The sequence below is a fragment of the Microchirus variegatus genome, assembly GCF_963457635.1.
Source record: "Microchirus variegatus genome assembly, chromosome: 14".
Lineage (NCBI taxonomy): Eukaryota > Metazoa > Chordata > Actinopteri > Pleuronectiformes > Soleidae > Microchirus > Microchirus variegatus.
In genome coordinates, this window is record NC_139815.1 from 20,764,494 (window position 1) to 20,819,091 (window position 54,598).

At 38.7% G+C, this 54,598-nt stretch overlaps 1 protein-coding gene across 1 annotated transcript; it reads right to left on the bottom strand.

Annotated features, from left to right (window-relative positions):
* Positions 1 to 18,620: 18,620 nt before the first annotated feature.
* kifc3 (kinesin family member C3) lies at positions 18,621 to 39,409 on the bottom strand (the record flags this gene model as incomplete). The annotated part of the gene is made up of 23 exons (XM_083900760.1): positions 18,621 to 18,897; positions 21,447 to 21,493; positions 22,466 to 22,595; positions 23,114 to 23,266; positions 23,451 to 23,680; positions 23,771 to 23,900; positions 24,130 to 24,253; positions 24,912 to 25,042; positions 25,120 to 25,224; positions 25,324 to 25,505; positions 26,080 to 26,191; positions 26,319 to 26,449; positions 26,959 to 27,106; positions 28,112 to 28,186; positions 29,026 to 29,199; positions 29,540 to 29,800; positions 29,958 to 30,107; positions 30,399 to 30,464; positions 30,610 to 30,677; positions 30,801 to 30,987; positions 31,561 to 31,703; positions 33,290 to 33,410; positions 39,170 to 39,409. The coding sequence occupies 23 exons, from the start codon at positions 39,407 to 39,409 to the stop codon at positions 18,889 to 18,891; spliced, it is 3,117 nt and encodes a 1,038-aa protein (XP_083756886.1). The 3' UTR covers positions 18,621 to 18,888.
* Positions 39,410 to 54,598: the final 15,189 nt, after the last annotated feature.

Sequence of the window (54,598 nt, forward strand, 5' to 3'; positions counted from 1 at the left end):
GTATGTCGTCCAAAATTTGACCAAAAAGTCATAGTATAGGTTGTCTTCAAAAATTTGACAAAGAAGTCAGACTATAGGATGTCATACAAAATTTGACAAAAAAGTCATAGGTTAGTACGTCGTCCAAAATTTGACAAAAAAGTCATAGGTTAGTATGTTGTCCAAATTTTGACCAAAAAGTCATACTATAGCATGTCGCCAAAATTTAACAAAAAAGTCATAGGTTAGTATGTTGTCCAAAATTTGACAAAAAAGTCATAGTATAGCATGTTGTCCAAAATTTGACAAAAAAGTCATAGGTTAGTATGTTGTCCAAAATTTGACAAAAAAGTCATAGTATAGCATGTTGTCCAAATTTTGACCAAAAAGTCATACTATAGTATGTCATACAAAATTTGACAAAAAAGTCATAGGTTACTATGATGTCCAAAATTTGACTAAAAAGTCATAGTATAGTATGTCTTCAAAAATTTGACAAAAAAGTCAGACTATAGCATGTCATACAAAATTTGACAAAAAAGTCATAGGTTATAATGTTGTCCAGAATTTGACAAAAAAGTCATAGGTTAGTATGTCGTCCAAAATTTAACAAAAAAGTCATAGTATAGCATGTCGTCCAAAATTTTACTAAAAAGTCATAGTATAGTATGTCTTCAAAAATTTGACAAAGAAGTCAGACTAAAGCATGTCATACAAAATTTGACAAAAAAAGTCATAGGTTAGTATGTCGTCCAAAATTTGACAAAAAAGTCATAGGTTAGTATGTCGTCCAAAATTTGACAAAAAAGTCATAGTATAGCATGTCGTCCAAAATTTGACAAAAAAGTCATAGGTTAGTATGTTGTCCAAATTTTGACCAAAAAGTCATAGGTTAGTATGTCGTCCAAAATTTGACAAAAAAGTCATTGTATAGCATGTGGTCCAAAATTTGACAAAAAAGTCATAGGTTAGTATGCTGTCCAAAATTTGACAAAAAAGTCATAGTATAGCATGTCGTCCAAAATTTGACAAAAAAGTCATAGTATAGCATGTCATCCAAAATTTGACAAAAAAGTCATAGTATAGCATGTCGTCCAAAATTTTACTAAAAAGTCATAGTATAGTATGTCTTCAAAAATTTGACAAAAAAGTCAGACTATAGCATGTCATACAAAATTTGGCCAAAAATCATAGGTTAGTATGTCGTCCAAAATTTGACAAAAAAGTCATAGTATAGCATGTCGTCCAAAATTTGACAAAAAAGTCATAGGTTAGTATGTTGTCCAAATTTTGACCAAAAAGTCATAGTAAAGAATGTCGTCCAAAATTTGACAAAAAAGTCATAGTATAGTATGTCGTCCAAAATTTGACAAAAAAGTCATAGGTTAGTATGTCGTCCAAAATTTGACAAAAAAGTCATAGTATAGCATGTTGTCCAAAATTTGACAAAAAAGTCATAGGCTAGTATGTTATCCAAATTTTGACCAAAAAGTCATAGTATAGTATGTCATACAAAATTTGACAAAAAAGTCCTAGGTCAGTATGTCGTCCAAAATTTGACAAAAAAGTCATAGATTAGTATGTCGTCCAAAATTTGACAAAAAAGTCATAGTATAGCATGTTGTCCAAAATTTGACAAAAAAGTCATAGGTTAGTATGTCGTCCAAAATTTGACAAAAAAGTCATAGGTTAGTATGTTGTCCAAATTTTGACCAAAAAGTCATACTATAGCATGTCGCCAAAATTTAACAAAAAAGTCATAGGTTAGTATGTTGTCCAAAATTTGACAAAAAAGTCATAGTATAGCATGTTGTCCAAAATTTGACAAAAAAGTCATAGGTTAGTATGTTGTCCAAATTTTGACCAAAAAGTCATACTATAGTATGTCATACAAAATTTGACAAAAAAGTCATAGGTTACTATGATGTCCAAAATTTGACAAAAAAGTCATAGTATAGTATGTTTTCAAAAATTTGACAAAAAAGTCAGACTATAGCATGTCATACAAAATTTGACAAAAAAGTCATAGGTTATAATGTTGTCCAAAATTTGACAAAAAAGTCATAGGTTAGTATGTCGTCCAAAATTTAACAAAAAAGTCATAGTATAGCATGTTGTCCAAAATTTTACTAAAAAGTCATAGTATAGTATGTCTTCAAAAATTTGACAAAGAAGTCAGACTATAGCATGTCATACAAAATTTGACAAAAAAGTCATAGGTTAGTATGTCGTCCAAAATTTGACAAAAAAGTCATAGGTTAGTATGTCGTCCAAAATTTGACAAAAAAGTCATAGTATAGCATGTCGTCCAAAATTTGACAAAAAAGTCATAGGTTAGTATGTTGTCCAAATTTTGACCAAAAAGTCATAGGTTAGTATGTCGTCCAATATTTGACAAAAAAGTCATTGTATAGCATGTCGTCCAAAATTTGACAAAAAAGTCATAGGTTAGTATGTTGTCCAAAATTTGACAAAAAAGTCATAGTATAGCATGTCGTCCAAAATTTTACTAAAATGTCATAGTATAGTATGTCTTCAAAAATTTGACAAAAAAGTCAGACTATAGCATGTCATACAAAATTTGGCCAAAAATCATAGGTTAGTATGTCGTCCAAAATTTGACAAAAAAGTCAGAGTATAGCATGTCGTCCAAAATTTGACAAAAAAGTCATAGGTTAGTATGTTGTCCAAATTTTGACCAAAAAGTCATAGTATAGAATGTCGTCCAAAATTTGACAAAAAAGTCATAGTATAGTATGTCGTCCAAAATTTGACAAAAAAGTCATAGGTTAGTATGTCGTCCAAAATTTGACAAAAAAGTCATAGTATAGCATGTTGTCCAAAATTTGACAAAAAAGTCATAGGTTAGTATGTTATCCAAATTTTGACCAAAAAGTCATAGTAAAGTATGTCATACAAAATTTGACAAAAAAGTCATAGGTCAGTATGTCGTCCAAAATTTGACAAAAAAGTCATAGATTAGTATGTCGTCCAAAATTTGACAAAAAAGTCATAGTATAGCATGTTGTCCAAAATTTGACAAAAAAGTCATAGGTTAGTATGTCGTCCAAAATTTGACAAAAAAGTCATAGGTTAGTATGTTGTCCAAATTTTGACCAAAAAGTCATACTATAGCATGTCGCCAAAATTTAACAAAAAAGTCATAGGTTAGTATGTTGTCCAAAATTTGACAAAAAAGTCATAGTATAGCATGTTGTCCAAAATTTGACAAAAAAGTCATAGGTTAGTATGTTGTCCAAATTTTGACCAAAAAGTCATACTATAGTATGTCATACAAAATTTGACAAAAAAGTCATAGGTTACTATGATGTCCAAAATTTGACTAAAAAGTCATAGTATAGTATGTCTTCAAAAATTTGACAAAAAAGTCAGACTATAGCATGTCATACAAAATTTTACAAAAAAGTCATAGGTTATAATGTTGTCCAAAATTTGACAAAAAAGTCATAGGTTAGTATGTCGTCCAAAATTTAACAAAAAAGTCATAGGTTAGTATGATGTCCAAAATTTGACAAAAAAGTCATAGTATAGTATGTCTTCAAAAATTTGACAAAAAAGTCAGACTATAGCATGTCATACAAAATTTGACAAAAAAGTCATAGGTTAGTATGTTGTCCAAAATTTGACAAAAAAGTCATAGGTTAGTATGTCGTCCAAAATTTGACAAAAAAGTCATAGTATAGCATGTCGTCCAAAATTTTACTAAAAAGTCATAGTATAGTATGTCTTCAAAAATTTGACAAAGAAGTCAGACTATAGCATGTCGTCCAAAATTTGACAAAAAAGTCATAGGTTAGTATGTTGTCCAAATTTTGACCAAAAAGTCATAGGTTAGTATGTCGTCCAAAATTTGACAAAAAAGTCATTGTATAGCATGTCGTCCAAAATTTGACAAAAAAGTCATAGGTTAGTATGTCGTCCAAAATTTGACAAAAAAGTCATAGTATAGCATGTTGTCCAAAATTTGACAAAAAAGTCATAGGTTAGTATGTTATCCAAATTTTGACCAAAAAGTCATAGTAAAGTATGTCATACAAAATTTGACAAAAAAGTCATAGGTCAGTATGTCGTCCAAAATTTGACAAAAAAGTCATAGATTAGTATGTCGTCCAAAATTTGACAAAAAAGTCATAGTATAGCATGTTGTCCAAAATTTGACAAAAAAGTCATAGGTTAGTATGTCGTCCAAAATTTGACAAAAAAGTCATAGGTTAGTATGTTGTCCAAATTTTGACCAAAAAGTCATACAATAGCATGTCGCCAAAATTTAACAAAAAAGTCATAGGTTTGTATGTTGTCCAAAATTTGACAAAAAAGTCATAGTATAGCATGTTGTCCAAAATTTGACAAAAAAGTCATAGGTTAGTATGTTGTCCAAATTTTGACCAAAAAGTCATACTATAGTATGTCATACAAAATTTGACAAAAAAGTCATAGGTTACTATGATGTCCAAAATTTGACTAAAAAGTCATAGTATAGTATGTCTTCAAAAATTTGACAAAAAAGTCAGACTATAGCATGTCATACAAAATTTGACAAAAAAGTCATAGGTTATAATGTTGTCCAAAATTTGACAAAAAAGTCATAGGTTAGTATGTCGTCCAAAATTTAACAAAAAAGTCATAGTATAGCATGTCGTCCAAAATTTTACTAAAAAGTCATAGTATAGTATGTCTTCAAAAATTTGACAAAGAAGTCAGACTATAGCATGTCATACAAAATTTGACAAAAAAGTCATAGGTTAGTATGTCGTCCAAAATTTGACAAAAAAGTCATAGGTTAGTATGTCGTCCAAAATTTGACAAAAAAGTCATAGTATAGCATGTCGTCCAAAATTTTACTAAAAAGTCATAGTATAGTATGTCTTCAAAAATTTGACAAAAAAGTCAGACTATAGCATGTCATACAAAATTTGGCCAAAAATCATAGGTTAGTATGTCGTCCAAAATTTGACAAAAAAGTCATAGTATAGCATGTCGTCCAAAATTTGACAAAAAAGTCATAGGTTAGTATGTTGTCCTAATTTTGACCAAAAAGTCATAGTATAGAATGTCGTCCAAAATTTGACAAAAAAGTCATAGTATAGTATGTCGTCCAAAATTTGACAAAAAAGTCATAGTATGGCATGTTGTCCAAAATTTGACAAAAAAGTCATAGGTTAGTATGTTGTCCTAATTTTGACCAAAAAGTCATAGTATAGAATGTCGTCCAAAATTTGACAAAAAAGTCATAGTATAGTATGTCGTCCAAAATTTGACAAAAAAGTCATAGGTTAGTATGTCGTCCAAAATTTGACAAAAAAGTCATAGTATAGCATGTTGTCCAAAATTTGAAAAAAAAGTCATAGGTTAGTATGTTATCCAAATTTTGACCAAAAAGTCATAGTATAGTATGTCATACAAAATTTGACAAAAAAGTCATAGGTCAGTATGTCGTCCAAAATTTGACAAAAAAGTCATAGTATAGCATGTCGTCCAAAATTTGACAAAAAAGTCATAGTATGGCATGTTGTCCAAAATTTGACAAAAAAGTCATAGGTTAGTATGTTGTCCAAATTTTGACCAAAAAGTCATACTATAGCATGTCACCAAAATTTAACAAAAAAGTCATAGGATAGTATGTTGTCCAAAATTTGACAAAAAAGTCATAGGTTAGTATGTTGTCCAAATTTTGACCAAAAAGTCATACTATAGTATGTCATACAAAATTTGACAAAAAAGTCATAGGTTAGTATGATGTCCAAAATTTTACTAAAAAGTCATAGTATAGTATGTCTTCAAAAATATGACAAAAAAGTCAGACTATAGCATGTCATACAAAATTTGACAAAAAAGTCATAGGTTAGTATGTTGTCCAAAATTTGACAAAAAAGTCATAGGTTAGTATGTCGTCCAAAATTTGACAAAAAAGTCATAGTATAGCATGTCGTCCAAAATTTTACTAAAAAGTCATAGTATAGTATGTCTTCAAAAATTTGACAAAGAAGTCAGACTATAGCATGTCGTCCAAAATTTGACAAAAAAGTCATAGGTTAGTATGTTGTCCAAATTTTGACCAAAAAGTCATAGGTTAGTATGTCGTCCAAAATTTGACAAAAAAGTCATTGTATAGCATGTCGTCCAAAATTTGACAAAAAAGTCATAGGTTAGTATGTTGTCCAAAATTTGACAAAAAAGTCATAGTATAGCATGTCATCAAAAATTTGACAAAAAAGTCATAGGCTAGTATGTTGTCCAAAATTTGACAAAAAAGTCATAGTATAGCATGTCGTCCAAAATTTGACAAAAAAGTCATAGGTTAGTATGTCGTCCAAAATTTGACAAAAAAGTCATAGTATAGCATGTCATCCAAAATTTGACAAAAGTCATAGTATAGCATGTCGTCCAAAATTTTACTAAAAAGTCATAGTATAGTATGTCTTCAAAAATTTGACAAAAAAGTCAGACTATAGCATGTCATACAAAATTTGACAAAAAAGTCATAGGTTAGTATGTCGTCCAAAATTTGGCAAAAAATTATAGGTTATTATGTCGTCCAAAATTTGACAAAAAAGTCATAGTATAGCATGTCGTCCAAAATTTGACAAAAAAGTCATAGGTTAATATGTTGTCCAAATTTTGACCAAAAAGTCATAGTATAGCATGTCGTCCAAAATTTGACAAAAAAGTCATAGTATAGTATGTCGTCCAAAATTTGACAAAAAAGTCATAGGTTAGTATGTCGTCCAAAATTTGACAAAAAAGTCATAGTATAGCATGTTGTCCAAAATTTGACAAAAAAGTCATAGGTTAGTATGTTATCCAAATTTTGACCAAAAAGTCATACTATAGTATGTCATACAAAATTTGACAAAAAAGTCATAGGTTAGTATGATGTCCAAAATTTGACAAAAAAGTCATAGTATAGCATGTTGTCCAACATTTTACTAAAAAGTCATAGTATAGTATGTCTTCAAAAATTTGACAAAAAAGTCAGACTATAGCATGTCATACAACATTTGACAAAAAAGTCATAGGTTAGTATGTCGTCCAACATTTGACACAGAAGTGGTAGTATAGTATGTCGTCCAAAATTTGACATAAACATCATGCTATAGTATGTCTTTTTTTTAAGAAAAGTTTTTTCGTTTCCAAAAGTAATTTTTTTTCAAAAAACGCTTTACTCTAGTATGTCATCAAATTTGACGAAAAAGTAACACTTCAGTACGTCATGAGACTGATATCTGACACAAGTTTGTTTTGGAGAGTTTATTAAAAAGGGAATACAAAAATTCCAACTGTAGAGATCTACAGTGGAGTCAAAGCAAGCAGACATGTTGATCATCAAGTCAACAGCACACAGCAGCTCATTGCATTTCTAAGCATTCCTGTTTTCTACAACTTCAGTTTACCGTTCTTCGTCACATTATGCTCAGCACCTGGTCAACAACAACAACAACTGATCTGTTCAGTTTGAGACAAAGGTCACCTGTGGTTAACTAGATTTGTTTTCTGCACGAGTGATGAGACGACAGCAGGATCACAGAGAGGAATGGTTTGAGGAAGGGGGAAGAATCGTTAAGTGTCTTTTCTTTGACTTCGATGAGCTGGAGGAAGGTGAAGATTTGTCCACTCAACAAAAAGTTTTAGTACTACTGGGGAAAAAAAAAATCCACAGGACCAGTAGATGTTTGAAAAACAACGAGCATGTATGCGACTATTTCTGTGTATTGCTCAAGTCCAAGTGGACAGCTCGGTATCAGTGGAGTACCCTGATTGAAGAGAGGATGAGTGTGAGGACACAAAGCCTGCCTCTGGCACAGATGTGATAAAAGAAGAGATTCATTTTCACTTCTCTGTGAAAATAACCTGCAATTCAGGAAACTTTCCTCTTAAAAAAAAAAAAAAAAGAGATCAACCTCATTTTTTTTTCCACGAAGCCTGAATCCTTCCACCAAAGGGTTAAAAAAGAAAATGTAAAAAAGATTAAAGCATGTCAAACATAAATATACAACCATTAATGCATATATTATACTCAAATGAACTAGAATTTTTTTTAAAGTGCAATGTTACAAAGAAAACAAAAGAAATACTGTGATTGGAAAGCATATACTGATGTTCAGGATGGGGAGGTTCAGTTCAAATCACCAGTCTTTTTGTCTTTAAATGTCCTTCATTACAGCAAGAAGACACGGAAATCAAAACATTTGGCCACGTTCTCTGCGGAAAGTTTAGAGTCAGTGGAGCTTCAAATTTGTCCTGCACTGGAAAGTTCCCATCAGTTTTTGCTCCTTCATCCTGCTCCGAACAGAGAGTGGAGGTGGAGGTGGCGTTCCAGCAGAGACAGTCCTCAGGGTGTTTGTCGACACCCTGCAGTCAAACCCAGATGTCCCACGGTGCACTTTCTGGGTCTCTCAGGCCACCAGCTTCAGTCGTCCTGTGAGGAGAACAAGACCATGAGTCAGCAGTTATGGGACACTTCCAGACCCCCCTGCTTCAAACCATGTCCACACATCTCAGAATAAATATGAAAACATGGTTTCCTTTCAATCTGGTGATAAGTTACATGACTAAATAGTGACTCAACGTTTGAGTTTTGATACATTTAAGTGACATTAAGGGTCGTGGTCTACAAGCACAACAGAGGGTCTTTTATGGATCATGAAAGGACACCTGCAGGTTGCTATGGTCCATGTGGACACCTGAGAGTCCTTTTATCGTCCATAATTTGACAAAAGTCATACTATAGTATGTCATCCAAAATTTGACAAATTTTTTCAGGGAAAAATTTGTTTGCTCCAAAATTTGACAAAAAAGTCATAGTATAGCATGTCATCCAAAATTTGACAAAAAAGTCATAGTATAGCATGTCGTCCAAAAATTTAATAAAAAGTCATAGGTTAGTATGTCGTCCAAAATTTGACAAAAAAGTCATAGGTTAGTATGTCGTCCAAAATTTGACAAAAAAGTCATAGTATAGCATGTTGTCCAAAATTTGACAAAAAAGTCATAGTATAGTATGTTGTCCAAATTTTGACCAAAAAGTCATAGTATAGCATGTTGTCCAAAATTTTACTAAAAAGTCATAGTATAGTATGTTGTCCAAAATTTGATAAAAAAGTCATAGGTTAGTATGTTGTCCAAATTTCGACCAAAAAGTCATACTATAGTATGTCATACAAAATTTGACAAAAAAGTCATAGGTTAGTATGATGTCCAAAATTTGACAAAAAAGTCATAGTATAGCATGTTGTCCAACATTTTACTAAAAAGTCATAGTATAGTATGTCTTCAAAAATTTGACAAAAAAGTCAGACTATAGCATGTCATACAACATTTGACAAAAAAGTCATAGGTTAGTATGTCGTCCAACATTTGACACAGAAGTGGTAGTATAGTATGTCGTCCAAAATTTGACATAAACATCATGCTATAGTATGTCTTTTTTTTAAGAAAAGTTTTTTCGTTTCCAAAAGTAATTTTTTTTCAAAAAACGCTTTACTCTAGTATGTCATCAAATTTGACGAAAAAGTAACACTTCAGTACGTCATGAGACTGATATCTGACACAAGTTTGTTTTGGAGAGTTTATTAAAAAGGGAATACAAAAATTCCAACTGTAGAGATCTACAGTGGAGTCAAAGCAAGCAGACATGTTGATCATCAAGTCAACAGCACACAGCAGCTCATTGCATTTCTAAGCATTCCTGTTTTCTACAACTTCAGTTTACCGTTCTTCGTCACATTATGCTCAGCACCTGGTCAACAACAACAACAACTGATCTGTTCAGTTTGAGACAAAGGTCACCTGTGGTTAACTAGATTTGTTTTCTGCACGAGTGATGAGACGACAGCAGGATCACAGAGAGGAATGGTTTGAGGAAGGGGGAAGAATCGTTAAGTGTCTTTTCTTTGACTTCGATGAGCTGGAGGAAGGTGAAGATTTGTCCACTCAACAAAAAGTTTTAGTACTACTGGGGAAAAAAAAAATCCACAGGACCAGTAGATGTTTGAAAAACAACGAGCATGTATGCGACTATTTCTGTGTATTGCTCAAGTCCAAGTGGACAGCTCGGTATCAGTGGAGTACCCTGATTGAAGAGAGGATGAGTGTGAGGACACAAAGCCTGCCTCTGGCACAGATGTGATAAAAGAAGAGATTCATTTTCACTTCTCTGTGAAAATAACCTGCAATTCAGGAAACTTTCCTCTTAAAAAAAAAAAAAAAAGAGATCAACCTCATTTTTTTTTCCACGAAGCCTGAATCCTTCCACCAAAGGGTTAAAAAAGAAAATGTAAAAAAGATTAAAGCATGTCAAACATAAATATACAACCATTAATGCATATATTATACTCAAATGAACTAGAATTTTTTTTAAAGTGCAATGTTACAAAGAAAACAAAAGAAATACTGTGATTGGAAAGCATATACTGATGTTCAGGATGGGGAGGTTCAGTTCAAATCACCAGTCTTTTTGTCTTTAAATGTCCTTCATTACAGCAAGAAGACACGGAAATCAAAACATTTGGCCACGTTCTCTGCGGAAAGTTTAGAGTCAGTGGAGCTTCAAATTTGTCCTGCACTGGAAAGTTCCCATCAGTTTTTGCTCCTTCATCCTGCTCCGAACAGAGAGTGGAGGTGGAGGTGGCGTTCCAGCAGAGACAGTCCTCAGGGTGTTTGTCGACACCCTGCAGTCAAACCCAGATGTCCCACGGTGCACTTTCTGGGTCTCTCAGGCCACCAGCTTCAGTCGTCCTGTGAGGAGAACAAGACCATGAGTCAGCAGTTATGGGACACTTCCAGACCCCCCTGCTTCAAACCATGTCCACACATCTCAGAATAAATATGAAAACATGGTTTCCTTTCAATCTGGTGATAAGTTACATGACTAAATAGTGACTCAACGTTTGAGTTTTGATACATTTAAGTGACATTAAGGGTCGTGGTCTACAAGCACAACAGAGGGTCTTTTATGGATCATGAAAGGACACCTGCAGGTTGCTATGGTCCATGTGGACACCTGAGAGTCCTTTTATCGTCCATAATTTGACAAAAGTCATACTATAGTATGTCATCCAAAATTTGACAAATTTTTTCAGGGAAAAATTTGTTTGCTCCAAAATTTGACAAAAAAGTCATAGTATAGCATGTCATCCAAAATTTGACAAAAAAGTCATAGTATAGCATGTCGTCCAAAAATTTAATAAAAAGTCATAGGTTAGTATGTCGTCCAAAATTTGACAAAAAAGTCATAGGTTAGTATGTCGTCCAAAATTTGACAAAAAAGTCATAGTATAGCATGTTGTCCAAAATTTGACAAAAAAGTCATAGTATAGTATGTTGTCCAAATTTTGACCAAAAAGTCATAGTATAGCATGTTGTCCAAAATTTTACTAAAAAGTCATAGTATAGTATGTTGTCCAAAATTTGACAAAAAAGTCATAGGTTAGTATGTTGTCCAAATTTCGACCAAAAAGTCATACTATAGTATGTCATACAAAATTTGACAAAAAAGTCATAGGTTAGTATGATGTCCAAAATTTGACAAAAAAGTCATAGTATAGCATGTTGTCCAACATTTTACTAAAAAGTCATAGTATAGTATGTCTTCAAAAATTTGACAAAAAAGTCAGACTATAGCATGTCATACAACATTTGACAAAAAAGTCATAGGTTAGTATGTCGTCCAACATTTGACACAGAAGTGGTAGTATAGTATGTCGTCCAAAATTTGACATAAACATCATGCTATAGTATGTCTTTTTTTTAAGAAAAGTTTTTTCGTTTCCAAAAGTAATTTTTTTTCAAAAAACGCTTTACTCTAGTATGTCATCAAATTTGACGAAAAAGTAACACTTCAGTACGTCATGAGACTGATATCTGACACAAGTTTGTTTTGGAGAGTTTATTAAAAAGGGAATACAAAAATTCCAACTGTAGAGATCTACAGTGGAGTCAAAGCAAGCAGACATGTTGATCATCAAGTCAACAGCACACAGCAGCTCATTGCATTTCTAAGCATTCCTGTTTTCTACAACTTCAGTTTACCGTTCTTCGTCACATTATGCTCAGCACCTGGTCAACAACAACAACAACTGATCTGTTCAGTTTGAGACAAAGGTCACCTGTGGTTAACTAGATTTGTTTTCTGCACGAGTGATGAGACGACAGCAGGATCACAGAGAGGAATGGTTTGAGGAAGGGGGAAGAATCGTTAAGTGTCTTTTCTTTGACTTCGATGAGCTGGAGGAAGGTGAAGATTTGTCCACTCAACAAAAAGTTTTAGTACTACTGGGGAAAAAAAAAATCCACAGGACCAGTAGATGTTTGAAAAACAACGAGCATGTATGCGACTATTTCTGTGTATTGCTCAAGTCCAAGTGGACAGCTCGGTATCAGTGGAGTACCCTGATTGAAGAGAGGATGAGTGTGAGGACACAAAGCCTGCCTCTGGCACAGATGTGATAAAAGAAGAGATTCATTTTCACTTCTCTGTGAAAATAACCTGCAATTCAGGAAACTTTCCTCTTAAAAAAAAAAAAAAAAGAGATCAACCTCATTTTTTTTTCCACGAAGCCTGAATCCTTCCACCAAAGGGTTAAAAAAGAAAATGTAAAAAAGATTAAAGCATGTCAAACATAAATATACAACCATTAATGCATATATTATACTCAAATGAACTAGAATTTTTTTTAAAGTGCAATGTTACAAAGAAAACAAAAGAAATACTGTGATTGGAAAGCATATACTGATGTTCAGGATGGGGAGGTTCAGTTCAAATCACCAGTCTTTTTGTCTTTAAATGTCCTTCATTACAGCAAGAAGACACGGAAATCAAAACATTTGGCCACGTTCTCTGCGGAAAGTTTAGAGTCAGTGGAGCTTCAAATTTGTCCTGCACTGGAAAGTTCCCATCAGTTTTTGCTCCTTCATCCTGCTCCGAACAGAGAGTGGAGGTGGAGGTGGCGTTCCAGCAGAGACAGTCCTCAGGGTGTTTGTCGACACCCTGCAGTCAAACCCAGATGTCCCACGGTGCACTTTCTGGGTCTCTCAGGCCACCAGCTTCAGTCGTCCTGTGAGGAGAACAAGACCATGAGTCAGCAGTTATGGGACACTTCCAGACCCCCCTGCTTCAAACCATGTCCACACATCTCAGAATAAATATGAAAACATGGTTTCCTTTCAATCTGGTGATAAGTTACATGACTAAATAGTGACTCAACGTTTGAGTTTTGATACATTTAAGTGACATTAAGGGTCGTGGTCTACAAGCACAACAGAGGGTCTTTTATGGATCATGAAAGGACACCTGCAGGTTGCTATGGTCCATGTGGACACCTGAGAGTCCTTTTATCGTCCATAATTTGACAAAAGTCATACTATAGTATGTCATCCAAAATTTGACAAATTTTTTCAGGGAAAAATTTGTTTGCTCCAAAATTTGACAAAAAAGTCATAGTATAGCATGTCATCCAAAATTTGACAAAAAAGTCATAGTATAGCATGTCGTCCAAAAATTTAATAAAAAGTCATAGGTTAGTATGTCGTCCAAAATTTGACAAAAAAGTCATAGGTTAGTATGTCGTCCAAAATTTGACAAAAAAGTCATAGATTAGTATGTCGTCCAAAATTTGACAAAAAAGTCATAGTATAGCATGTTGTCCAAAATTTGACAAAAAAGTCATAGGTTAGTATGTCGTCCAAAATTTGACAAAAAAGTCATAGGTTAGTATGTTGTCCAAATTTTGACCAAAAAGTCATACTATAGCATGTCGCCAAAATTTAACAAAAAAGTCATAGGTTAGTATGTTGTCCAAAATTTGACAAAAAAGTCATAGTATAGCATGTTGTCCAAAATTTGACAAAAAAGTCATAGGTTAGTATGTTGTCCAAATTTTGACCAAAAAGTCATACTATAGTATGTCATACAAAATTTGACAAAAAAGTCATAGGTTACTATGATGTCCAAAATTTGACTAAAAAGTCATAGTATAGTATGTCTTCAAAAATTTGACAAAAAAGTCAGACTATAGCATGTCATACAAAATTTTACAAAAAAGTCATAGGTTATAATGTTGTCCAAAATTTGACAAAAAAGTCATAGGTTAGTATGTCGTCCAAAATTTAACAAAAAAGTCATAGGTTAGTATGATGTCCAAAATTTGACAAAAAAGTCATAGTATAGTATGTCTTCAAAAATTTGACAAAAAAGTCAGACTATAGCATGTCATACAAAATTTGACAAAAAAGTCATAGGTTAGTATGTTGTCCAAAATTTGACAAAAAAGTCATAGGTTAGTATGTCGTCCAAAATTTGACAAAAAAGTCATAGTATAGCATGTCGTCCAAAATTTTACTAAAAAGTCATAGTATAGTATGTCTTCAAAAATTTGACAAAGAAGTCAGACTATAGCATGTCGTCCAAAATTTGACAAAAAAGTCATAGGTTAGTATGTTGTCCAAATTTTGACCAAAAAGTCATAGGTTAGTATGTCGTCCAAAATTTGACAAAAAAGTCATTGTATAGCATGTCGTCCAAAATTTGACAAAAAAGTCATAGGTTAGTATGTCGTCCAAAATTTGACAAAAAAGTCATAGTATAGCATGTTGTCCAAAATTTGACAAAAAAGTCATAGGTTAGTATGTTATCCAAATTTTGACCAAAAAGTCATAGTAAAGTATGTCATACAAAATTTGACAAAAAAGTCATAGGTCAGTATGTCGTCCAAAATTTGACAAAAAAGTCATAGATTAGTATGTCGTCCAAAATTTGACAAAAAAGTCATAGTATAGCATGTTGTCCAAAATTTGACAAAAAAGTCATAGGTTAGTATGTCGTCCAAAATTTGACAAAAAAGTCATAGGTTAGTATGTTGTCCAAATTTTGACCAAAAAGTCATACAATAGCATGTCGCCAAAATTTAACAAAAAAGTCATAGGTTTGTATGTTGTCCAAAATTTGACAAAAAAGTCATAGTATAGCATGTTGTCCAAAATTTGACAAAAAAGTCATAGGTTAGTATGTTGTCCAAATTTTGACCAAAAAGTCATACTATAGTATGTCATACAAAATTTGACAAAAAAGTCATAGGTTACTATGATGTCCAAAATTTGACTAAAAAGTCATAGTATAGTATGTCTTCAAAAATTTGACAAAAAAGTCAGACTATAGCATGTCATACAAAATTTGACAAAAAAGTCATAGGTTATAATGTTGTCCAAAATTTGACAAAAAAGTCATAGGTTAGTATGTCGTCCAAAATTTAACAAAAAAGTCATAGTATAGCATGTCGTCCAAAATTTTACTAAAAAGTCATAGTATAGTATGTCTTCAAAAATTTGACAAAGAAGTCAGACTATAGCATGTCATACAAAATTTGACAAAAAAGTCATAGGTTAGTATGTCGTCCAAAATTTGACAAAAAAGTCATAGGTTAGTATGTCGTCCAAAATTTGACAAAAAAGTCATAGTATAGCATGTCGTCCAAAATTTTACTAAAAAGTCATAGTATAGTATGTCTTCAAAAATTTGACAAAAAAGTCAGACTATAGCATGTCATACAAAATTTGGCCAAAAATCATAGGTTAGTATGTCGTCCAAAATTTGACAAAAAAGTCATAGTATAGCATGTCGTCCAAAATTTGACAAAAAAGTCATAGGTTAGTATGTTGTCCTAATTTTGACCAAAAAGTCATAGTATAGAATGTCGTCCAAAATTTGACAAAAAAGTCATAGTATAGTATGTCGTCCAAAATTTGACAAAAAAGTCATAGGTTAGTATGTCGTCCAAAATTTGACAAAAAAGTCATAGTATAGCATGTTGTCCAAAATTTGACAAAAAAGTCATAGGTTAGTATGTTATCCAAATTTTGACCAAAAAGTCATAGTATAGTATGTCATACAAAATTTGACAAAAAAGTCATAGGTCAGTATGTCGTCCAAAATTTGACAAAAAAGTCATAGTATAGCATGTCGTCCAAAATTTGACAAAAAAGTCATAGTATGGCATGTTGTCCAAAATTTGACAAAAAAGTCATAGGTTAGTATGTTGTCCAAATTTTGACCAAAAAGTCATACTATAGCATGTCACCAAAATTTAACAAAAAAGTCATAGGATAGTATGTTGTCCAAAATTTGACAAAAAAGTCATAGGTTAGTATGTTGTCCAAATTTTGACCAAAAAGTCATACTATAGTATGTCATACAAAATTTGACAAAAAAGTCATAGGTTAGTATGATGTCCAAAATTTTACTAAAAAGTCATAGTATAGTATGTCTTCAAAAATTTGACAAAAAAGTCAGACTATAGCATGTCATACAAAATTTGACAAAAAAGTCATAGGTTAGTATGTTGTCCAAAATTTGACAAAAAAGTCATAGGTTAGTATGTCGTCCAAAATTTGACAAAAAAGTCATAGTATAGCATGTCGTCCAAAATTTTACTAAAAAGTCATAGTATAGTATGTCTTCAAAAATTTGACAAAGAAGTCAGACTATAGCATGTCGTCCAAAATTTGACAAAAAAGTCATAGGTTAGTATGTTGTCCAAATTTTGACCAAAAAGTCATAGGTTAGTATGTCGTCCAAAATTTGACAAAAAAGTCATTGTATAGCATGTCGTCCAAAATTTGACAAAAAAGTCATAGGTTAGTATGTTGTCCAAAATTTGACAAAAAAGTCATAGTATAGCATGTCATCAAAAATTTGACAAAAAAGTCATAGGCTAGTATGTTGTCCAAAATTTGACAAAAAAGTCATAGTATAGCATGTCGTCCAAAATTTGACAAAAAAGTCATAGGTTAGTATGTCGTCCAAAATTTGACAAAAAAGTCATAGTATAGCATGTCATCCAAAATTTGACAAAAGTCATAGTATAGCATGTCGTCCAAAATTTTACTAAAAAGTCATAGTATAGTATGTCTTCAAAAATTTGACAAAAAAGTCAGACTATAGCATGTCATACAAAATTTGACAAAAAAGTCATAGGTTAGTATGTCGTCCAAAATTTGGCAAAAAATTATAGGTTATTATGTCGTCCAAAATTTGACAAAAAAGTCATAGTATAGCATGTCGTCCAAAATTTGACAAAAAAGTCATAGGTTAATATGTTGTCCAAATTTTGACCAAAAAGTCATAGTATAGCATGTCGTCCAAAATTTGACAAAAAAGTCATAGTATAGTATGTCGTCCAAAATTTGACAAAAAAGTCATAGGTTAGTATGTCGTCCAAAATTTGACAAAAAAGTCATAGTATAGCATGTTGTCCAAAATTTGACAAAAAAGTCATAGGTTAGTATGTTATCCAAATTTTGACCAAAAAGTCATACTATAGTATGTCATACAAAATTTGACAAAAAAGTCATAGGTTAGTATGATGTCCAAAATTTGACAAAAAAGTCATAGTATAGCATGTTGTCCAACATTTTACTAAAAAGTCATAGTATAGTATGTCTTCAAAAATTTGACAAAAAAGTCAGACTATAGCATGTCATACAACATTTGACAAAAAAGTCATAGGTTAGTATGTCGTCCAACATTTGACACAGAAGTGGTAGTATAGTATGTCGTCCAAAATTTGACATAAACATCATGCTATAGTATGTCTTTTTTTTAAGAAAAGTTTTTTCGTTTCCAAAAGTAATTTTTTTTCAAAAAACGCTTTACTCTAGTATGTCATCAAATTTGACGAAAAAGTAACACTTCAGTACGTCATGAGACTGATATCTGACACAAGTTTGTTTTGGAGAGTTTATTAAAAAGGGAATACAAAAATTCCAACTGTAGAGATCTACAGTGGAGTCAAAGCAAGCAGACATGTTGATCATCAAGTCAACAGCACACAGCAGCTCATTGCATTTCTAAGCATTCCTGTTTTCTACAACTTCAGTTTACCGTTCTTCGTCACATTATGCTCAGCACCTGGTCAACAACAACAACAACTGATCTGTTCAGTTTGAGACAAAGGTCACCTGTGGTTAACTAGATTTGTTTTCTGCACGAGTGATGAGACGACAGCAGGATCACAGAGAGGAATGGTTTGAGGAAGGGGGAAGAATCGTTAAGTGTCTTTTCTTTGACTTCGATGAGCTGGAGGAAGGTGAAGATTTGTCCACTCAACAAAAAGTTTTAGTACTACTGGGGAAAAAAAAAATCCACAGGACCAGTAGATGTTTGAAAAACAACGAGCATGTATGCGACTATTTCTGTGTATTGCTCAAGTCCAAGTGGACAGCTCGGTATCAGTGGAGTACCCTGATTGAAGAGAGGATGAGTGTGAGGACACAAAGCCTGCCTCTGGCACAGATGTGATAAAAGAAGAGATTCATTTTCACTTCTCTGTGAAAATAACCTGCAATTCAGGAAACTTTCCTCTTAAAAAAAAAAAAAAAAGAGATCAACCTCATTTTTTTTTCCACGAAGCCTGAATCCTTCCACCAAAGGGTTAAAAAAGAAAATGTAAAAAAGATTAAAGCATGTCAAACATAAATATACAACCATTAATGCATATATTATACTCAAATGAACTAGAATTTTTTTTAAAGTGCAATGTTACAAAGAAAACAAAAGAAATACTGTGATTGGAAAGCATATACTGATGTTCAGGATGGGGAGGTTCAGTTCAAATCACCAGTCTTTTTGTCTTTAAATGTCCTTCATTACAGCAAGAAGACACGGAAATCAAAACATTTGGCCACGTTCTCTGCGGAAAGTTTAGAGTCAGTGGAGCTTCAAATTTGTCCTGCACTGGAAAGTTCCCATCAGTTTTTGCTCCTTCATCCTGCTCCGAACAGAGAGTGGAGGTGGAGGTGGCGTTCCAGCAGAGACAGTCCTCAGGGTGTTTGTCGACACCCTGCAGTCAAACCCAGATGTCCCACGGTGCACTTTCTGGGTCTCTCAGGCCACCAGCTTCAGTCGTCCTGTGAGGAGAACAAGACCATGAGTCAGCAGTTATGGGACACTTCCAGACCCCCCTGCTTCAAACCATGTCCACACATCTCAGAATAAATATGAAAACATGGTTTCCTTTCAATCTGGTGATAAGTTACATGACTAAATAGTGACTCAACGTTTGAGTTTTGATACATTTAAGTGACATTAAGGGTCGTGGTCTACAAGCACAACAGAGGGTCTTTTATGGATCATGAAAGGACACCTGCAGGTTGCTATGGTCCATGTGGACACCTGAGAGTCCTTTTATCGTCCATAATTTGACAATTTTATTTGAAAAAATGTGTTTGCTCCAAAATTTGACAAAATGTCATACTATAGTATGTCGTCCAAAATTTGAAAATTTTTTCGGGGAAAAATTTGTTTGCTCCAAAATTTGACAAAAACGTCATACTACAGTATGTCGTCCAAATTTTTTTAAATTTTTTTTAAAAACATTTTTGGTCCAAAATTTGACAAAAACGTCATACTATAGTATGTCGTCCAAAGTTTGAAAATTTTTTCGGGGAAAAATTTGTTTGCTCCAAAAGTTGACAAAAACGTCATAGTACAGTATGTCATCCAAAATTTTTAAATTTTTTTGAAAAACATTTTTGGTCCAAAATTTGACAAAAACGTCATACTATAGTATGTCGACCAAAATTAGATATTTTTTTTATAAACATTTTTTTTGTCCAAAATTTGACAAAAATGTCAGAATGTAGTATGTTGTCCAACATTTTAGAAAAAAAAATTTGGGTCCAAAATTTGACACAAACGTCATACTATATGTGTATATGTGTATATGTGAATAAATAATGACTTAACGTTTGAGTTTTGATACATTTAAGTGATATTAAAGGTCGTTGTGGTCTACAAGGACAACAGAGGGTCTTTTATGGACAATGAGGACACCTGCAGGTTGTTATGGTCCATGTGGACACCTGAGGGTCTTTCTCGTCTATGAGAGAGCACCTGTGGGTTGTTATGGTCTATGAGGACACCTGAGAGTCATTATGGTCTAGACACCTGGGCTTCTATGACATGTCCGCTGACCAAAGAAGGATATCTAACATGGAGTTTGTCAGTGAACCATGTTTCACATTCAAACTCACTTGGTTTCTTTAACGTTCACAGAAGGTGTCCCATTACACTCTTTTAACACAGATTTAACACCAACAGTGTTTTCAGATTTATCAGTGTAGACATGAAGCATCAGCAGGACACCCAGCGAGGCCACAGAGCAGCAGAAACGAGGGAGGGGAGGAGGGGAGATTCATCCCGACACCAACTCACTCACACAACATTCACACTCTGAAGCCACAAGGAAAAAGGTGCTTCTGGGTAAACGCACATCATCTGCTCAAACTGAGAACATTAACATTCACAAGTCTAATTCTGTCCAACTCACGTGTATATATCGTTTTAGTATCCTCTCTTTAAAACGACACACACAGTCCAAAGTTACCTGTTATTAAATCATGTTAAATCCAGCGTAACTCAAACTACCAGAGGTTGAGACTGATATGGTTTTTCCTCGGTTCTGGTTGATCATTTGTGTTTAATTTTGACAGAAAAACAAAACGGCTTTTCCCACAGCTGTTACTGGTGCGCAGACTTAAAATGACTTATAACTTTTATTTGTAGTTGCTGGAGTTGGGTGGTTTGTATAGGCCAGGATGACCAACTTCCTGATAAGAAAATAAGGAATTAAAATTAATAAATAAAATTCTCCTCCCCTTCCATGTACATGATATACTGCACTTTACCAAGGCTACATTACCATTACCAAAACTACACACTAACACAATTGGGTAGATTATAACAGCAGCAAAGACAATAAAGATAAAAGGTAATAAATAATAAACATGCTTTTCCACATATGTGAAAAGTAGATAGAAAAATATGAACAATAAGACCAGAGAAAGTACATTCTATACATTAAGCATGGGCTTAACATTTACAGTATATACAATAATATTTCTGTGTATGTAACTTAACTAAAAATCAATATAATAACTTCCGTCAGAGGGTCCATCAACAGGAGGACAATTTTATTTTCCCCTCATAAATCACGTGATCTCCACTAGTGGACTGATCTGTAATTTTTCTGTCATGGCTTTGCACCGAAACAAAAGCTTTTATCTTTCAAACACGGAACAAATCCTTATTTTACGGAACGGTCGGCAACCGTACTCTAGACTTTTCTGCTGTATGAACAAGTCTCTCTCTCTCTGTGTTCTCGACAAACACACAGATGTAAATGTTAAGACAATTCGCTGCACAGTGTCGGGACGGATTTGGTTAGTGTGTGAATTTCCTTGTGACTTGAACTCCAGCAACACACGGCGGGCGGACTCTGCTGGTCCTGCTCACAGTTCTGCAGGCACAAAGACGGAAGCTGCTGGAGCTGCTGTGGTTACAGGTGGAGAGTGTTAGATGGGTGGAAGAGGGGGGGAATGGGGAGGGGGGGGGGCCATGCCATACTGAGTGTTTCCATGCCAAGCGGTCCACAAATCCAGCATACACCCCTACCTACCTGGCCACTGTCCCCCACCAAAGGGATGGCTCTGTCTACCTGTCTGTCTGGAAATTAATCAATCAGACCACAGAATGAGGACACACAGGAAGAAGAAAGAGAGAGAGCAGATGGAGCTCTGTTACAGGTCACACCTGAGGTTCAGGATGTTCACGATGCCTGCTTTTATTTCACCGATATCATACATTTTATTTTAGCTTTAATTATTAATTAATTCATAATTACTTTTAGTCTACCACTCACAACAATGGTGCATTCACATAAAATGTTCACAAAAAAAAATGTATTAGCATCAGATATGTTACAAATTTGCATCCTGGTTTGATTTGCTTCAGTTGCTTGAGTCGACATGTTTGAACTTGAGAGAAAAACATTCAAACGTACAACATTGCCGTAAAAAGTCAAATCGCGCTGAGTTTCTTCAAACGTTGTTGCATGTGACAAGTATTTGTGCGTTGTGTTTACTTGAGGTGCTAGGATTCAAGATATTATCACACATCAAGCTAAAAAGCACTCAATAATTACCTCATAATTACATTATGATGCAGCAAATTGGTCACCATCAATTGAAGCCAACTATAGTTGGCTAATAACTAACAGTTGGCAGTTTCAGAGAAGCGTGGATGCAACTTCAGTGTATCCATTTTAAATAGTAACATTAATTGAGATGTAATATGTTCCTGATTTATGTGTCACTAAATGCATAATTGACACATTTTATGCATCATATTATACGTATACTGTATTATTGTATTTTATACCAATGATCCAGTGACACAATGCCAAAATCACTTTGCATGTGGCGTGAATGCACCATAAAAGCCTTTCCATGATTAACTGTGCTCAGTAAAACAGCATAGAATAGAAGAAGTGATAGAAAATGATCAGAAGAAAAACTGATTTAATATTTGAAGTTAAAGAGTTTGAATTCTACCAGGAACAAACACAGATTCTGACAGAAACCTGGTCAAGGCATCATTACTGTACGTGTATGTTTGTGCATGTGCGTTTCTTTTTACCTGTGGACAGCTGCGACTGGGACCTCCTGCGGGAGCTGCTGGGCGTCCTGGAGGCGGAGGACAGAGTGGAGCCGACGCTGCTCGCTCGAGAGATGGGGAGAGGGACCGGGGTCACTGGGGGAGAGTCCAGCTGAGGAGAGGTCAGAGGTCAAATTGTATTACTCAAATTTAGTTTGATGGCTCTAATGTCTAATTATAATTAATTATTTAAGATAATCCCTTATTTGCCCCACAATGGGGACATTTAGCAAAAACAGTAAAGGTTAATGTAATAAACAATAAACATGGATTTTCACATCTATGAATGTACAATATGGAAGATATTGACCATTAATATTATAAAAATAGAATAGACTATACAGTATATAGATTGAGTAACACAAATATATACAGAATCAGCTTAAGCACTGGCTTAAGCTGATTCACAAAACAAATTGTAGTTGATGGAATAATTTATGTTAATGTTTGGACATTTTATAAAGTGTTGCTGTATCTTACACATAATACACAGATAATTAAGCTTTTATTTTGAAAACCATTTGAATAAAATGGGAAACCCTCTTTTGTCACCATATTTTCTTCAGTGTAAACATTCAAACTTAAATATAAACAACAACAACAACAACAACCACCCCACATCTCCGTTACCTCAACACTGTCGTGCGTAGGCGAGGACGAGGTCGACGAGTTCTCATGTTTCCTGGCGGACGAAGACGAAGAGCTTAGCTCGACGCTGCGGACGCGCTGAGCGAACTTCAGCGAGCAGACCGACTCGCTCATGTTGCTGGACAAAGGAGAAACCTGAACACAGCCAAACACAGAGAATTACACACTGAGCACACACGCTAACACAAACATATTACAATACAAACAAAAATATGACTTTGCTCATGTTCCAAATTGGCTTATGTAGTTGGATGGAAACACTGTGGTGCATTCATGCTCAGGCAATAAACCAGCAGTCATGAAGTGGTTCTTGTCTCACCTGCACCATCATCAGTGTCTTGCTGTCTCCACTCAGCGAGTCCTGCAGCAGGTAGGTGAGGCGGGAGTTTCGGAAAGGGACGTGGGAGTGTTTGCCCCGGAGTGCGTTGATCACGTCGCCGAGAGCCGACAGAGATTTGTTGATGCACTGAGCCTCTCTGAGGCGACTGCCCTCCGCCCCCGACTTACCGATCCTCTCCGAGCCCGCCAGGTCCACCAGGTTGAGCTTACCTAAACCAAAACGTACGGAGAAACAGTGAAAATGGACTCCGCTACGGATCAGGGTGTCAGCAGCTCCCCCGTGTGTTAGTGTGTGTATACCTTGTGTGCGGTCCCCAGTAGCAATGTTGCACCCACACACTGTGATGATGAGCAGAGCATGTGAGCGGGAGCTGTGTTCATTCAAGTTGGTGCAGGCGGTCGCTCTGTTCATGTGACCCAACTCAAACACCTGAGGAAAAGTAGACACACCGGGATGATCACAGCAGATATCAGCCTTGGATTGGATTGGTTAGATACAGGAGAGCTCCAATCAGGCCTTATAAATAAATAAATAAACCATGGAGACATTCAATTTCAGGTGTTTGTTTTGATCCAATGTTTGGCCCCCAAACCCCTCTGAGATCAGAGACTTTAACCTATGAGGATCATTACTGTGGAGAACAGCAGGAAGCTCTCACCCTGTTGATGTCTTCAGGGCTCTGCACGAGGAACTCCGTCAGCTCGGGGACGTAGAGCTGCCCGCTGCCGTCAGGTTTCATCCTAATGTCGAGTTTGTCCGCGGGATTATCACCCAGCAGGTTCCTGGTGGACAAAGATACTTTCACTACCTGAAGACTTAAGTCAGAGCTCAGTAAGCTCCATCTCAGCCGTCAGCAACTTTAAACATGAAGGAGGGCTTGCTCCATAAGCCTATAGTCACCGTGTTACATACATATGTGGCTATAATCTCTGTGCTCACAGCACTGAGAAGCAGCAGAGCAGGTGGAAAATGGCTACAAACAGAAAAGGGCGTAGGTAATATCTTATGCCATGATAAAACCGCAGCTTTTCTCTGTGGACCTTTGGTGTGAGGTAATGAGTGCTGTACCAAAAAAATACAAACTTAACCCACACCACTCCCCTTCCTGTCTTTTAGACAGAGTCACTGTCTCCAAAGACATACGTACATCTCACATACGAAGGTCTCACTACTGTCTTGACCATAGCAAATGCCGTGATTTATGTCATGTCCACCATTATTCGACGCACATTGCCCATCAAAGAACATTAGTAACAGGGAGAACAACTTGTTTGAGCTAAACTTTAAACGTGATTTGGTTGGCTAGCGCCTGTGCAGGGATATTTGCATAATGTGATTTGGTTGGCCGACTCAATTTCTGCTGTAGCCAATCAATTTGAGCAAAGCAAAGCAACAGTCAATTCAACATTGGTCGAGATTGTTCAGAGCTAATTGTCTCACCGTAGCGTCTCGTTGTAGATCTCCACCATGCTGACTGTGATCTTGTAGTCCCAGTCCGGAGCTTTCTCTGTTACTTCGGAGAAGAGCAGGCGGAGCGCTCGCTGGTTGATGCCAGGGTTGTCAACCACACCCTGAAAAAGAGCATTATTAGTTAGGCGGTAAACGAGGCTTCCTCGTCTGTGGGAACACAGTCAAACAGTCATCCTACCTCCATGGTGTAAGTCTTTCCAGAGCCTGTCTGTCCATAGGCAAATATGCAGACGTTAAAGCCATCAATACAGGAAGTTACTAAGGACTGCACTTCCTGAAACACCTGATCGGCCAATCAGAGAGAAGATAGACAGATGTTTGACTGAGAGAAAAAACAACAAACTTGGTTGGGATTTCATAAATGTGAAGAGGTGTCACTCACCTCCTCCTGTGTGGCCTGAGGAGCGAATACTTTGTCCAGTTCAAAGGTCATGATTTTGCCCTTGTTGGAGAGGTAGAGGATGGTGTCATCGTCCGAGTCAAAGCTCAGCATGGTTTTGGCGTCAGCAGCGTCCTGCTCCTCCTGACTGACAGGGCGGACCCGGCAGAAAACACGGATGTTACCTGGAAACGGGAAGATATCATGGTCTCACTGAGTGTGTGTATCTTGTTCTGTGTGTGTTTATGTGTCTCCGTTAGCCCTTTAACACCAGAGTGGCTCCTTCACAGTAACAGAAACAACGTCTAAATTGGTTCAGAACCTGATAAGCTATAAATAAAAGAACAAACTTGTTTTTTCGTCATGAATCACTTTTGTCATAAGTGGACCTGTCAATGTTAGCTGTACATGAGAGGAAAAAGGAAGGACATCATTCTGGAAACGTTGAAGGAAATGAAGAACATACAGTGAGTCACGTTTGACTCATGTTGTGCTTTAAGGAACACCTGCCGTTCAGGACATAGGGAGGTGGAATGTAGGTCCTAGTGAATTGGTGTGAACACGGGCTGGTTTGCCAAGAGCACCAAGGATCTGGACTGAACTAAAGCCCGAACGGGAACCATGCTGGTGTGAAGCTGAATGTCTCTGTGTTGAGATGATAATATAATCTATATGTGTTTCAGTGTCCGTATCCATATCTTTCTGTGAGTGTGTGTGTCAATGTCTCTGTGTCTATCTGTGTGTGTAGGCCTTTCCTACCTTTGAGTCGAACCAGCTCGTTGTGACACTTCTTCCTCAGGGTCATCTCTCTCTTGTATTTACGCAACAGATCCTGGTTTGTGCTGCTCACCTCACTGATCACCTGACAGATCTGACACACATTCAAACACGCGTGTTAAACAATTTATTTTAGGTTTTACATATTGGATGTAGTTTTACGTTAGTTTTCACTCCTTGAAATCAAAGCTTTCGTATCCACGGTAACCATCCTCACTGACCTCGCGCTTTGCCTCAGTGATGGCTTTATCCAGCAGGAAGGGGAAGTCCTGCACCTGCTTCTTCAGACAGTTGTAGTCGCAGGTGAGCGTCCTGAGGGCGGGCTGCAGGCTTATCAGGTTCATGCGGACGCCTGACACACAACACACAAAAACACACAGCTGAACATGAGTCCTTACACAAAGACACATGCACACAGCGAGCAGGGTCTCTGCAGGTTTCAACAAGTCAAATTAAGACTTTTTTAAGACCATAATGAATACAGTTTAAGACCCATTTCAAATCCATACTGGCAAAAAAAGTACAAAAGACATGAAGGAAAATTGGAGCCACAAATCGTTGAACATGCAATTCTTAGGCTTTGATGTGGGCTTTCATTAAGTTTTCTGCGCTGCTACGCTAAGCTTTATCACACCGCGGTGTGCCCAACATTTCAAAACGAGAGTGAAGTTTATGCATGTTTTAAATAAAAGTAACGTTAATAGATTTTTAAGACCTTTCAAACTTGTGTTTAAGACCGTTTGAGATTTTAGGAGAATTTAAGACATTTTAAGGCCTTAATTTCAAATTATTAGATTTAAGACTTAAAGACCCTGCGGATACCCTGAGTGAGAGGCAAAAAACACAAAAACACAGACTGACCAGCCAGGTTCTCGTGGACGGCCTTCATCTCGCTCTCAGCTCTGATGAACGCCTCTTCGATCACTCGGTTCTTCTCCTCCTCCAGATTCTGCATCTCCACCTCCAGCTGACCCTGAGCTCGCTCCATCTCTCCTTCATATACCAGGATCTGAGTGACAAACACATTAACAAACACACACACACCTTTAGCAGGATGAATGAAGATTCAAGAGAAGCATCAGTGACAGGACGAGGTGTTTGATGGTGGTTCAGCTCGGTCTGTGCAGGTAAGCTGAACCTTCATCAATATTGTTGTTGATTTATTCACATACTTCATGCTTTCATTCATAATTCTATTTTATTTAGACAGTTTTATGTCTAACATATAGAATGTTTGGCATAAAATCAAACCTGCAGCTCTAAACTTACTGACAAATTCCAAAGAGGTTTAGCAACAAAGAGCTGTTGTTCCACAGAAAAGACAGGGAGGCTAAAGTTACACTACAGGGCTAAATCCAGCAGTGTGAGCACAGGGAGACCATGGGGAACAAACACAGAGAGCTGTTGAGTTCATATCACAAACTAGGAGAGCAAACACGTGTTTACTGCTCTGGAACCAAGAACTTTTAACGTCTGAGGTTGGAAGAGGGTTACCGTGACCAACAAAAACAATACAACTGCGTTTAAAAAGAAACATAGCAAGCTTTGTGCTTCATCTTTAACCAAATAATCACAAAACAAGACCAATATGGATGTGATATCAAAGCAAGACACAAAAAAGAAGATGCAGATTTTATGACGCAGCTCTCCAACCCATGGAAAACAAACCTGATCTTAAGAGGCATTAGAATGTAGTTTGACAGGGACCAAAATCCTCTCTGCAGATTATGTTTAACTGTTGAGAAGAATTTTGCTCGAGGTAAAGATGCAGATCATCCAACAAGTGTATGTCTTGAGAAAAGAAGTAAAGCTACATTTAAACTACACTGCGAACAATATTATAGAATAATAACATTTATAGGTTGTTTTAGAAAATGTGAGCAGCAGCAGATCGACCATTTTCCAGCTTTGGACTCTGAGCCACTCATTCAGAGGAAGGTATGGGAGGAGGGTATAATCACTATTGCTATGACCATGTGAAGTTACAGGGAGAAATGGGGGAAGCGAGGCCAACCTTGGATAACCCATGAGCAACCTCACTGTTGCCCCTGCTGATGGCTCTGGAGAGGAGGCCTTGACTGGCGAGCAACTGCAGGATGCATGCAGAGAGAAGGTTAACTGTGGGTAAACTGTAGATGAGCTCGTCACAGGGTTGGGAATCACAGGGTAACTCACGATACAATGGCCCACAAATTACGACATTTGTGATGCTACTTTTTTGCGATAATCTATATTACGCGACAATGGTGTAATAATCCAACATATCTGTCAAACTGGAGAAAAAGTGCAGGATCTGGAGGAGTGACATGACCTGGTTACATGAAGGTGTCACACAGGACGTACCAGGTGAGTCACAGTTCAGAGGCTGCATTGTCTTCATATCTTTCAAAGGCTGAAGCACAATGAGATCTATGGGGGAATCCCCCGTCATCATTGTTTCTTTGTTGACATTGCAACTCTGTTGCCTATATAGATCACTGTTGTCACAAAAATGATCAGTCTTCAATGTTCAAGAGTCCAAAAACCTGAGCCATTCTCAGTGAACCTTTGTGCCAAATCGAGGGATGCTTAGGAGAACACATTCAGGCAGTTCAGTGACCGACAGACAACCAGAAAACATAGGCTACATTCAGATTACCAGACTGAAGTGACTCATATACAAGTTTTTTCAGAGCTGTGTGGACACAAATCTGATCACAAATTACATATATGCATATACATGTGCTAAGCATTGCTGACTTCAATCAGGACAGACAGTGCGGCAAAATCAAACAACAATGGAGCAGAGTGTCGGCCTCTTGAGACAACTCATAAATACAACAGTTGCTGTGCCAAAATCACAAATGCAGCCCCTGAACTAAGACTGTTTACGCTGAGTTTTGTGACTATAACATCAAAAAGATGATAAGCCACTGTTGGTCAGGTTACCTGTGTCCTGAGCTGAGTGCAGGTCCTCTGTGACTCGTGCAGTTGTGTCTCGAGCTCCCTCAGCAGCTGCCTCTGGACAGAGAGCTGCTCCTGCAGGGCGCCGTTCTTCTTCTGCATCTCGGCCAGAGCTTTCTGAGAATCAGCCGACTCCACTTCCACCGTCTGAGTCACATACTGAAGAGCAGAAACATGGCAACTGATTAGATTTTATATATTAGTTTGACGGTTATGCTCCATCAATAACCACCAACCATGTATAAGCTGAACAACTCTGCATCCAGACATGGGTTTCAGGCTCCATATAAGAAGTTATATGAAGCCATATTATTACTAACCCGCCTGAAAACTTATATCACATGACCAATCAGGTAAACTGCGATCTCAATTTCTGCCAGTCCAGACTAAAATGCAATACCAGTTTTCAGTCAAAAACAGAGTCAGCTAATAGAAGGTGAATATGAAGCAGAGTTCATAGAAAAGTAGCTGCTCTTTTGGCTGCCGTCTGTATTCTCACCTTGACTCTGGGGGGCGCTGCTGCCTGTCTGGCCAGCTCCTGCTCACAATCCTGCAGCCGTATAGCAATTTTCTGCTCAGCTTCCCCATGCCGCTGCCGCGACTCCTCCAGCTGCCGGGTGGAATCGTCCAGCTGTCGGTGGAGAGCCTCCACTCTGGAGCTTTTTTCCAGCAGCTCCCTCTCTAGCTCGGCCAGACGCCGCTCCCTCTGCCGGGCCTGGCTCTCCCAGCGGGAAACCTCCCTCTGAAGGGACTTGGCGTCCTGCAGGACAGTGGAGCGTGAAACAGTTTCACCTCCAGAAATACCTGGACTGAACTGAGCTCCATGAACAGGTGACTCCCTCCCTAGAGCTTTGATCTTTTCATTGTGAGGAGGAGACACCTGGCAATGTGTATTGCTGTGTAGTGTGTGTGTGTACCTGGCTGTGAGGGCAGTGGCTGCAGCTGCATGTCTCTGCTGCAGCATCGATATTCTGAAGCTCTGAGCTCCTGCATGACTTCAGCTCCTGCTTCAGACGCTCATTTTCCACCATCAGCAGCTCCAGCTGCTTCTCCAGGTCTGTCGCCCCCTACAGGCACAGAAAACAAAAGGCTTAAAATACTTCCATTCTCATTAGTTTTTTCTAGTATTAAATCAGAACCACAACTTAACAACAATGTGTTCTTTGTGTTGCTTGAACTATTTCCCTGGCACATATTTTCTATCCCACATCAGTGGGTGTGACCTGGTTTCATGCACCTAAACACTACACATGAGCCTGTGTGTGGCTTTCTACTGCTGTCTTCACGAGGACATTTTTCAGCGTGCACGCGTGTGTCACTTCTAGAGTTCCTTGGGAATCTATCTGTCAAGGTCTCACCAGTTCAGAGCGAAGTCTCTCCACCTCCTGAGTCTGATCCAACAGCTTCTCCTCCAGCTCCTTCACCTGTCAACACCAACACATGTTGTCACTTCAAATTAAAATCACTCATCAAGGTGACTTTTTATTTATCCTCAGGTATGATGATGTTTTTACTGCCCGTCAGGTGTCAGGTGTAAATGTGTAATGATGCGTTTCCTGCAGAATGTACCTGCGTGCGCAGCTGAGTAATGAGCTGCTCTTCTTTGGGACAGATGAGATGAACTGAAGGTTGTTCACCTACACACACACACAAACACACACAGCTGAAAACATGGACCATATGGATGACCTACACTGATCCTATGTCTGGATTTTGATGTCATCCTCCCACTGCAGCTGTGACTTTAGCTCTGCTCTCACCGTTGTGTGGAGCAGACAGATGCTCCTCCTGCAACTCCAGGACACCACTTCCACCTCCTCTTCCACCTCCTCCTCCGCACAACTTCTCGTGGACACTCTGCTGCTGGAGCTGCTGGAGCAGCAGGTGACGAGCAACTTCTTCAGCGTGAAGACGAGCCTGGAACTCGCACACTTTGTCCTGTAAAGTCTGAACACAGAAACACAAATGAATTAATTATTCAGTCAAGTGGAAAAAAAGGCTGAGGAGCTGCCTCTAAGAGCGGAAGCAAGAGGAAACGTAAGACTGAGTCGCAGCAGCAGAACTAAGATGCTTTAAGAGACAGCGTGAATGTTTTTACATTAGCAGGAGTCCACCAGCATGACCAGGTGACCCTCTGCAGCATGGAGGAAAATATAAAGGACAATGACAGAGAAGGACACTGAGAAATCAGGACAAACAGATGACTAATTAAAGAAGATTGATCATTATGTCAAATTTAGACTTGTGTTTACTGCTTTAAAGTTTTAAAGTTCAGGTAAACAAATAAACAAAAAACGTCGGTAATTAACCACCTGGAGAAGACTCAGCAACCAACTGTTTTTCCAGAGATTCTGATTCTGCAGGTTTAATTTGACAAAGTCTGGTACGATGAGCAGAAACTAGATGACGCATCATCTGTCTGACCCTCCACCACCACTACCACCATCACCACCCCTCCTCCTCCTCCTCCAGGGGAGCAAAAGCCCACTTAGCAACAACCACAGCACCAGATGTTGTTACCTGGATGAGCAGCTGCTGGCTGGGTGCGTTTATTTCAGTCAGCTCCTTGGTCAGAGACGGGCGCTGTGAGAAGGCAGCAGAGGGCAGAGACAAGAAGGAGCCGTCGTCTTCACCATCACTCATCAGGAAGTCCACTGAGCTTGCTGTGGACACACAGGGTGGACAAACAAAGTGTGACGACGAATGGAACACAAGGTGAAGTTCATTTTGAGAAATTCTCCAAAAAACAGCTCGAGCATGAAATTCTAGTCATCGTCTGTGTGGCTGTGAATTATGTGCTGTGTGTTGGCTTTATCTAGCCGCCTTTATAAGCAGTCTGCAACAGTCTCTGTATGTTTCTCCTGTGCAGCTCTCAAGCAGCATATAAACCAATCTCACAGCCATGCAGCAAAGGTCACACTGTCGCTGTGTGGAACAACTGAACTCAACAGGCATCTAATGTAGTGTATATGATGTATATTGTGTGAATGATTTGATATTTTGAGGCATATGACTTAAATCTCTGCCCAAATTAAATATGTTGATCATTTGCTGTGGTGGCCCCAGAGAGAGAGAAGCCAAAAGACAAAAAGTGACTGCAACAAACATTGTAAAATCATGCCCATCCCTAACGTGAGGACACTAATAATAATAAAAGAAGAACTAATAAACAGACACGATTATTACAAACTGCACACTGTCTCTGAGTCTCCAGATAAATGTTAAGTCCATAAGGAGATTTGTAGACGACTATTGCATCAATGAACACAACAGCGACGACAACGAAGAGAAAAAGATCTTCCCTGGATCAGTTCTCAGAACTCTCCCTTCACAGTTTCTCCTCTTTCCCTCCTGAATACCTCAGAAACCAGTCAGACCTGATAACAGGTGATAACGTCCGCTGACACATTAACCTGCTCTACTCTGTGTGTGTTGAGTGAGTGAGTGAATGAATATGTGTGTGGTCACAAGTTTGTGTAAGAGACCTCAAATCTTATCAACCTGGGAACAATGTGCACTCTGTGGGAAAAATATCCCATCATTAAGCCCAACTTAAACATGCATCCACGTGCACCGAGTTCTCTGAAACAAACCGGCTCAGTGACGGATTAGAAAAACAGTGTTAGACACAAACAGAAAAAGCTGTGTTAGCTTCTTTTGAGTGACAGTTACTGTACATACAAACACACTCCCACAGACACACACCCCGAGCTAAACAAAAGCAAACGGAGTAATAGTTTGACGTCATAAAAACCTCACGAAACCACAGACCTGTTTCGCGCTTTGTGTGAACATTCAAACATTAAAAAAGTCAATTCAATTTATGTCATTTAATTCACCGAAGACTTTCCAGATGAAAAAGTGTGACGGTGAAATGAGAACAGACATACAAGCACTCACACTCCCATCACACAATAGCTGCTGTGTTAACGTGATCCGTTCTCTCCCAGGACTCTGAATGAAAGACGATCGGCTGAGAAAAACACACCACGGTGAATGAAAACATGAATAATTAAATGATTGTAGCTCACCTCTGGCAGTGTGCACTATCAACACAAACTCAGGCTTCCCCCAGCTGTGTCTCCCCATCAAGCTCCATTCATGACTAACAGTTATGACTCAACTTTTCTGCCCCCCCCACTCCACCCTCTGGCCAAACACACATGTCATGCCAAAAATGCAGCCATGCTGGTGTTTTTTGTTTTTTTTAAACTCCCTCCTCCTCCTCTGTCGCCTGCGTCACACTCACCATCCAATGAGATGTCTTTCTTCCAGAGCTCCTGCAGGCAGGGGGCGTGGCCGAGGTCCCAGGTCTTTCTAGTGCCAAACATGACCGCCGGACTGAGCAGAGGGCTGGACCGCTGGACCGGCTGCAGGCACACACAGAGACACACATATTGTGAGGAAGGCCTGAATAAAGACAGACCATTATGTAAATTAAATTAAATGTAATATTTGTGTTCTTGTTGATGCATCAGCATGTTCACATTCAGTCAAACTGTCCAACTGAAGCACCTGAATTCCCTGTGATCAGCTCACATAGTGCTTTACAGACAACCTTCACTGTGATACCGAGGAAAACCTAAAAACCTCAAGTTCCTCAATGCAGATCTGCAGCCTCTGCAAGTTATTCTGGTCTTAAAGTGGATTTCACGACAAGAACAACCTCAGGAAGTGATCTGAGAAAACACGGTTTTGAAGAATCTCCTGCTGTTCAGCTGTTGTTTTGACCTTTAACACCCCTACCACCATTGGTATATTCATCCACCATAAACACACACAGTCCTGTTCCCAAAAATACTATGACAAGTTACACAGAAGCTTAAAATAGCCCCAGGGATGTTGGCATGGACAAGTGTCTGTGGCTTTTTCAAATTAAATTATATAATTAATTATTTATAATTTATGATCAAATTAAATTTGTTTCACAAGATTGAATTTAAAACGTGTATTCATATTAATAAAAATATATGCAGGCTCAAAATCTGAATGTCAATCACCATTCACCATAAAACAAAAAGTGGAAAGTGTCGGACTGACTCGTGGTTCGAGTCTTGACGTACAATTAATGTAACCTACAATTAAAAAAATAGAGGCTCCTGTGAACATGACTGCAGCCGGGTGAGCTGTTAGACCACTGGAGGTCAGCAAAGTCTCTGAGTCTCTGCAGCATGAACACAAAACACCCAACATCAATAAATGTGACTGAATCACATTCTACACAACAACAAACAGTGAACACTGTGTGCTTCAAATGCTTCAACACAAACCAAACAGCTCAACACAGATAATGGAACACAGATGAAGTCCCAGAACAAAGTGCTGTAAACAAATCAATGAAGAAAGACATAGCTCATCTCTGCTCTCCGACGACTTAGATACAGAATCTATCAGAGGACTGCTGTCTTTGTTATGGTGTGTGTATACAGTGTATGTGTGTGTATTTTAGACATAATAGTGTAACCATCTGAGGTGGACTTAAATTAAATCATACAATCTCTCATTCACGACACACCGTGTTCTTTTACTCTTTATGTTAAGGACTAGATCACACACACACACACACACACACAATGCTCAGGTGGAGCTTGCTGTCACCATGACAGTGTTTACCACAACTATTAAAAACATGCCCAGTTATAATTGGATGGTTCAATGTTAAACCACAGAGCAGTGATCATTTCCCTTTCTTTAATGCTGTAAACAAACACTACACACTGGTGATAATGCAACAATACATTTACAACAAAGTCAGTTTTGTTGGAAAGGGATTTTTGACAATGGCTTATTTGTATGACCAGTTCCTCGTCTCTTAGAATAATTACGTGCAGTTACAGGCCATTATTATTAATAATGTGAGCTATACACATTTTCATTATACGTTATAATAAACACATCTGCTACATTAAATATTGGAGGTCATAATATAATAATAATATTAAATATACCTTATTTAATACTTGAAGTGTTTGTTAAACACATCTGTGTGGGTGAGTTTTAAGTTTCTCACATACTTTTTAATGACAGATGATTACAGTTAATACATTTTATGAACGTCAATCACGTGGCAGACAGACAGACAATATTGTATCATCCTAGACCCACAACAGAGGATATGACAGCCATTTGACAATGACAGTTGACCAGGTTGAAACATCTGCTCACATAATGTGAGGACAGCCTATTGCAATAATTTTGATCAGGAATTTAAGATAAAGACAAAATCAGAGTATTTTGTTTCTTTTTCTACAAACTCTGCCAGTTAGCACCGTGCACACTCTCATCTCATCTTACATTCGTCGTACAGCAAAAACAAAGGAATCTACCTCGCCGATTCAATACTCGGGGGCTGTATACACTCATCAAAAACAACCACATGGACCTCAACATGTTTATTTGAACCATATTTACAAATCATCACAAACCTTTATGTGCAAAACAGCTTTCAGTAAGTGTTTTTAACCTACACTCACGTCACCCACATGTGAATCAACAACTGTCAGAATCACCCGTCTCACCACTGGACTTTCAACTAAACGGGACAGAACTATTCTTCTTACCCGTCCATTTCTACAGCGAGGTTTTCTCTCCGAGACATGAAGGAACCGCTCTCTGTCCAGCCAGCTCTTGTTAATCAGAGTTCCCACCCAGCCGAGCATGGTCCCAGTGAAGCCTGGACTGTTTCCATTTACAACTGGTTCATCACATCGCTGGTGACCTCGTTCAGGTAGTACTGGAGAGGGGAGCTTCCTGCCCTGCCCACAACACTGACCTGGAGCCAGTTAACCTACCTGAAGTCCTGCCACTGGATCAGAAAAGGATTACCAACATCTGACCTCAAACCAGCTGATGAGGAAACGGTTGGAATAAAGTCAGTGTAACTAATCTGATAATCTTCAAAGCAGATGGTTCTTTAACCCTCAAGCGCCCAAGGATGTGGCGAAACGGATGCATCGTCTTGATGATCAGGTGATGCTGAGACATTATGCGTTTGCCATGACATCCTTAAACATACTTGTTTATATCATAATTTCAGCTGCAGCTGTGTACCCACAAATGGCATACGATGCAGTTTTCTGTCTCATCTGTGTATCGGTCACCTGTGAATTGCAGAGACTACAGGCGAGAGAAATACCCGAGTATCACCAGCTGATCTGACAGGAGCCGTTTCACACACTTGTCAGGTTCCATTAGTGACCTAAGCACCAGCCTATTTTTGCAGTGATGCATCTGCCTATTGATTTTGGGAGGGCTACAATTAAAAATCATCGGAGTCATGAAGTTTAGATGTTGGAGAGTCAAATTTAAGGGAAATCTTGTTAAGATTCCAGTCAAATCCAACTTTATACATATATATATAAAATGTATAAAATGTAACCTGCAACACCAGTGTTTTCATTAGTTTATTACCTGGCGGGCAACATTTCCACAGCATGACCCTGCCACAGAGATCAGAGAAACTACATATGTAACCACAACATCGGAGAATTTAATTAAGTGGAGCCTACAAGCGAGCCACTTACTGTATTAGACTGTGGACAGACACACACAAACAACTGATTAAACTAAACTGGTCAGATATGCAAAGCAATGATTTATGCAAAGGAAAGAGAAGAAGGAGGCAATGCAGATGCCTTAAAACACCAACATCAGTCAAACCCCGTCTCTCACACACGCACACACCTTGCTCCAACTGAAGATCTGCTGACGGGCCTGTGACCTGAATATCATGTGAACACATTAGCTTAGCCGTTTATTACGCGACGTGCATGCACACGTTACCTTATTATAAATTGCCGCTGCTGATGAGACCACTGACGGCTAAAAATACCCGAGTGAAGCTCCACCTACTGCACACCTGCGGCAAGGGGACATGGAGTGACCGGTCCTCTACGCTGTCTGACGACCACAAACCAAGAGGTTCAAATGTTTCCTGGGTCCTGTTGCTGAACATGGACATCAACACACCCGGATAGCTTTTTTCTGATCAGTCGATCATTTTTTCGTTTCATGTTTGAAATGTGAAACAGAATGAGCTGCTTTGCATGAGTAAAGGTGAACGGCTAAAAAACAAAAAATATCCCACGTGCAGATTTACGACAAAGAGAAGCAGCAAATATGAGAATATTTAGCATCCATTCCATTCAGCTGAGACAGTGTGAACTGTGCATGCACACGAAAAATGGTGATGAAAAATGAAGGCTCTGCCTCTGAGAGGAGGAATGTGTTTCGGTGAGCTGCTGAGAATAAAAGAAAGGTGTTGTGTCTATAATCACACTGAGCTAAAATTAAAACACACAGAAGACATTACCGGACAGAAGAAGGATCGTTTGGATGAGGAACAAAAAAAGACAGAAAATCGAACCGAAGATCCCCTGCCGTCATCTGATCACACAACACATGACACTTATTCAGGTCATTGGAGGGAAAAACACCGAGCATCAGGTTCCAGCCAGACCTCCATCTCATTCACCCCTTGCTCATGTCTCTATTCAACATGTCTGTTTCCCCCTCCATCCTTTCTGCCCTCTAACCATCCATCTGTGATTCGCCTTGTCTCTCCAGGTCTTACCTCCCTCCCTGTGGCCTCCACATCCACATTATTGCTGCATTTTCCGCCACCTCCTCCTCCTCCACACCGCTGCAGCTTTACAACAGGCGACACGCAGCAGCAGGATCGGTGTCAGCTCCACCCGCGAACCCCCTCAATGCGCACACACACTCACACACAGCCTCCTCCCTGGGTCTCCCTAGCAACACAGCAGCATCACACCTCCTCTGGCCCCACCTCCTTCCCCCTTGTATTTCGTCGATGGATAAATATTTCAGCTGCAACTGAAGCGTGAGAAGCTGCTCCTCCCCCAACCTGAAATATTAACAGCCTGCTGCATGTGTGAGAGAGTGCGTCTCTGTCTCTCTATGGTTACAAGGAAAAGTTTATCTAATGAAAGTTGCAGATGACGTTCTATTCATCATTTAAGTTCAAATAAAACTAGTATTTTTATTAATGTTTATTATATAATATAAAGAATGATCACGACCATTTTAACTTTCTACACCCACTCTGATGCCTTATTGGTTTTAACAGAACGTGACATTTGACTGCCGCACTTTATCCTCGAGGCAAAGTGAACCTAAACACAGTGGGATAAATGGTGAGCACTCAGCTCGGCAGACAGATTACTGTCGTCATCAGATCATCAGATGACATGAATGAACCAACCCAGAACGGCGTCCAAATGGAACAAGTCAGTCTCTCACAGGATTTCAGAGGTTTCCCGTCATGTGATCAGATGCTTCAGATGCCTCTGATGTCTGCAAGATCACGCCTTCTGTCAAAGAATGGCCGAGAACCAGAAACACCAGATTGAAATCAGCAAATGAAGACTCATTTCTTTCGACGTGTGTGTGTGTGCATCAACAGTGAATGAAAGCTTGATAAATCTAGGGGTAAATGTCTGAGTTGAGAGAATTATAAGGACCATCTACTATCTTCTAACTATTTAAGTCCGAAGAATGAGGGACATAACATGGCCTTTTCCTCCAAGAAATGTGCACAGAACACGCCGCAAAGACTGGACAGAAACACCTTCTAGCACCTATACATTCTGCATATCCATGCAATTCAGCAACTCTCCAGAACAGCAGAAGCAATAAGAAGTAAAAGGGAAACCACACGCTTGCCAACCACTTACTTATACACGTAAAATCAAGATAATGTTGAATAATTATTCCCTGGTCGTTTAACTTTGTCATTCATTTTTCTTCTTGGACGGTGATTCACTCAGCAAACAATCATTTCTCTTTTGACGACTGCCTCTGCCACGAAAAACCAACGTATGGGACACTCAGTGAGGCCCAGCCGTGCTGATCAATCGGTCCTGGCCTTAAACCGTGACACTGCAGTACAAACTATAGGTAGATCTCTATGAGAGATGCATTTCTAGTCCTAATGAATCACTCACACAGACAAAAGGAGAGGGTCAAAACCTCAACTTAGAACGCAACTTAAATTGGAAATATGTTTGCTTGAAATTGATTTTCTAATCGACTACTCCGTCCACTTGTAAAGTAAAACAGTAATACAGTTCAGTCAGATTCCTCTTCCTTGTTGAGTAGCATCTCTCACCTGAACTTGTTTCCTATTCTTCAGGTTATTCTGAATGTTTCCTTCTCGTCTCCCCTTCCCTGTCCATCCTCTGTAATCCACCATCTTCCCAGGATCCCCTCCATGACCAGCGACATCCTCATCTTCTGGACGACTTTTCCACCTCACAGCGTCCGCTGTGGCACCCGGCTCCACAGCCTTGTTACGGTTCTTAAAGAGGCTGTGGAGGGTCAGAACGGCCAGGGTGCACAGGACGTACATGACCCCGCCCCACGAGTCCAGTTCACCCCTCGAACGGCTTCATCCTGTCCCCAGATAGACGAGGTCTTGGTGAGAGGCTACAGGTCTCTGGACTATCAGCTGTGCATTAATCCTAACATTGTGTTTGTATAATCCTCTCCTCATCTCACACGTTGCTTATCTATCTCACTTGCTTCACCTCTGCCCTGGATCCCGCCCCCTCGCGCTCAACGTCACATTTCCACAGAACTGATAACAATTTGTGCACCTTGGCCAAGCCTTTCTGTTGTTATCAAGTCCAGTTACTCGACAGGTAACCAGAGCGTGAAGGAGGCAGGTTCAGTGTCTCCATGTAACTCAAGACACTTGACTTACAAACGAGGAGAATCAATTTCTAATCACTTTAACCGTCTGATGTCTGGTGACACCTGCTGCATTCAAATCTAAAACAAGTTTGAAGCACAATTAATTAAATTTACTTGACCTCAGTTGCCATTTTTGAATGAATTTGCACTCAACTTTTTGAACTTGACTAAAATGTGACTATTTGACTAAAATAAAATATTTCACAAAAATCTAGACTTGATAATTTGTTCATCCTTTAGCTCAGTTTTGATTTAGATGAGAAAGTTTAGAGAAAAAACCTTCTAGTTTTGTTTTTGCAAAGAAAAACAACTACACTACACAAAAATAAAGAGTTTAGCTGACAGAAACATAAAACCAAGTGTAATTTTACAAGGGAACCCCTCCCACACCCGCTTGTCGAAATAAAACACTCAAGATTTGATCCAAAAACAAGACTGAAGAGAGCTTTTTCCCATCCAGACCAACAGGAAAAGCAAACGTCCAAATCCTTGGTGTCGTCCATTAACGTTTAACAAGTCCTGGGTTCAGTTTGTGTCCTGACTGGATGAGCTGCAGCTTCCGGATGGTCCGAGTGTGGACCAGTAACTATTCAGACCTCTCGTCTACATCATCCTCAGTGACACTGGATGTCATTAAAGCTGCTGCGGGTCAAGTCCTCACCTCCATCACAGAGAGAGAGTGAGAGAGAGAGAGTGCCTCTCTACACTGTGTTCATCTCTCTCATCTCATCCTACTCTCCCTCCCTGTCCTGGGACCATCTGTTGTTGCTGCGAGAAAAAACTCGGACAAAGTCCAGCACTGATGAGGTAACAGAGGATGGATTTATGTAAAATTAAATAAATAAAATATTAACGGTTTTTCCATCTAGTTTCGATTACATTTAATAATAATGTTTATCCATCTCAGATCAGTCAAAAGTACTACACTGGAGTACAGCAATAATTCAATAGCACATACTGTATTTTAATATTATTGTCTTTATCCTTCTGTATAGCGTAAAACAGTGTAGAGTAAAGTTTGGGTAAAAAAAGCCTTAGTATTGTATCGACCTATAAAAATATTCCTGGATCTTTTCCTGATACAGATCACTATGATCGGCTCAAGAAACCTCTGCAGGATAGATAATGAAAAAGGCTTTTGGAAGAGTGACCAAGTTGCAATTGTTTGAAAATAACAGCATCCTGTAGAACAGGAGCAGGTTAAAACTGAGGATGACACGTTTTTAACGTCTGATAAAAGACCGCTCAGAGTAGACATTGTTGCCTACTGTACCATAACCTGTGACCCCTCCCGCCCAACTGTACAGTATACATGACAGAGTCGGGGTCTGCTGAGAGCCGACAGTCTCAATCACAGCCGTTGAATGGTGATGCAAGGATCTGACTGACTGGCTGAGGGTTCAGGAACTCACTGTACTGTACATCGCGGCGTCGACATATCCTGAAACATACTCCAAAACAGAGCTGGGACTGTTTCTGGAACAAAAGAGGATGCTTTTTCAGTCCAATTAGTCCGTTCAGGGCCCTAATGAGGGCGTATGGGTCACAGCAGGGAATAAAAACAGTCCCAACCGCAACAGAGCGCAGTAGTCTGACTGGACACTTCAAACACATTTAACGACTAAACATACCGAGGCGAACCTGTCTCTGGATGTTCCAACGGTCTTTGAGGAGGTTTTAACACTTAAAACAGACTTGTTTTGATGTTTTATAAATGCACACATGAAGTTTTATGCCAATTAAACAAGAGTTTAAATTACTTTATCAACATATAAGTCAGTAAACGTAACAAAGCTGTGATAAGGTAATAGAATGACTGGAATCATTAGTTGGCCATTTATCTTTTTTGGGGCTTTTATGTCATTTCAATTTGTCAATATATAGGATCTGCCACCTTGAGTAGATTATTATATAAAACCTGTCATTTACAATTCAAATCATGCACAAATTCAGTCCCCTCTTGATATAGTTAACACATTTGGTCTTTGTGAACATAAATAATGCATGTTGATTTGAATGCTGCACCTTTCACATGGAAATTAGCCATTTTATTATTTTATCTTTTGAAAAACATCAGTTATTGACTGCATGAATACATTCTCAATCGATCAGCAGTTGTTGGGCTGATGGTGGCTGAGATCACCTACAGCCCCACTGTTCCAAAGATCCTTGTGCATGAATGAAATAGTTACTTAGCTACAACCACTCTCTTGTGGATGGTAAATCCTGTTGACTGGCGAAAAGCAAATGCAACACAATTCCCCCAGGTTAGCCATGAAATATCTGTGAGGGAGGCTGATCCCTGCAGCCTGAATATGGGAAAAGGCGAACACAAGCAGGTTTTACAAACAAGGACTTTATGGTTTTATAAAAAGGTCATATTATAACTAATGTGTCACTAATATATAATGTTTACATTTAAAGTGTATGAAATGTGCAACGTGAACATCTATAAAATAATAATATCAAACTAGAAAGTGGATGGCCAACACCCTGTTTACACAGTAGACATGCCAGCTCATACAGTCGTATTCTGTGGTTAAACAGAAGCACTGATTGTTTTCACTGGGAACCTCACAAACGAATTTGAACAAACAATAGTACTTTAGTGATATAACCAACAATAAAATTTAGAGGGGGCTTTAAAATGAAGAAAGTGTGTTTCTCCAGGATACACATGGTGACCTGCCAACTCCATCAAACAGTAACCGATAAAAACATTCTCCATAAAAGTGTCCAGAGAGAGTAAACTCGGCCTTATCAAATGAGACTTTTGATATGTAGACGAGGTTTTATGGTCACTAAACTAGGACAAAGAAATTCAGCACAGAGGAGATGTGAAGGTTACCTGTCCTGGGAAAAGGGGGCTCAGGTGTGTCAGTGATTATAAGAAGCTCAGACCCTCCGGATTAGAGCTTATTAGTGGAAACGCCATCCTTTCTCCATTTAAGTGGATTTTAGGCTTTATTGTTACTGTGAAAAGTCCTATTCTGTGTTCCTGCTTTTAGGGATAACTGTATACGATAGTAATTGTTCATGAAGACGTATTTTGCCATGTCAGCTGTTGCTTCATAAATGTGTTCATGGTTGGTTCACTGCTGGCACCAAGAGTACAAAATGGGTATTTCTCAATGGATTTTTTAAATCTAATCTATGTGTGAAGGATCATTTTCATAATCAATTGATCTGTGGATTATTTTCTTGCGTAATCGAGTACTTGTTTGGTACGGAAAATGTCAGAAAATGTTTACCAAACCAAATGATTGAGTTTAAATGATTTCTTTGTTATATGGAGCAAAGAAACCAGAAAATATTCACATTTAAGAAGCTGAAAACCCCCCACTCAAACCGATTATCAAAATAGTCAACGTCTAATTTAGTATTCGATTCATAATGGAATAACCGGTGCAGCCCTTTATGTGTGCACTGATGTTTATGTGCACTGCACGTGCCTGCAATCAAGGAAACATAACTGCATCACTCAGGTTGGATACGATAAACAAAAAGTTAGTTATGTTTGCGCCGACTCCAGTCTGGTTAAAACTTGATAATTAAATTTATTCTGCACATCCAGCAACAAACTCACTTAATCTGATGAAAAAGCTTGCTGCTGCCCATTGATTTGAAGCTGGTTTGATTTGATCTTTTGCTAGACTTGTGATTGAGGAGTGTCGCAATCAAACCCTATAAAACTGGCAATATCTGATATGATATGATAGGGATGGCATCTGTTACTGCAGATCATAATTATAGTTATGGATGGGAAAACTCCTCAATCATACCATCTCTCTTGATTAATAATTACCACATACGTTGTCGTTTCAGCACTATGGTGGATCAATATTTCTGTACAGGCCTGTAATGAAGCATGGTTTGTCACACACTAGTGCTGATACTCAGTTTACTGTAAATACATAGTTCAGAGGCCGAAAACAACATGGTCATCCAAAGCGAAAACAAAGCAAAAACACCAACTTGATCAAATACAAATACATCTGAGCATCCAGATATTTTCATGTTTCTGTCTCAACTTGAACTCAAAGGAAACCAGAGGAGAGAGAGACAGAAACTGTCTCAGCTTTCGCGGTTCACAGATTCCCAAAATGCACTGCACACACCCACTTTCAGCTCCACCTCCTGCTATTTTAGGAGCAAATTACAGAGCAATGGAAACGCACACACACACACAGTCATCTGTAAAGAGAAGAGAGAGAAATGAAGGAGAAAAGAAAAAAGCTGACAGAGACGGAAACAACTCAGAGCAGACTCCGGGGTGGAGGGGTGGGGGGTCGCGGTGTACATTGGTTCTTCCTTCTCCGTCTGTGTGCCTTACAGTGAGGGTGCAGTGGTTAGTTTAGCTTAGCACATTATACTGAAAGCAGAGGGGAAACTGCTGACTGCCTTCATTTTCCTCTCCCAACTTTTGGGATCCTTGTGTGATGTTCACAAGCCTAAATAGCCTTTAAGTCTAAATTATTTATGGATTTATTTATTTTAATCCATCATTCGAAATACATAATTTCTCTATAAATGAACGAGAATCTTCTCAGCTTGACCGAGCTGAGCGAATGACAAGAATTCAATCAAAAAATACTTCTGAGATTCACATAGACATGAGATTATATCCCATCAAATTATAACTGTACTAGTGAACGAAATTTATTTTTAAAAATTGTTTCGAATTTTTTAAAAATAAATCACAGCAGAGCAGCTTACAACCTGACACCTTCCAGTGACATCACTGGAAATGTAGCTCCGCAGCCCCACCTGCTGGACTCCCATCAGAGCAAGTCAGCAGGCATCTGTTCTTAATCTCATGTGTTACATAACAGAGAGCATCCCAGCTGACACACACACAGAGTTGCAGTTTTTCTCTGCCTTAACCCCCACATCACACCGAGGTTAGTGTTTGTGTGACGCAGCATCATCTTACAATAGAGTCAGTCGCCATCAACACCGACTACAGGCAAATGAATTCTACAAACCCAATCGCACACAAGACGCACAAATTCAGAACGTAAATGCTTTAACACGTTAACATCTAAAAACACCTGAACCACACCAACATCCATGAATGAACCGAGACATCGCTGCAGGATTTATTTAGAAACCAGTTCTTCTACAGAGCTCAGACTCACTCAAATGATTAGAATTATCTCTGTCACAAAAAAGATGGGTAATGTTGGGATTAAACCAATACTACGCTCTATAATTTAGAGGTAGTCGCTGCACATGCGTTAAGCAAATAAGTACATGAGGGTCTAAGTGCATGCAAGTTCCATCTGTAGTTCACAGGCGATAATGTTTGTTTTACCAACAATAGCATCTGAATTTAATTCTCCATGTGAATTTCTCTGTGAGATGAATAAAGTATCTATCTATCTATCTATCTATCTATAAATTCTACATTTCTTCTGTAGTTTGACATTGAATAAATTATTACAGCATCACTGTGGAGATGAAAAGATAATTCTGCCATTGCAACAATGTAATATTTGTAGTTTTAGCAACACTATAATGACCACACAGTATAATTACAATTATGCATTTTAAAAATAACAAATGTTTCAAAGAATCAGCTTCTACAGGTTAAAGTGTCATGTAAAAGATCTTAGTGCGACCTACCATTACACTTGAACAATAGCACGACCCTGGCTCTCTTAAAACTGGAGTGGAAACCTAATTCAATGTTACTGGTAAAACCTGTGTTTGTCCAAATATTTCATGTCGACAAATATCTACTGTGAAAAAGGTCTATTACGCCATGTTTATTCATGCTTAAGCAGTACATACACATGTCTTATGCGTTAAACTCTTGTGTATATACATACAGTAATGTATAGCTCTGATCAATTAATCCACTGAATATTAATGATTAAATTAAATTAAATGTCTTAAACTAAAACAGTGTAAAAACTGCTTTTCTGAAGCCTCAAAAGCTAAAATTCAGATTCATATGTGTCAAAGCACTTGATCCTCAAACTGGAACCAGTTTCAACCAATTAATTGATCAATACAACAATTATTAGTTTCTAATTAACTTCATTAGCTTCAATCCTCCTCAGTCTGAGGTTTTTCCAGATGTAATTCATCCTCACTGGGAGCCGAGTTAATTTAATTTCTTGGATTCCGAGTCTTTACCTTGTGACGCTGCCTTCTTTTTCTATAGTTCAATTTACTCACCGTGGAAACGACATGCACAAATCTGAACACAAACATGAGAACTACACTATTTTCCAGAGCCTCAAACAGTCTGCAAACACCCAGTTAATCTTTAATGTGCTCCGAGTGAGTCCTGCTGCTGCTGCTGTGTTCCATGTCCTCACCACGCAACATCGCAAACAGCTGCAGCAGCTGTGAAAACCCATTCTCTCCGAACGCCATTGAACACATCACATGAAAATGCAGGTTTGACTGTTTATCAGGAAAATGGTGGTGGGGGTAATGTAATCACATGCTAGAAAAACTGCTTTGCGTGGAATAATAATTGATTTTCTTGAGTGGATTCATAAACCGAAACACAGACAAACACACAACGGGCCCTTTGTGTGTTAGGTAATCAGATTACAATCAGAGAGGCCACACAGCCACACTACGTAAATGCAATAATTCAATTAAGTTGTATTTGTATAGCGCCAAATCACAACTTACTAGATACTAGTGGAGAGAAAAAAACTCCCTTTTAACAGGAAGAATTCTGACAGAATCAGACACAAAGATGTGCAGCATCTGCCTCAACAGGTTGGGGTGAAAGGAAAGAGGAGGAGACTGGTACTGTGGAGGATTTCCATGGTGTTACCGATCAACTTAATACCTCTGTACTTACTACAATTCCACACATCACCCTTGGTCTTGAAACCGGGTACAACTACACTCCATTCCTCAGGCATTTTCTCGCTCTCCGAGATCGTGTTAAAATAATCTGGTCAAAATGTCCACCGCTTTCTCTCCTAGACATCTCCACATCTCCACAGTCACATGGCATCAGCTCCTCAAAACACTCCCATCTTCCCAGCACGCTCTGTTCACTTGTTAGAACATTTCCAACACTTTCCTTAATCACTCCATCCTGCTGCTGCACATCCTTTCCAGCTCTGTCTCTGTCTCTGTCCAGCTAAATGATACAAGTACTTCTCTTCTTCCTTAATGTCCACTGTCCAGCCTCACATGCAACTCATTACAAGCCTTTTTTATTTGCCACCTCACTCTTTGCCTGGCTAATTACTACCACCAGATATTTAATTCCTCATGCTCATATTTCATAAGGGGGTTTGCCCTGGAAGCTATAGTACAAATGGTAAAGTGGATCATGACATAATTAAAAGGCAACCAAAATGAAATGGTCCAATACTTTGAACAGAAATAAGGATTTCAATGGCTCAAGTACACCAACTACTCAACAATACAACATTAGGCATGTCATGTTATAATTTAAGGCTTATCAGTGTGGAAAAACAATTGAGAACAACATTATTGGCTCAAAACTATAGTGCTACACTGTCCTGCTGAAACAGGGCAGGTGCTGAGCAAAAAAGCACCGACAGCAGCTTGATTTGGATGAAAAATCTTAATTAAACTATTTACTGCTGTGCTTAGTTTTGTGTTCTTTTGCAATTGTCAAATTATTGTGCATTTTGCTCCAAGACTATTTCTCGGCACCATCATGAGCAACAAGGCAAATATTTACAGACAGCTGGGATGTGTTCTGAAAATTCTGATTAATGTTATATCTGCAAAGAATAATATTTTGTCAAGACAGAATTACAATACAATTTCCCCCAACAGCCACTTACTACTACTACAGTTACCCAGGCTCTCAAAAAACATTCGTATTCTGAAAAACTCCCAGATTCCAGGTTGCGCTTTGCTCTGAATGAATGCAAAGACAATCAGCGACTTTTCCCTGAAGATGACGGTGAATGTGAATAAATGGACCTCCACTTCCTTCCACTTTATACTTCCTTCCAAAGTCAAAATAACCAAGATACAGAGCAGCTATTTTGGTCTGGTGACATCATTTGAGCTCAGAAACGGCACAAAGTGGAGCTGACGTATCAAAGTCCCACCCACAAATCCAACTAACCAATCACCACCAGTCGGTCTCGCCCTATTTTAATATCATCAATAACTATTTTAAACCAAGCTGATCAGAAACATACCACAGATGATACATCAGTGTGTAAAACTACCAAAATGAGAGAAATCATGTGGATTATTTTGCTCTTCAGTTTGTTCCATGTCACCATGTGAGCATGCAGGGGGCGGGACTTATAACCTGCGCTAAAGGCAGCCACCAGGGGCAATCCAGATGTTTGAGCTTCACTTCTGGGAGCAGTGAGGATGCCCATCTTTATTCACAATCATCGTATGTTGTTATATAACTGAAGAGTAAAACAAAACAAAACCACTAAGATGGTTCGTCTCTGAATGTTCTGTACGACAGGCGTCACCATGTTTGACTGAGAGAGATCAGACATCACTGTGTGCAGCTCTCTGTCCACTCACAGCTTAGCTCGGTCTACATGGACTCTCATCCTCGTCATCAGAGGTCAATAACAGGTTGTATAGATTTGGTTGAGAGTGAATCCACTGGAATGACCTTCAGCAGAGCTTTTTAACACACCAATAATATCCTGGGGGACGTGGATAGAAAATGCACTGCACATAGGTGTGCTGTATGAAAGTGTGAGTGAATGGGTTTGAGTGACTGTGAATGGCAAAACTGTAGTGTAAAGCAACTTTGAGAACTTCTTAGAAAAGTGCTATATAAATACAGACCATTTAAAAACAGGTCAGCGAGTTTCAAACAGTAGTGAGTTAACTTTTCCCTTAAAGTGAATCCTTATCTTAGATCTCTGACTGAACGAGGAGCTGCTCAGCGTCCTCGCTCTGCAGGATTTATGGGTTTTTCCTGTCCTCATGTGGACATCTGGGGTACAGACACACTCCCTGGTTTCCTGTGCATGTATGTGTGTGTGTGTGTGTGTGTGTGTGTGTGTGTGTGTGTGTGTGTGTGTGTGTGTGTGTGTGTGTACGCGCACACTGTTGTGGTCTGACTCACTGCTGCGATGATGACAGTAACATCAGTGTTTGGTGGGCCGTCGGTCTGCAGGGTGGAGCCTCTCTCCACAGTCTGACGGCTCCACATAACATTTTCTATAAATAAATTCAGTGAGGCAGAGCAGAAGGAGCCACATCACTCACCATGAACTCTTCCTCATAATCATCATCAGTAGCAGCAGTAGCAGCAGTAGTCCACCTCATCCAGACTTTCCTGTTCACAGGTCACAACCATAGACTCAGTACAAAAGTAGACGTAGTCTTCCACAAACTCCCGTTTTAAAGCATCAAGATTTGCGATCTGACTGGTGACTGGAACTACAGATTGAGGTCATCAACTCCTCAAAAAAAAGTTTACTGGCATTATAAACTAAGTGAGAAGTAGGCTCAGTTTCCGACAAAGTCACCCCTGGGTGGAAAAACTGCTGCACTTCCTCGGCTTCACTTTGAAAGCAGAAGACTTACTACATCCATTTTTATGTCATCAGTCACCGTCGCTGAACGCCACCAAGTCATAATCTGTCTTCAATGTGTCTTATACATGTTTACACCTGAACTGTCAATGTGGTCAAACTCCAGCTCCACAGAAATGATCTCCCTTAAATAAATTCAACGCATGGTTATAGACAAATACGACAACTGTTCTGTAAGTGACATCTTGCCGTGTCCACCATCACAGCATTTGCTGCCATAACAATTCAGTAAAATGTGAATCGATACTTTGCATTGTCATGGTGTCGTCCCAGTCACGATACATGGTCCATGATACCAACAATATCACAATACATTGATTCTGTGATCATCAATATATTGCACAGCAATCATGAAGCGATACGTCACAATATCTGTCGAACTGAAGAAAAACAAAACGTCAACGTGAAAAGTTAAAAAGTGCAGGATTTCTCTATTTATTCACAAGTGCATAAAGTCTATGTATTGAACATGGGTGGAGCATTTCTTAACGCAGTCTCCACCACTGACCTGCTGTAAACTCCCTCTTCTACGGCCAAGTAACTTCCACCAAAGTTCCCCTCATTCAGTTGAGCAGCGCCGCCGTGAGGAGACGTCAAGTAATGTCGCCCGGTGAAACTGGCAGGGACTGTTTACATTACATTAGAGCGCTTTAATGTGTTCGTTAAAATATCGATCGGTTATCGTATTGCAGGAGAAAGGACGACGATGCATAATTAAAGGTGTACCTCACAATAATCTGCTGTGTCACTTACTCCAAACACAGACAGCTATCAATCTGCCACACATTACTCCTGCTGAAAATGTGATATACTTTTCATTCTTTCATTCATGTTCTGAAGCAGCTCTGGACACCCAATATACATTTTTCCTCCACCCTCCCACGCCTGTCATATACTGTACAGCTGCTTTGTCAGTGCTTTGTATTTCAAAAAGGTCAGCGGCTACCAGGTCAAAGTTGAAATAAGGTGAACTTTGAGCTTGCTGTGGGATAACAGGGAGAGAGTGATGTGACCATTGGAGGGCGTCTTTAAGCCATCACAGTACAGGTGGGACAAACTCCACCAACATTGGCCTGGATAAGAATAGACGATGTGACTGCTATGAGCTTGGGTTTGGTTTAAAGATAAAAACTAGAGTAGTAGGGAAATCATTTGATAACAGGAAAGCACTCGGAGAGCTCAAACCTCCGCCTCTTGTTTGTACACTTCACTGTTACGCAACGTTTACATTTGTAAACTCATTATCTAATCCAACTCTGAACTTTAGAGATATGATGCACACAAAAAGACAAACACATGCATAATATGTAAACGTACATGAGAGTGTGTGTTTGTACCATGTGTAAAAGTGTGTCTTTGGGTGTATATATTATGTATAGATGAGTAAGAGCCTGTGTATGTATGGGTGTGTGTGTGTGTACCTGGTAGTCCTTATGTTGTCACTAATTTTCACTGAGGGCCACATCAGCATAATGGTTACCCTAAAAGGGCCAGATGTAACTGTCATACAGAAAAAATGTAACTACATGTAACCAAATATAATGTAAACTAAAGGTAACTACGCCGTAACATATTGCTAAATAACTTTCTGCATATATTACTTATACAAGTTACAAATATGATGCATTATAGATGTAACCAGGTCCGCGACGGTGTTTCCTGACAAACTAACAGTTTTAAAAGTCTGTATCTGTTCGGGGCAGACCTGCTCACACACCTTCAGCGTGTACTGCTTCAAAAACACACTCTCAGAAAAAAGACTTTGAAGCACGGGTGATTTCTTCAGCCTCAATAAAACTAGCTTTCACTGCCACATCGTTTTCGGTTGTGGCTTTAGTGAACACATTGTATGCATATACAATGATACACTGCGATTTAGTGTCAGGATGCCGTCAATTTGCGGGTAACGCAATCGCCATGCATTGTGGGAAATGTAGTTTATGGTCAACGCACGCCTAAAAGCAACATAAACCTTTTTTAACACAGATTTTTAAGACCAATTAATCACTCGCGGGCCACATAAAATGACGTGGCGGGCCACATTGGGCCCCCGGGCCTCGAGTTTGACACATGCGCATTATGGGGACTTGTTTTCCTCATGGGGATGAAAAAGATCAAGTCCTCATAACGTAAATTACTACTTTTTTTGGGTGAAGACATGTTGAGGTCAGGGTTAGCTTAAGGTTAGGGTCAGGGTTAGGATTAGGCCAGTATAAAAAGTCTGTAGGAAATGAATGTCAGTCAATGTAATGTCCCCTGAAGTCACCAGTGTGTTTGTGTGTGTTTGTGTGTGTTTGTGTGTTTGTGTGGACCAGGTGAGGCTCTTTTGTTGTCCCTGTAAAAACCGCTGAGGGAGCTTTGGGGCTTTGAAGCTGTGAAGCGGTGGAAGCTGCTGGACGCGCGGCCTCATGGAATGAAAAGAGACAGTGAATCAGAATCTGCACTGTGTGACACTTTGAACCGGGACAACAGAACCCAGAACCCAGGTCAGACACAGAACGGCACAGCGTGTCCTCGTAAACCAGCAGTGGACACAGACGAAGACACTGAACTGAAGGAACCAAACTTTTTCTTACCTCCCGGTCCCAGGCAGCGACACCTCCTCTCCCTCCTTTCCTCCCGCTACTCCGTCTGTCGTTTTCGCGTAACAAAACCCTTCCAGTGTCTCTGGAGTGACAAGTCCAGGCTTAAATGTGTGAATTAAAAGTTTAGCCCGGGCTCGGACAGCCAGCGCCCGGGTTAGCAGCGGAGGAGCGAACGTCCCGAGTGTCAAGAGTGTTTGACTGACTGAGGCTGAGCGACCGTGCTGCGTTCAATTACCGTCGGAAATGTGGCCACTGTCACTGAGTGGCGAGCGAGAAGAGCAGTGACTTTATAGACATGTGGGCGGGAACGGGAAGGATTAATGCGACTGTTCGTTTACAAAGTACAAACAAAACAGTTCATGATGTCGTTCTGCTTTGAACAAAAGCTGACAAATGTTTTAAAGTGTTTTCTAAATACACAAACATAATATAATGTAACAGGTTATAGCTAATAGTCTTAAAGTTTTATATTTTTCTCTTTTGTCAATCACCCAATTCTTTCATTCAAGATGTTTATAAACCAATTATCTTGCCATGAATTCATGATAATTATATTTTATATCAGGAGGGTTTGTTTTTGCTTTGTATGGAAGAGTATTAGGGCCACATGTAAATGTTTTTAAAGAAAATTAAACACCATGAATTCTGAGATTAAAGTCTGAATTCTCGGAATTCATACTGTTTTATTTTGTTTATTTGTCTATTAATTTATTTTTCAATTAAATGTGGCCCTAAAACTCTTCTGTAGATTTGTATGTTGATGTGTTCATGTTTTGTATAAATTGATTTGCTGTTTGTTTTCTTTTCTGTTTGAATGTTTCTGTATCACCCACACTGTGTGTGTGTATAAATATATATATACACATATATATGATGTGTATACATAAATTAAAAGAAGGAGAAATAAGGAAGCTGGGAAGTCCAATGTCAATTTGCATTTTCAAAACTATTCTGTGGTTAAATCAATTCATTTCATTTTTATGAAAACATTCCCCCTCACAGAAAATAAAAGCTCTGCCAAACACAGATACTGTTTGTGGGAACTCACATTTCTGAACCGAAACTATGTTATTATTATTATTATTATTTATTATTATTAAACGGCGGTTTAGGCACGGTGACTAACCTGTGATTCACTTTCGGGCACAAAGAAATGTCTAAATCCTCACATCACAAGGTAAACAATACAAGGCTGTCCACATAATAAAACCATAACACACCGTGTGCATTCCAACATAATACACTCATCTGCATTTTGAACAGTGGTGAAGCTGCTTGGTGGACATTACATTATGCCAACACCTCACATTTAAACCATTTCTTTTCCAAGTGGACCTCCGCATATAGTTCAGAAGAACAAGCTGAAAGTTACAATTGAATTTGAAGGCAGCATTGTGCATTTTATTGTATACTATTGGGGTGGATGTTATTGAGAATAGATGTTATCATACTTCACTATATATAGCTTGTAACGTAATTCAGTCGCACTCTAGTTTCCTACTTTTAGTTTGAGTGGTCACATCATGGGGGCGACTGTGGCTCAGTGGCAGAGAGAGTCCAGGAAGGTTGTGGGTTTGATTCCTGGCTACATGCTCATGTGTCCTTGAGCAAGACCCTAAACCCTTAAAGTTGCTCCTGACCGCTGTGTTGGAAGTGTGAGAATGAGAAGGTTATAATAGCTGTGACAGAAAATGTGCTGCACAGAGATGTCTGTGCGGATGTGTGGGTGAATGGCAAAGCTGTAATTTAACGCAGCTTTAAGTGGTCATCAAGACTAGAAAAACACTATATAAATACAGAATATGGTAGTAGAAATATATTAAATATTAGTGTCTGGAGTCAGTGTACAGCTGCTGTACACATATATGTATATATATATATATAGTATGTACAGTTAGTTAGATATTCTACTTATACTCTCAGTAATCAGCAGTAATTATGTAGCTTCCTGTGTTCAGCTGCATCGCTTCTACCACTTTTTCTTGCTCTGTCTTTCTCCTAAAGGCCGACACAATACGAGCTTCCTCTCGCTTCCTGAAGCTTTTCCTGTCTCTCTCTCTCTTTCTCACACACACACACACATTGCTTTCATACTTTGCTTGGGAAGGGTTTTCACCCAACAGAAAGCTCAGCAGCACCATCTAGAATAGCTAAGCTGGTAAGACAGAAGAATACAGCAATGTATTTTAACCAGCAAATAGTATGTTTTAAATGTCTACTATGTTTGTCTCACAATAGTACAAACACACACACACACACAGGACCCTGTCTGGCCCCGTGTGTGTCAGACAGTTATTGACTAGTTCACAGTGGAAACAGGAAACTAATGATCACAGCAGGATGGAGCCAACAAACACTGGGTTAACTTTCTCACACTAACATGAGATAAATGTTTGTATGCTCAGTCTAGATAACACTCATACAAATCGACAAACATCAACATTGCAGCTCTGTCTGTAAAAAAACCACAACAAGAAAAACAAGCACCAATTCTGCAGAGTAGGAGCTAAGGATCTTGGGAAATTGAGTTTCATTAACATTCCATAGATCTGTGGTCAATCTTTGTAGGGTTCACAATAGATGCATTGTATGCAGTTGTTTTGGCCATTTTCCACAATGTACAAGGGGGAAATAGCGCCCCACATATTTCAATGTCTGGCTGCTCCATGTGGTCGTACATGGAACTGCACCCTTACTGAGGAGGATTGCTCACTTCATCTTGGCCTG